The following is a 70,370-nucleotide window of genomic DNA, read 5'->3' on the forward strand; positions in this document are numbered from 1 at the left end:
ATCAGTGTTGCTTTTGCAGAGAATCATTTTGAGAATTAAGTTGGAAATGTGAATATGAGTATTGATAAGAGAGATTGTATGATTGTGTACAAGTCCAAAGCAAGTGTGAGGATACAAGACAAATGACCTTCCAACGTTCAAAAGTGTTGTCTTTGACCTTTTGAAATGGCATCTTTGACTTTGAACATCAATGCATATCCACCGTTAACCACCTTTAGTGATGCTCAAGACTTCCAAATGGCATCTTTGACTACAAATATCAATGCCAAACGGCATTAACCACCTCTAGTGGGGCCCAGGACACTCAAAACCACCTTCAGTGGCATGTAAAACTCCCCAAAGATGCCCAGTCAGGCCACTTTTAGTGGCCGACGGGTGTGATGGGAACGCATGTAATTATTGATTGGAAAACTAATGAATCCTGATAGCCCATTCCAAAATTTGCAATGATTGTTTGCAACCTTTTGATTGGTCTGTGAGGTGAAGGATGTAAAATTAACAACTATGTATTACTTTTGCTAAAATGCTTGGCCCAATCGAGACAAAATAAAAACAAATTTCACCGCAGCAGTCACAACACAGCAGAGAGAAAAAAGTTTTAAAGGGTGCTGTCTCTTCAGCTGTGGTGTGAGTTGCGACCTCCTTCCCATTCTGCTGGTCTATCACCCACCTCTATATAGTCTCTAGTTCACCATCACCTTGCCACCTCTTTCTTTGCACACTCTTGCAAGATGAGCTTGTGAAACTATTGAAACTATTGGTAAGTCACTCTACGTGTTACGTTATAAATGCCTCTTATTCATTTCCTCTTGCTGTGCTTTCTAAAAACCTTTTCATATTGTTTGATTCAGATGACCATCCTCACATCAACACAGTCCAATATTGATGATTGGATTGCCTGGCTTTTCCTCACCATCACCTCATTGGCTCTTCTTTCCCACACTCTTGCAGCTCAACCAGGAAAGCAGTCATCTGATATGTGAAACTTCTCTCTACACTGTTCCTCATACATTGATAACGAGTATTTGTTAAGAATTGAAAAAAAGAAATGATATTGAAGCTTTTATGGATCTCATAACTGCTATGCTAATCTGAGAAAAAGGGCAAGTTGAATCAGATGTATCTTACATATCTTCAACTTGTCCAGTACCGAGATCTTCTGAATAACAAAAGTATGAGATTGAATATCTTATGAAAGATATTCAAAATGTGAGTGAGTTTTCAAGGTAAGTGAGACTTTCAGAGTCATTGATTGGTTATGAACAATATCAAAACCAATCAGTTTCCGATTGATCCTCCTATGAGATCATCCTATGATTTCAAGTTTAAAACAATCTCAGATCTCTTATGAGGGCAATAAAAGTTAAACTAAGAACTTATCGGGTTTGAACAAGTCATCCAAACCCATTCAATTTGTCTGTGGTCCTATGAATGAGATGAAAAATGATCTCAGTTTTCTCAAAGACATTCAAAATCCAAAGATCAACTGGTTTTGCTCGGTCAAAACCAATCAACCTTCCTTTGTTCCTATGGAAGAGATTGGAAACAATCTCAGCTCTCTGATGTAATCTAGAGACTGATTTTTTTAACAAGATCAAAATCAATTGATTTGCTTGTGATTCTATGAAGATGATTGAACCGATCTCAATTTTCACATCAATCTTATCTAGAATTTCTTGATTCTGGTTCCTATACAATGACATCTGCTCTAACTACAATTCATCTACTATAGCGGTACACAAATATGAAAACCGTATGAAAAACCCGCATGAAAAATCCGCATGAAACCCCATGGTTTTTTTAAGTTTCCCCGCAAAGACCAAAAAAACCATGCGGGTTTTCTCCATACAGTTTTCCCATACAGTTTTGATATTTGTGTACCGCTTATGAACAATCTAGCTTGTTAATCCAGATGTAAAGCTCTTATAAGCTGCCTTCTGGATTGGTTCAACTGGATTTGACCTAGATGATGTAACTTGTGATCTCCGGACATCAAACTTCAACACATACTTCAAACTCAATCGGGTTCAACTCGGGACAGTGTAGTGGTAGGTATTGGAGGAGGATACCTAAAGATGATATTAGGGATTATCAGTAAGATGAATGAGATGCATTGAAGAGAGAAATGGGAGGAAATGCAGCAATCAAGTGTATCTTTTTGCTTACAGATATCAGCAATCAATTGTACACAATGGATAGATGAATTAGTTGAGTTGAGTGAGCAAAATGAAGTCATCGACAGGGATTTGAAGGATATGAAAAATTATTGGTGGCAGCGGGGTAATCAAAAGGATGGAACAGATGGGAGCTCAAGCGCACCCTACTTTTTTCTCTCTGCTGTGTTGTGACTGCTGCGGTGAAATTTGTTTTTATCTTTTCTTGATTGGGCCAACCCTGGGCCAGTTACGCCTCTGTTGCGTGCTGCGGAGCGTGGCGTAACGGTTTTGTGGCCCCGTAGCGTTACAAAGAAGCGGGGCACTTGTTACGGGGCTGCAGTTAAGCTACAAGGCCCCGTGATATGTTTATTTTTTTTGTTACGCTAACAACGGTAACAGTAGCTCCCAGGGACCGCTTATTAACGGTGTAGCGGTCCCGGATCCATCTTTTCTGCCCTAATCCCAATCGGGCAAAGGGTTTCGTAGCTTGTCTCCACCATTCCTCATATCGTACTAAAACACACATCCATCCCTCCAATTCCTCATCGTTCATATCCCAAAGGAGCTCTAATAACTTCCCAACGAGGCAAATCAATATGATTTGGTTTGTTCGAGACCAGGCAGGGGAACTGCATAGAGACAGCCACTATCCTGGGTTCCGAAGAGTACGTCCTTTCTGAGTTGTCTTCATCCCCTTCCTAAGTTTTCTCACTTTACTCGTTCACTTACACTTACTTTCATCGTCCAATTTCTTTCTATTAGTTACTCTTACCACCGTTCATTTTTCTAAATAATTCAAAGTCACATCCTCCGCTTCCCATCAGAAATCATACTTTGAGATCAATCAATATGCGATCCTCCTCGATTGCTTCTGAAACACCTTCCAGACCAACTAGTACTCGTACCAGAAATCCGGTCATCCACCCAGGAATGGTATCACCATCAATTGATAGTCGACGCCGGCTTTCTATTACTTCGGACCAAGTTCAACCTCAATCCTCAAGAAACAAACGTAAATCAGCTGCTAACAAATCTGTGGATCAATCCGATAACGCTTCCGACTCCTCGGTAGTCTGTTTGAAGCCTGCCTGTACCAAGAAGAAGAAGTCTAGCTCCCAACAAACAAAGAATAAAGGACCCTCACAAGGCCAGGTAGGTAGTTTTGTTTGTTTTCATTTTCAACATATGTGATCTGCCCATTACTAATACTTGCTCAATGGCATTTCACAGCACATTGATACTAATGTCACGAGATCGATGTTACGTGCTGATTCCAAAGAAGACGAAGTTGTTGTCACGACTCGCAAAAGACACAAGCCAGACGCAGAGTCAGCAGACAGTACTGACGAGTTGGCTCAACTGAAGGCCTACTTCTTACCTCCGACACACTGACACAATGATGTAAGTCATCTATTTTCTCAATAGAACTTGAAGGTATTACTTTTTGTCTCTAAGTGTCGCTTTGGTGTATGACTTTCTACTTTTAGGACCCATCGAAGCCACCCTTATTGTATGTGTGTCGTTTCTGCCACAGGGACGAAAAACACCCAGTTCGTGTCAGCTTAAGCAACTTGACAGGCAATCTTTGGTCTCACCGCAATGGATACACTGCCACGGGCCAATCTGACAAAGGCTGTCCGGGAAGACTCAAGGCAAAGGAAGACAAGAGCTTTGGAATCCCTCTTTCCATTGCAGAGCGACGGCTCTCTGAGAAGGCCAAGGTTGAACCACTCGATGGCTTTGTCACCACCACCCCTGGCAGCAAATTCAACAATGTTACATTCAATCAAATGGCAAGCACTTGGTTGATCCGACATGCGCTTCCTTGGAACCGAGTGGAAGATCGAATTCTCAGAGCTATGGTACAGTACCTTCGCAACGATGCCAAGCTTTACGGTCGCAAATGGGTTGCTACCAAAGCAAAACAGATCAACAGGTCTTTAAAGTCAAATGTTTTTCAAGAACTCAAGGTAAGTCATGTTTCTCTCAATATTCAGCTCAGGTTTGTTACATTAAACTGAAATTGTTTTGTTGCATGGCTTTGTACATTTCAGCAACTGACCTCCCGGTTTAACCTCGTACACGACGGCTGGACAAGCAAAGGCAACCGTCATGGATTCATAGGCGCTTTGGTAACATTCATCGACCCCAAATGGACTTATCATGTACGTCATGTGGGCTTGAAGGTCGTCGCGTGGCACCATCATGGCCCATGGCTGGCCGAGCCAATTGTCAATCTCCTGGTGAAGAATGGTATACATGAAAAGATGAGTGTTCAATTTTAATTCATAATCACAAATGTAATAATCAAAGCTGACATTGTTATTTTGTTTGTTTCACATCCTCTGCCAGACCACTGACTCGGGATCAAACAACAAGACTATGGCGCAAGAAATGCATCAGCAGTTTTCTTTGCAACCTCAGTCAGAAGGATCGAAGTATCAATGGAATCCGGACATGATGCACATTTTTTGCTTTTGCCATAAGCTCGCGTTGATTGTCAACGCGGGCTTGGCTGAGCTGGGTGTTAAGGCTCCCCCACCTGCTAAAGTTAAGTCAGCAGCTCGGGGGCATTTTCCAATCATTGGGACGATTGAAGAAGAGGACAAAGATTTAGTAGAAGGTGAAACCCAACCTACTTCCGCTGATGACGACCACCCAGAACACAATACCGATGAACTGGAAGACGAAGACTTGGCGCCACCAGTCCCAAGTGAAGAGGGGGCTGGTTTGATTGATGACGAAGCTGAATGGGACCAGGCCGATGCTGAGGATGAAGAAACTCCAACCGTTCTGTTGGAGCAAGAAGTTGCTCCAACACATCGTTGGCAAGCTAATCAATTAGACTTCATTTTGAATAAGGTAAAGTCATTTTTTTACACAATCACTCAAAATTTCAATTAACATGGATTAATCACCTGCTTCAATTTCTAGGTGGACTTCATTGTTTGTCGGATCACTCGCTCTGCGGCGTGGCGCAAGGAATTTGCGCGTGTAAGTGCAAAGAAAGGCTTCACTGGGCCACTTATCGCAGGTTACGGGATTAGGTGGAACATCAAATATGAAAGTAGACATAAGGCTTGGCTGGCCCAAAGTGTAAGTTTGTTTTCTTCATCGTTGTGTTTCTAAATCATATAATGATTTCACCTCTTTAAGCTGACCATATCAAACAAATCCCCGTAGGTCATTGACCAGTTGTGTAAAGAGGATCTCGACAGAGTTCTTGCAGTGGGACGGCGCCCGAGGAAAAATGGAAAGCCCTATGGGTATTTCCATCAACTTGAAATCACCACCTCCGAGTGGGCTCAATTTCGAAGGGTTAACGATGAGCTGGAGGTATGTAGGACTTTGTTTTGAATCCTTTTGTTAATGTGTGTCTTACAAATTATCAAATTTGTCAGATCTTTCTCGCCACCACCCTCAAGATGGAAGGCGACGGGCCTACCGGGTGTATGGTGATACCCAAATATGTCAAGCTTCGACATAAGCTAAAGGAGAAGGTTGATAAGCTGAGCAGTTCGGATGCGATTTATCCCATGCTAGCAAAGATGCTCGCAAAAACCCAGGAATACCTTTACGAGGTGCTGGGATGCGAGAGCCTGGTCATGGCAACATTGCTTCATCCCTTATTTTGGCTCAAATTCTTTGTCAAATGGTTCGGTGGAAAGACAGCATCAATCCCGATGAAGGCAGAATCAATCTTACGTCGCATTTACTTGGACTACGAATCAACTTTGCCACGTCACCCATCTGGCCATCAAGCGTCTAGCAGTAGCTTGAATCCATCTGCAGGCGGACCGAAGATGTTTCATGACGATACTGAATCAGATGAAGAACAGGACAAAACTATCAACAATTCTTTAGAGAACTACTTGCGCATGTCAGATAGGATGCGAAGTACTGAATACAATCTAGCAGACCCCAAGGCAGGACTGGTGTGGTGGTTGGTAAGCGAATTTCAATTCATATCATCATGATGAATGTTGTATCAATACTAATATACTGGTATGTGCTCTAGCGTCATGAAAAGGACTATCGAATTCTGGCCTTAATGGCACGTGATTACTTGGCAACCACTGGATCTTCATGCGCGGCGGAACGAATCTTTTCATGTGCCGCTGATGTCTGTGCCAGCAATCGAGGTAGTCTGCTGGCACGTAACATTGAGGCTCTGGTCTTGAGCCGTTTATGGTTAAGAGAAGGGGTAAGCCTTGGGGTGGAATTTGCAGAACTTGCGGCGGTTTTCTGTAAGAGTTCAAGTGCGGATTTTAGAATCTACGCAACCTAGAGCAGAATGCTATACGTGGACAGACAGGTTGAGGTGTGAGCTCTAAGTGAACTCAACGATGATAGACGGCGGAGAAATGATCACGCTCTTACCTGGACAGACAGGTTGAGGTGTGAGCTCTAAGTGAACTCGACGATGATAGACGGCGGAGAAATGATCACGCTCTTACCTGCAAGTAGTGCAGGAGGGAAACAAAAAGAGAATCTGAGTGTTCTCGTTCCTAACGGTGTTTGATTTCAAATCACACAAAAGTAGAGAAAAGACGAGAACAGAAAAAGAACTAAGTAAAAGATTAATCACCTGGACAGACAGGTTGAGGTGTGAGCTCTAAGTGAACTCGACGATGATAGACGGCGGAGAAATGATCACGCTCTTACCTGCAAGTAGTGCAGGAGGGAAACAAAAAGAGAACTATCGAGGTCGAGTGAGCTAAGTCCAGGAGATAGGTAACAGTAATGTGAGAGGAGATAAAAGCTTACTCTGAGTGTTCTCGTTCCTAACGGTGAGGAACAAACTCAGAGCACAAGAGAGAGCGGGTATATGTGGACACTCAAGAATCAAGAATGAAACAATGAAAAACTCTGACAAGAATGAGACTCGACCAATATGGACAACTGAACAGAGAAGAAGAAACATAACTACATTGATAAATCCCAAAAGAGAGTAGTAACAAACACACGCCTTATCCTAATCCGTACTTTGATACCATTCCTTCAGACACGCCATAAAGCCCTTGATGATTTGATGCAATTTGAGCTTCTTCTTCTTGAAACCGTTCCTAGCCTTGACTCAACATACTTCTGAGTCATCACATGTATGATTCGTGATGGTCTTGAACACATACGTCTTTTTACCACAACACACCCCCTCAAGATCATCACGATATGGTTTTGAGTCCTAACAGTTTTCTGAGTTTCGCAAATTGAGCTGAACCCAGAGGTTTGGTGAGTAGATCGGCCACCATGAGATGGGTGGGGCAGTGTTTGATGCTGAGTTTGCCTGACTTCACAACCTCCCTGATCCAGTGGTAGTGGATTTCTATATGTTTGGTTCTGGCATGAAAGATTGTCTTGTTTGTAAGGTGAATTGCTCCTTTGTTGTCGCTTTCCAGAATGGTCGGGTTTAGATCTTCGTATCCAAGCTTTGACATCATGGTTCGAAGCCAGACCAGTTCCTGACCAGCTTCTGTGATAGCTCGGTATTCAGCCTCGGTCAATGATAGGGCTACAGTGGGTTGAAGCCTACTCCTCCAGGATATGGCTCCGTTGGCCAGTATGAATACGTAACCGGTGGTTGATCGTTGGGTGTCCTTGTCACCCGCCCAGTCAGCGTCGCACATGGCTTGGGGGCAGAGCTCGCTTTTCAGGCCTTGGAGAATGATTGGTTTTGAGTCTCGAGAGTAGACAATCCCGATGTTGACCGTGCCCTTCAGATAACGTAGAACATGACGGGCGGCGTCCCAATGCTTGTAGCCAGGCCAGTCAAGGTGTTGAGACAAGGTCCCAACTGCATGCGCTAAGTCAGGTCGGGTGCATTGCGCGAGGTACATCAGAGAGCCTACCAAACTTCGATAGGGAAGGTTCTGAGATTTGAAGTCTTCAATTTCCTCAAAGTCGGGCTTGTAGAGTTTGAGCGAAGAAGGGAACGGAGTACTGGCAGCTTTGACTTCGGTCGATTCAAATCGTTCCAGGACTTTGAGTGCATATGAGCTTTGACATATTGAGTACATGGATTCACTTTGCCTCTTGATTTCAATACCAACGACAGTAAAAGCTACTCCTAGATCCTCCATCTCCCAACGGGATGAGATCTCCTTCTTGAAGGTGACAATATTGTTTCCAGTGATTGCAAGGTTGTCCACGTGTACATACACGGCTGTGAAGCTCTCGGCCTGTCGTCTGATGTAAATACAGTGATCAACCTCACATTGCTCGAAACCCACGCTGATGAGGAACTCTTCAATGTCGTCTTGCCAATACTTAGGGGCTTGTTTCAAGCCGTAGAGAGACTTGAGTAGGAGGCACACTTTCATTTCTTCTCCGGCTTGCCTGAATCCCTTGGGCTGCTCGACGTAGATAGTCTCAAACAGATCGCTGTTCAGGAAAGCTGTGACAGCATCCATTTGATGGACTTCCCACCCGAAATAGGCGGCTATAGCAATAAGAATTCTGAGAGAAGTAGGTTTGCCTGTTGGTGCAAACGTCTCGAAGTAGTCTTCACCTTCAACCTGGGTGTTACCCATGGCCACGAACCGAGCCTTGAACTTGACGGCATTATTGGGATCGGAAGTTGGTTTCTTTCGAAACAGCCAGAGGCCTCTGATGACATTAGCTGATTTAGGTCTGTCAACAAGAACCCAGACCTTCTTGTCGTGCATGGCTCTAATTTCCTTTTCGCACGCTTTAGTCCATTCAGCACCTTCAGGTCCATTTACAGCTTTCAGGTAAGATCGAGGAACATCTTGTGACAAAGTTACTATGTTGCACTGTGGCAGGACACAATCAAAAAGTTGATTGAGCTCCCACGCGGTGACCAGCGACGAGTTGGCGAAGTCATTTCCTGTGGCAGTGGCTGAGTACTTTACGGGTTCCTTGACTCTCGTGGATCTTCTGATTTGAACAGGTTGAGTGGTAGGTATGTTCAGAGGCGTAGACGAAGTTGGGGCAGGAGTCTGAGGGTCTTCCGGCGACTCGGCGTCAAGCACCGGACCAGGAGTTTGATGTTCATCTTCGATGGTCTCTTCATCGCTGTCATCATCGAAGAACTGCATGTTGACGGTGGAGTTGTTTGGTTCTGCTGGTTTAAGCTGAGAGTGGTCATTTGATTGATTTAAGAAGGGGTACTCATTTTCTTTGAAAGTGGCGTTATGGGTAATGATGACCTTTTGAGAGATGAAGTCAAAAATGTGGTAATTGAAGTTGTCTTCTTCAAAACCCACAAGGGCACCCTTCGAACTGACCGGGGCAAATTTTGATCCACGCAGTTCTTTGCGTATCAGGGAGTAAGCGAGGCAGCCAAATACTCTGAGATGATTAACAGAAGGCTTGCAAAAGTGCCAGACTTCAAACGGGGTCAGATTGTTGCTAAGAGCCTTTGTGATAGTGCGGTTGGTGAGAAAAACTGCAGCATTACAAGCCTGTACCCAGAAGCGAAGTGGTACACCAGCCTCTATCATCATACTCCTGGCCTTAGTGCTGATCGTGCGGTTTCCTCTTTCAGAGACACCGTTTTCTTCTGGCGTGTGAGCTGCAGTAAGGTGGAGAGTGATTCCTTTTTCTCTCAGTTCAGCACCTAAGAGGTCATTGACAAATTCTCCTCCTCTGTCGAGAGTGAATTGCTTTAACATTTTGCAGGTTTGGCGTTCAGAAAGAGCAATGTATGCTTTAAAAATCTCGAAAACTGTCTCCTTAGATTTATCTTTCATGAAGTATATGTGACGGTACGTGGAATAGTCATCACAAAATAGGGCGTAATAAATTTCATTTTTCAGTCCCGGGGTCCTGATGATACCACTTAGGTCTACGTGTACATTTTCAAGAAAACAAGACGCCCTTGGTCGAGTGGAGGAATGAGGAATCTTGTGATTCTTTGAGAGCGAACAAGTTTCACATTCAACAAGCTGAGAAAGATTTTTAGAAAGACCCAGAGCACTCTTATGATTACACATTATTCTGAGGTATCTTGAGCTGAGGTGGCCTAGACGACGGTGTTGTAAATGATTGTCATCTTCAGTTGATGTCGTTTGAGCAGTTGAATGAGTGACGGGACTCACCGGATCAAGAGCCACATACATGAGGTTGTTTGACGCAAAGACACTGTTGAAAAGTGCTTCCCCTTTGAAAATGAGAGAGAAGCAATTTGCATCGTTTGGGTGAATGAGGACTTGAACACCCTTCTTGAGCATAGCCCCTCCGGCTAGGAGGTTTTGAGCTAAGTCCGGAACATACAGGCTGTTGTTGATTTCAAAAACCTTTCCAGATCCTGATTTGAGCTGAACCGTACCCGTGGAGTGGACAGCTAGCGAGGCGTCACCTCCTGCAAGCTTCAGTCGCTTCGACGAGTCTTCGACCTTGACCAGGGATTCGGTTGAGAACAGAGCATTGCTCTTAAACATATAGTGTGTTGCTCCAGTATCGTAGAGGGCCCAGTGTCCACCACTTTCATTCACAACATTTGCTGCAGGGGAGTCTTCGTCAAACACGGTGTGGGAGGATTCAAAGGTAGTCGAGGCAGATGCTGAAGCAGTGATGTCGGGCACAAGATGTTCATCCAGGTAGATGTGAAGTGAAGCAAATGGATTGTTGGACGCAACAGCCACACTTGCGGAGGGAAGAGTCAACTGTTTCACACCGGATACATTTGGAGGAAGAGACGATAGATTGCGACTGGGTTGAGAGTTGTTCCTCTTCGCTTCCATCTGTGAAATCCATTGATCTCTAGCTGCTCGATTCTTTGGTTTGGCAAAGCATTTCTCTTCATCGTGCGTGGTGGAGATGCATTTGTGTTCAGTGCATCGGGGTTTGAAACGACGGGATGATCCGCCACTAGATTGGGCAGCAGAAGCATGATAGTTGACTTGACTAGCTTGAACGATGGCCGGAGTAGAGAATCCTCCGTTTCGAGCTTCGTAGTCAATCAAGTATTGAACTACACCTTCACGAGTAAGAGGTACGACTTTGTTGTATATGTTCTCAGAAACGTTTTCATTGATTCTCGATTTTACAGTTTTGATGAGTTTACGAGCGGCAGAGGAAGTTGACATATGGCCCTTATATTTGACAAAGTCGGCTATAAGGTTGTTGAATTTGTCGCAGTGATCCTTAAATGAGTCGGTGGAAAGTATTTTCATGTTGCTAATCGCGTCTTCAATAGTCTGAAGTCCTGCCTCTGAAATCTTTTGGTGATGATTCTTGAGGAAGGTCCAGATAAGAGAAGGTTCGTACATGATGTCGTCGTCGTCGTCTTCATCAACTTCAGCCACATCACCCTCATCGTCTTCAGAATCGGTACTTCTCAGTTTAAGCATGGTTTGACATCTAGTCTTGTTATGACTATCCATCAAACCTAGAAGCCAGATAGATACCACTAGTTTGACTTTGATATGTTGATCATTTGTCAGGGAAGGAGCTTTGAAGTCGATGTTGGTGAGATAGGAGTGGTAGTCTATCAATCTGAGCACACGTCTGATTTCGAGTGCCCATTCTGGGAAGTTACCGTCAGTGAGTTTGGTATCCAGTCCGTACTTGGCGAGCACCGAGTTCAGTTTTTGAACAAACTGTTGGAGCGGAGTGCTAAATGCTCTGGAGTCTTCTCTTTCAGACATAGTTCCGGTTTCAGGAGAATTTGCAGAGGATTTAGGTGTTTCGGTACGTGAATTAGAAGTGTCCGAGACAGAGTCTTCAAAATTGTCTTCAGAGTCGGTGTGAACAGGATCTGGCGATGAAGCTGAGAAGGGCTGTGACATATACTGGACAGTATGAGCAAGTTCGATGAGATGATGAGGTTCGTCGGATCTTTATTACTCTCGCTACCATGTAAGAGTTCAAGTGCGGATTTTAGAATCTACGCAACCTAGAGCAGAATGCTATACCTGGACAGACAGGTTGAGGTGTGAGCTCTAAGTGAACTCGACGATGATAGACGGCGGAGAAATGATCACGCTCTTACCTGGACAGACAGGTTGAGGTGTGAGCTCTAAGTGAACTCGACGATGATAGACGGCGGAGAAATGATCACGCTCTTACCTGGACAGACAGGTTGAGGTGTGAGCTCTAAGTGAACTCGACGATGATAGACGGCGGAGAAATGATCACGCTCTTACCTGCAAGTAGTGCAGGAGGGAAACAAAAAGAGAATCTGAGTGTTCTCGTTCCTAACGGTGTTTGATTTCAAATCACACAAAAGTAGAGAAAAGACGAGAACAGAAAAAGAACTAAGTAAAAGATTAATCACCTGGACAGACAGGTTGAGGTGTGAGCTCTAAGTGAACTCGACGATGATAGACGGCGGAGAAATGATCACGCTCTTACCTGCAAGTAGTGCAGGAGGGAAACAAAAAGAGAACTATCGAGGTCGAGTGAGCTAAGTCCAGGAGATAGGTAACAGTAATGTGAGAGGAGATAAAAGCTTACTCTGAGTGTTCTCGTTCCTAACGGTGAGGAACAAACTCAGAGCACAAGAGAGAGCGGGTATATGTGGACACTCAAGAATCAAGAATGAAACAATGAAAAACTCTGACAAGAATGAGACTCGACCAATATGGACAACTGAACAGAGAAGAAGAAACATAACTACATTGATAAATCCCAAAAGAGAGTAGTAACAAACACACGCCTTATCCTAATCCGTACTTTGATACCATTCCTTCAGACACGCCATAAAGCCCTTGATGATTTGATGCAATTTGAGCTTCTTCTTCTTGAAACCGTTCCTAGCCTTGACTCAACATACTTCTGAGTCATCACATGTATGATTCGTGATGGTCTTGAACACATACGTCTTTTTACCACAAAATTTTCAAATTATTAGGTGTTACTTTGGATTAACGTTTTTCAAACTCTCTACAAAATCTATGCTATGCTATACATTCTTACTATGCTGTTATGCCACCTTTTCTTCTTTTTATTTCCCTTCTTGTTTACTACTAAGCCCTTACATACAATACAATTATTTTAACTATGAGTTACATTTTTCTATGTAACTCCTGCCATTTGGCTTTGTAACGCTGATGTGTTGCTCCCTGCTAACCTGTGTTAACTGGTGCTACAAATAAGGCAGTAACGCCTGGTGCGTTGCTGTTGCGCAGCGGTGAGGAGCTGAGCTTACCTGAGGTTGGATTTTGTGTTGCTGGGTTCCGGTGCTACGTTACACGTGAAGCGGGCTCCCGGTGAATGTAGCGGAGCAACATTACAAAAAAATGCCTGTTAACGCGGCATTGCGTAGCTGGCCCAGGGTTGATTGGGCCAAGCATTTTAGCAAAATTAATATGCCGGTTTGTGTAAACTTATCTAAGTCCCCCGCCGACCCGAGCCGGTCAACTCCCTGAGTTTATCTGCAGGCCCTACGCCGCGAGAGGGACTTTAACAAATTTGACTTTGTTACGGTGGCCGTGGACAGCCAAATCGGACAAAACGTGAAATGTGCAAAAATCTCAACAAAACACTTTGAAACATCCCCCTTGAAAGCCCCGTTGAGCATATCCCAAGCTCAAGTCTGTTGGCCCAATCATAAGGATCACATGACTTGGGCCTTGGTCTTGCTTGCTTGATATTGTTTCTTTGTTTGTCTTTCTTCTCACAACAATTTGCTTTCATAAGAATTGGAGTCGTTTTGCTCATGACCTACACATGTTGGATTTGAAGAGCTGCAATATTCCAGAATATGTGATAGAGTCTTCCAAAGACATCATCATTTATCAGTTGTCCAGTAAATACAACATTTGTGGGATACAAAGTTAAAACTGGGATTTTTTTCCCAGTTTCCTAGTTTTTGTTTTTGGCTGTGTTTGGAACTTTCCCACGTTCTCCCAGTTTCCCAGTTTGCGTTTTTGGTGGTATTTGGGAAACTGGGAAACTGGGAACAAACTCCCAGTTTTAACTTTGTATCCCCTAATTGTGATTTAAGACGATGATTTTTGTTGTCAAACAATTGGTTTGTCTCAACTCAGGATTTCTAATGTAAATTTCTTAAAGATTGATCTTTGTTTATTGGGATGGTGATATGATAGTATGTAAATATCTACAATGATCTAACATTGCCATTCATCTTGGATATGGGTTGATCAGGATCTGAAGAAACGATGCGATACATATAGATTGTAGATCTCAGAAGCCGTAATAGTATGCTGAGCATAGTTCTTGGGGACTAGGGTGCAAACCCGGGCAGAGTGCTGTCCGGCACAGCGGACTTGAGCTCGGGACATGCTCCATGCTAACCTAACTAAGTCCCTCTCAGACAAACGAGTAGTCGAGAGAGGGACTTATAGCTTATCCACGAAATTTGGCGTGTGAGCCTGTGGACCTTTGGCTGGAGCATTTTTCAAACTAACACACTGCATTATATTGCTTACAAAACCCCCCCGGAGCCAAGGAATGAATTATTCTGTGAATCATTCTACATACACGGGTTTTTTTAGATAGAGACTTACCCCCAGGAAGGTCATCAAAACATTGCTTGAAAAACTCCTCTTTCCTGTAAACTTCGAGTGTGGTTGAGAGTTTCTCAAAGACATGAGTAAATGACTCTCTGAAACCTCCGCAGCGAATTACAGAGGATGGAAATTATCCAAAACATTGATCTTGAATAGATTGATAGCCATTTGGTTTGGCATGCTGATACCGGCACAGGTGTATGTAGGATGATTCACAGCACAAATTTTTTCTTGGCTCCAGAGGAGTTTTGTAAACAAGATAATGCAGTGTCTTGATTTGAAAATTGCCCCAGCCAAAGGTCCACAGGCTCACACCAACACCCTCACCGCACCGAAACGAACCGAAATAATGGCGGTTTTAGTTTTGTTGCGGCCCAATCAAAATCAACCTAACCGCAATCAAATCGAAATTCGAAATCTCAAATGTATGATATGGTTGCGGTGCAATTCTCAAACCGCAACCGCAACGAAATCGAAACGCAAACCGAATTTTTTTTCGGTGGTTTCGAAAAAACAGCTGATATTCATTTGAGAGATTGTGTTGGCAAATAACAAGCCATGAACATACAAAGCATGGGTTTTGATTAGGGGCGAGGATGAAAAGAGGACAAGGAAAAAAACAGAGTAACAATGTGTAAAAAATTAGGTCTTCCTGGATCGGCCCAAAGACTTCTTTGATCTAGCCTTTTGAACCTCAGAAAAAGCCTCCGCATATTCTTCTGGGACTTTGATACCCTGGCTAAGCCACTGGTGACACCCCACAGCCCGTTCAATCGTGCGTGGTGCCAGGCTTTGGTCGGCAGTTGCAATTCGTCCAGCCGCCGAGAAGGTACGTTCACAGGCACATGAAGTCCCAGTGCACACCAAGTAGTCGCGGGCCATGCGACTCACAACTGGATAAGCTGAATAGTTTTCCTAAATAATAAATTGTAGATGAATAAAACTTTGAATCTGAACCGATATGGACATGAATATGTTGGATTGAGGACATACCTTCCACCAGGCAAGAGGTAAAGCACCTCTAGGTGCGATCGTTTTCGTGTCGAGGTATCTTGTGAGCTCAGCATGTGTGTTGACCGATTCATCACCTGATACGTTGCTAAAATCATCAACGATGTCTTCATGTGTTGAAGATAGGTCAGTTGGGTTGCAGGTTGAGGCCGGTGTACTTCGCCGTTTTGGCATACGAGCGAGCTCTTCATCATAAGCTCTTTCCAACAGACTCCAAGCATGTTCAACATGATCGGGGAAAAACTTGGTGAAAAACTGAAGGCGGTATCGTGGGTGCATGGCTGTAGCAATCATGATTGCATCACATTGTAAAGCTTTGTCTTGATATGATTCGATATCTTTGATCATGATGTCAATTGCAAGTCCGAGTTCAGGGTATGTGTGGCCATGTTCAGTCTTTGAAGCACGTAGGGCAGTAAGTATTTGGATATATTCAGGAAGGACTTGGTAAGCGGTTGAATGGTTTCCTTCCATTTCTAACGTTGCCTCTTTGAATATCTATGATTTGTAAACAGGTACAATCATCTCAACTTGATTTGTAACTCGATATAAATTTGAATTATGTCCAATACGTACCTTCAAGACAGACAGTAATGCCTCAACAGCCCCCCACTCCTCATCTGAGATTCGCAAGCCATCAAAGTATTGTTGGCTTTTTTCCTTCTTACAATCCTGGGTGATGAACTTGTTTATAACCTACATAGAAACTCTAAAGTGAACACAGGTGTTGGAGTGACTGAGGTTGTACAAAATAATATGTACGTTTTGGGCATCACATGCACGTTGCCAACTGTCTAGCTTGGAGTTCCAGCGAATGCCATAGCCATAGATGAGCATCTTTCCAGTGTACATAAGGCTGGTTGCTACTGATTCGTACTCTCCCTGTTTGGCAGGAGAGGAAGCCACTGCTTGGCTGATCTGTTCGACCTGGTTGAAAAGATAAGCAATGAAAAAATGAGCTGTTAACTTCATGCGAGTCAACTCGCGAGTGAATGGGACCTGTGACATACCTTTTTCACCCCGCTGGTGACCAAACCCCAAGTTGTATCGGGCATCAGCGGTCCAGCAGGCAGATCATCTTCACTTTCTGGTACTGAAACTTGTGTAAGTCCTTTCCAATCATCATCAATTTCAGACTCAGATGTGACGGAAGCAGATCCTTCCTCCGCATCTGAACTTTTTCGATTGGCTCCGTTGATCTTCAGGATGGGTATTGGCATGCGTACGTTGGGTTGAGTCGTGGGTTTGATGTGACCAGACTTAAGCTTGAGAGAGTCCAAACCATACTTGACCGAAAGTGCTAGTTTATGACAAAAACATCGAATGTGATTACCTTGAGAGTCCCAGAAAATTGGGTCTTCTTTTTTCTCCATGAACAACCTCTGGACCTCGCGTGCTAAGAAGTTGTTACTTCCAGCCGAGTCAGTTGTTTGGGCTATCATGTGGAGAAAGAATGAAAAAGATTAGGCCGTAGGTCAAATTCAAAAGAGAGTTTTTGAATATACATATCTTTGTATGAAGACCATGACGCATAAGGAAGCTTGCAACCGGTCGAGCAAGCAGTACCCCGTAATGATCCCAGATAATTCGCTTGAGAGTTAAGTGAATTGTTTGGAACTCCCAGTTGTCATCAATGTATGATGCAGAGACACCAAGGAAGGCATAGCGACTACCCTTGGTTGTCCATCCATCGTGGATTAAGCAGAATCGACTCGAGTTGTTTTTCAAAGTTGAGACTGCTTCATTTTGTAGAGATCGTGCAAGAACCTTTGAAGATTCAGCAATCCAAGTTGGGGATCTCAAAATTGCTTGAGGATTTGCCCAGGTGAAAGCTGCTCTGAGTTCATTATCATCAACACGGACCCAAGGTAAGGCATGAAGTAATACCCAAAGAACGATGATTTTGTTGAGTATCTCAACAGTAAACTTGACAAAAGATGTTATCAAAGTCTGTTTGGTGGTCGAAGTGGGCGATAGCGCATTCTCTTCTTCCCAAGTCGGAGGGCAGATGACCCCATTTTTAATTGCAAGATATCGCATAGGGCATGGTTTCCGGTTTTTCTTGCCATCTCGGTGAGTCTGTAAGTTATAGTGATTGGTTTCGCCATCCTTATACTCATTTTTACACCATCTACATTTATACAAATACACTTCCCTCTCTTTTTGAATCTTCTTATTCGTTTTCTATCAAATGAACCCACAAAAATTCAGTATCAAATTATTCAAGTTACTTCCTGTCTCATATGTTCAAGAGCCACATACCTTGTCTACTTCAAAATACTTTTCCATTGTTTTACGAGGTTCCTTCTCATATTAATCGAATAGCTGCTTCACATTATGTGTACGACCAGGTCCTGTGGAATCGGGGTTATTGTCATGGTCGGACTCTTCTTGATTGAGGTTCATCCCATCAGGGACTACAATCACCTTGAGAAATGAGGGACCGGTTTACAGTACTGTTAGTTAGACAATATAAGGATATTTTGGAGATATGGGACACTCACCTTTTGAAGCGGGGCGAGTTTCTTCTTTGTTTTCTTTGCAGGAGCCTTTCCTCCATCCTCAACACATCGCTTCTTTCGAGCTGCCTCCGAGTCAGCATGCCCACCCGAAGACTTACGACGGTGACGTTTAGCTTGCTGAGGTGATTTCAACAACTCTGGACCCCTTTCTCCATCTTCTCCGTCTGAAGCTGCCTTATCAGTATCCGAGCCTATGAGGTTGGCATCATCCCGATTACGATTTTCTTGGCTATTAGGTGAACCAACAACCAGTGAATTGGCTCTAGTAGGACTTGTGTGTGATCTTTGTGTCTGGGGTACTTGTAAAGTGGAAGATGAAACGGATGGAGCCATCAAATTTGAGCATAAGAGATTAAGAAAGGTGAACTCAAAGACAAAGGTAAGGTTCTTACAAAAAAGGTGGAAATTGATAACATGAAATTACGAAAAAAAAGGTGGGAATTGTTCAAAGTAAGCAGGTTGACAAGCCCCAACCAACTAAGACACATTGGGTTGAGTATCCTGTTAGATCATCTACACCCTCACCCCCTGTCTTCCTTGCTTGACTTTATACCGCACCCAAACGCAAGATTTTGCGTTGCGTTTCGGTTTTAATACAAATATTACGGTTGCGTTGCGGTTTGACCGAAATCACGATTTCCCATACCCGATTTCGGTGCGGTGAGACCGCAACGCAATCGCACCCGTTTCGACTGCGCGTGACCGCAACGCAATCGCAACGCAATCGAATTTTCATTTCGGTGCGGTGAGGGTGTTGCTCACACGCCAAATTTCGTGGATAAGCTATAAGTCCCTCTCTCGACTACTCGTTCGTCCGAGAGGGACTTAGTTAGGTGAGTGCTCCATGGGGCTTTCAAAGGGTGTTTCATCGACATTTTTGCATATTTGACGTTTTGTCCGATTTGGCCGTCCACGGCCACCGTACTTTGTCTGTAAAATTTCACTCTCTCCGGGCAAAAGTACGATTTTCCGAACATCCCTTTTTGCGAACATTAACGTCCGCAAATTCCGTCCGGAAAAATACACGATCCCATATCATATTTCTTGCTTTTCTGCAGGCCGATTCGTCATTAAAATGATGTTCTTTGATGAGGGTACTGTTCTCTCACAGGCCAGTCTCGCCGATATCACAACTTCTCCTGATGAAAAGCCAGACATGACCCACATTAACACAATTTATCCCCATAACAGAGTGGCCTGGACATTTGTAATTCAAAGTCTTTAGAAAAATACATGTCGCTTGATGAAGAGAAAAAAAAGCCAAAAAAGACGATACTAGAAACGTGGAAAACAGGTTCAAAGCTAGCAAGGTATGATTCAAAAAACCAATCTCATGTGCGAAAAAAGTAGCGAATAAATAAGTCAAAAAGACGAGACTAGAAAATATAAAGGTAAAATGTTGAGCTAAAAAATTGTGATGAACCAGTCAGACGGAGAAACCAAGTTCTTGTCATCTTTATGGATAATCCTTGGGGTATCGGATAGCTTTTGAGGTCCGGGTTTGAGTGTCGGGAGATGGGAAACCAAAAAGTAGTCTATGAAGAATTCAGCTGTTTCTCTCTTTCTTGATGTCCTACTTGATTCTGCCCTTGACCGATGACTAGCCGCTGAGGGTATGAAGAACGTATTTGAGGAACGTGCTCTGGGGCGAATGACTTCATAGAGGAGACACGCACACTTTGGAAAATCATACCAATCGTGAGAAAGAAACCCCCGCCGAGACTGATAGGCTCCCCGGAAGCGTGCCAATTTGATCTTCATTTACCGGAAATTAAGAAGATATAAGAAGATTATCAGCATGATAGGTCGGAGAATCTTAGAATTTCTTGGTTGTCAAAGAAAAGCTCACTGGTCCGAGAAAAGGAACCAAAGACCAACACCGGTGTTGTATATCAAGCAAAAAGACATGAACACACAGTGCCACAGGAGTAGTCCTGATCACGAATGAAAATACATATCATGATAATTTAGCTGACTGAGAAACTCAATGAGGTAAAATTGACTCACGATAATCTCTTTGAGTAGCTGCCAGGGTGGTATTGGCGGGCATGGTAAATTGTGGTAAGATTGACAACAAAGTAAACCTGTCCTCCTTATTCTCCGAATTCCGGTCTAAGTCACGGATGAGACAGAAGAGCGAAAAAACGGTATACAGGTAAAACTGACAGGAGAGAACTGATCAGAATGGCAACAATCTCAAGACTTGTGATTGAGACCTACACAAAGAAGTCCGATGGAGATTGGTAGCCAAGAAAGGGTAGAGCCGCGTCGTACATAAAAACGTCTATCAGCAAAGTTCGTAGTTTGTGTGTAGGCTTGTGAAACACTTTTCAAGTCTTCTGGTGTAATGAGATGGATTTTCTGCCAATTCTGTGATGCGTCGCTCAGAGTTTGCAAAAGTATTGCAAAGGTTTGCAGTTGTCTAGAGACGATCAAAAATCCTGCAATGGCCCAACTTATTGCCTGGATAGTCGCATAGACTGGGATGATAACCAGAAGAGAATTATAGACGGTTGGGCTCAGAAAAAAAGAGGGCCGTTCTTGGTTCGAAGTAGAGATACTGATCCAAAGATCCAAATGATACCGTCAGAGAACAGAATTGTAAGGAATGTAGCAAAGGAAGATTAGGGCTCACCAAACGTATAACGCGCTAAATGCGCTGGCCAGAAAACCACAGAAACCTGTTTTGAACACGACAATGGCTTCAACTTTGAATGATGTTCAGTAAGAAATTCTCGTGAGCTGTACCTACCCGGAAGCCACATCGATATCTGACTACAAAGGAAATGAGGTCACAAATCATGAAATCGGTGACGTGTTCAAGTGGCACGGGATCTCTGACAAGAATTGCAGCTTTTCAAGTCTAATTGGAAGTTGAACGTACCAAAAAGCTTGGTATGGTGCATAGTTTCGATCAGGGTGCTTGCGGACCAAAACACTGAGCACAATGAATATCTCGAATATAATGGAACCCAAAAGTTGACAAATCGCAAGCGAGATTCCCCCATTTAAAACGAGGTATGGTTGTTTGGCTGAGAGGTTACGGCGCGTTTCCAGTCAGTATGTGGTACGAACACCGACAATATTCAGATGTAAAGTTTCTTACCAGTGGAATGTTCGGCATGGCACTTGCGTACCAGCCAGAAGTTTTTCCCCCTCGAGCCCGACTTTTCAACAAACGGATATGCAACCATAGACGCACAAATCAGGATGACGATTCCAAAGAGTACCCCAAATCCAACGGTGACTGAGTAGGTGAACTGAGACGCGTCGGGCGACGTGAATTGCAGGAGCAGCTCTGACACATATTGATAGGGATCAACCGTAAGTGGAAGGTCGAGTAGTACTGAAGGCATGTCTAGTAACTGATTTTGATCTTGGCTCCTACGATGGTAAGGGCTTTTCAGCCGCCGGACTTCGAACACCATTGCATATAGTCAAAGAAGCTTCGATAAGATGAACTGAGCAGTCGCAACACCACAGGCAGGCCTTATCAACAGGAGGACGAAACCGACTGAGCGCTCAAGAAGTTGACAATAATCATTGACCCGGCCACCGAGAGGTCTGAATGGGAAGTAGAAGGACAAAATAGAAAGATTGCAAACAGCTAAACTCAATCAACAAACCAGATAAACAAGATCTCAATTTTTTCCAGCCACCAACGGGCTTAATGGTCTTTAAAGCATTTGTGAGTCAAATTCGTACATGTATCGTGTAAGTTCAACCCACGGTGGCTCACTTCTTAATTCCAGTCGTGATACTTTGTACTGTATCGTATTGATACATCAGCATAGATCCAACCATTCGTGGGTCCTCTGGATCAACAAATTGAATCTTCATGAGTTCATCACTGTGTGCAAACCACCACAAACGGAGCCCAAGTTCTAGATTTAAGCCATCGGACGACGTCTAACGGCCGGCCTGAAAATCTACAACACAAAACGTAGGAGGCAGATCCTTCATCCTCTTTCACCACACCATGCAGTTTTCGGTAATTTCTGTGAAGACTTTCAGGTGGGATCGCCAAAGAGATGTGTGTATGTATGTAAACCCGAATATCATGTCTGTATATCTGATGGGTCGCCTGTTTCAAACTTCAAACTCGCTTGCATTTCACACTACGATACGAGGCCAAGTTGCGAAAGGAGGCGCCGCGTAAGGCCGCGTGTCTAACTTAACAAAGTCCCTCTCAGACGAGCGAGTAGTCGAGAGAGGTACTTTTGGCTTATACATGAAATTTGGCGTGAGAGCCATTTTTTTTTGGCTGTGGAATTTTTCAACCCTGAATAGCTCCGACCCCTGCAAATAAACATCCTCTGGACCTAAGAAAGGCCTTGTGTGCCTGCTCAACCTACACATATTGGGTCTTTTAAATTTATTTCTTGGGCTTCAGAAAGTGCTAGAAACAAAATGTACCTTCAGGGTTCTTGATGACAACTAGCTGTCCAATAAAATCCTCAACTTGAATGGCATAATTGAATGACATGATAGTCCTCATTTTTATAATAAACAGCAGTGGTTTTCAACAAGCTGGGTACAGAAGCATACAGATTCCTGTGCTTGTGGCAATCACCAAGAGACTTTGGCAAATGCCCAACAAGTTTCTTGAACCAGGCAATTTCAGTGATGGATCCTGTCCATCTTTGAGAGTAGAGGGAGTATGATATCATCTTGGTCTTTTGGTTGAGTGCACTTTTGATATTTTCTGAAAAGCAACAAATTTTTAGAGGTATCTTATGAACCCGTGACAATTATCTAAAGGTGAGCCTTTTTTACCTCAGTTGCTCTATATCTGCTCACTAAAATATGAGGTTAATTAGGTCAAATGAGAAATAATGAGAAAAGATGTAACACATACGAGTCAGTCAAAATTCTTTTCCTCCCATAGAATAACAGTTGTACAATGCATGACAATTATCTAGATGTGAGCCTCTTTCACTGTGATCAGGTTTTGTAAGCAAACCTGGTTTGCGTTTGAATGTTATAATGATATGTGACTGATTTTCCCCCTCTGTGTTGGCCCTTTATCACAAAGGAAACCAAGAGCCATCATAAACTTAATGACTTCCCACACTAGCCCTGAAAGGAATTATGCCATACTTGCACAAACTCATTGGTCACCATAAGATTTTTTGCAGGAGCTTCCTTGAAAGCCTTTTATGCAGCTCCCCACCAAGGATTACCATCCAAAGAGAAAAGTTGCACTGCCTGCATATTTGGCTTGGAGACAAATGCCCAAGGAGTCCTCAGATGGGCCCCCACACAGGGAACAAGAGATGATTCTCCCATGGGAGAACCCATTGTGCTCAACACAGTTTATAAGCCAAAATGTATTGTTTTGGCATTATTTCTGCATTAATACTGGGTTTTGCCTCAGAAACTGCAACAAATGTAATCAGTCTTCCCATGGGAAAATCATCCCTTGTTTCCTGTGCCAAGGAGAAGGGAACCCAAGGGGTGATTCTGAGGCAAATTTTGGCCCTGGCCATTGCCTCAGATTGGATCCTCAGATGGAGCTTCACTCAGAGTCAAAATCCAAAGACTCATTGGATTTTTGGCTCCAAGCCAAATATTCTGGCTGTGTTGTGTGCACTCCCCTTGCGCACATAGTACATATCTTTTTCCCAAGGAAAGTAATCCCCTCAGCTTTCAAATTTGTTTTGGAACTTTGTCTGAGCATGTATATATAAATGTTTTTATGATCTTTATCAAATCTCTTGATTTTTCTTGTTCTCTGACAGAATCTGTCTCAACAAAAGTCTTGTTTTTTTACATTCAAAGCTTGGAAAAAGATTTTAGGTGGTTTGATAAATTGAGATCTAATACTCAAATATGTATATACAAATCTAATAGTTGATTGAAATCAAATTCAATCAAGAACTAGAAACTTGGATTCAAAGATCAAATGAAAGAAGAAAAAATCAATTAAAGACCTCAAATTAGGAAAAAAGAAAACCAAGTGAATTTGTTTGAGATGTTAGCATCCTTTTCTAACATCTTACAGCTTATACATTCTTCAACATGTTTGTATGGGGGTTTCATGTTGATCTCAAAACACAATAAGATTTTATAAAACATTTCAAACAATTCTTGAAAAATCACAATTAATTATGTGAAAATCACCCTGAGCTTTGGTTACATTTACCTAAATTGAGTGAGCCTTTGTCACAAGTAAAAATTACAACAACAATTTTTCTGTGAAAGAAAAAAAGAGTTTGGTGTTGATTATTACTATCAAGATGATCTTAGACATAACACATACTTTTGTGAATCTCATGTTGATGTCTTTGAGATTTAAATTACACTTCTTGATGAGGATCAGTTGCCTTTTCTTCAAAGAAAATATGAGTGTGTGATTGTGTTAATGATGTGCTCAACTACTACATCAGGACTGGTACTGGTAGCTAATTTAGTGTAATGTGACTGTCCAGTTTTGTTGACTGAGTCAGACAATGTCACTGTTTTTAAGGCCTTTGATTAATAAGACTGGTCAATTATAGCAATACAAGGAAGCCATAATTTGCTTATTAAGAGGTAGTGATCTAGAAAAGCACATTCTGGTATGCCTTGAATCTGAAGACCTGCTCCTGTAAAACCTGTTGTGGGATGGTTCCTGTTTTGACTCATCCTAGTCATAAACTGTCTCAGGTCTGATTGTTATGCTTACTTTTATTAGATGAAATCAAAGACAGAAATGGATAGAAATCATAAGAGCCCCTTCATATCATAAACAGTGATGAAGGGTAATTCCAGGGGAACTCAAACAGGTATGTACTTATCATGCATCCCAGCCTGAAAAGAAAAGTGGGCCATGGTGTTGCCAACAGTGCACAAATGACAGTAACACAAGATGTTGCTGCAGGCAGCAACCCAGCACATTGGCCCAGTCTGTTGCTTGTAGTGTTGATCTTAAGAGCTAGGTTTTCTGCTTGTGATGTTGCAATTCTCAGCAACACACCCTAAATAAATTCTGGCTGTGGTATCTCCTCCTGATGGATCAAAATGGAATCTTTCTGAAAAAAACAAGATGTAACTGATTGGTGATGACATGAAGTTTGTTTTGTTTTCTTTGAGCTCATAGTCAGGTATCAAAAATGACTGTGTCCATCTCTTACTTCCCTTATCTTGGGTACAGAAACACAAAAGGGTTTTGGTTTTTCCTGTTGTGTTGAAGCTGTCTGGGGAATTGTTTTTTTGTTGCTCACAATGAAGGGTTGCAAGTAATGCAACACAGCAGCCCATTGTTGATTGTACAAGAGGTATTAAATATGTTTATATATGTATTGTGAAATCTTGACATTGAACTTTCTCAAAGGATATCACCTTGGAGCCTTGCCTTTGAAGTGGTCTTGAACAAGAGAAAGTTATGTATAATGTTTGATGGTACCCAAAGGCACAACAGTACCATCTTTTTCCACAATACAGGTAGATGTTGGGTAATGGGTAAACAAGAAAGTAGCCAGGGGATGGGACACATTTCTCTCAATGCACACATGAAAAATGTTGCACAAAATTTTTTTTTCCTCCCTCTCCATCTGTGTTGTGACCCTCATCCTTGAATTATCCCGCCCCCAGATCTGGATTCTCTCATCCCCCACTCATCTCTCTCATGATCTCATCTCTTGAGATCAGACTCTTCTTTTTTGCTTCCACCCTCCACTCAGAAGAAGGAATGTGTTTAGTGTATGATAATTTGATGCTCAAAGCAATGTACACAAATTAAAGAGGTTCACCCCTTGGAAATTAAGTTTATGTAATGTGGTTTGCTAATGTAGTTCAGAATACTGTATGTAGGTGCAAGAGTTGCCTATAGCGGCCATTCAGCACTCTCCCATCTACTTTACAGGTGGTCCTACCTCCCTTGCCCCCCCAAGAAACCTACAGAGTTGTCAAATACATAATCTATAGGTTTGCCTAGGACAAAACCCGTGAAATGTATTCTACTACAACACCAGTTAAAAATGAGTATGTAATGATGGTAAAAGAAACAAAGGGAAAAAAAGGAAACATGTGTCCTCATTCTTCCTTGCCCTCAGTGAGATATTGTGAGGAATGAGTGGATTGAGTGTATTTATTTTGATCAGTTTGCATATCTTTTTTTTGAAAAGGGTTTGACCAATTTTTTTTCTAATCATCTCAAGTCAAATCCAATTTATCATAAATGATAGGCGGTACCCAAAGGCACGACGGTACCGCCGCTTTTCATGACACGGTTGTGATATTGTGACGGGGCTCTCACGGGGAAGTATGCTTATAGGAAAATTACCATGTTCCTGTACGCAGACTTTGCAAAAAATGTTGGAACAAGTTTTTGATTTCCAAAAACTCCTTCCCAAAATTTTTCACTCGCCCGCTCGTCCCCCGTCTCTGGATTATCTCACGCTGTCAGCTCAAAAGCTACTATCAGCCTTTCTCTCTCACATTTTCCCTTCTTTTTCGCACCCTCCCACCACCCGAAAACAGTTCACCTGCAATACTATGTAGTTTAATGGGACAGAGGCATTTAGAGATCACACTTGGATCACTGTCAAACTTATCGTGGTTTGGTCCTTTCGAATGAGTACTGGAATCCTACCTTTTGGAGTAATTGTTGTGTAAGAATTTGTATCCTCTCATAGTTATCTTAAATGTGAGTTGTTGTAGTCTATTTTAAGTGCTGTAGAGGGGTTGCCTAGCCCACCGTTCAGAGCCCCCCCATCTACAGTGCTGGTAGTCCTACCCCCCTCAGCTCCCGTTTGAGCGGAGGCCCCCCCCCAAGAAACCTCTACTTCCCTTAACCGGGTCGTCTTGGTTTGCCTAGGATTACGAGTTATAGTTTAGATAGGAATCTATAACACTTGAAATAAAAGAAAAATGTAATATTGAATTCCCACATTCAGATATCCCAAAAGTTGAGAATGGAAAGAAAGTGAGATTGGAATTCATGAAAATTCAAAAACTCTTCATCCCAATTTTTAAAGATTTCAATTATCAAAGTTTATTATTTTCAAAAAAAAAGGTAGAGAAAGAAAGAAAGAAACCAACTCAAGTCAAATTGGTGTTCACATAGTTTGATTATCAGAAATTACAATTACAATTTATTTAGATGAATTGTATTACCAGCAGTGAAAAAAAAATGAAGATTATAGATTGAGATTTTTGAATCTTAGAAAAAATGATTCTAGTAGTTTATCTGACCAAAATGTTCATGATCATTTAATTTACAAGACATATTGAGGTAAAGAAAAACAATTGATAGATTGATGATTAAGATAAGTAACGAAATTTATCACCCAAGACTCTTTCCTTTGTGATTCTTTGTTTTAAAGGTTTTCCTCTTTTGGTCTTCAATGGTAATTCACGAAAATCAGATCCATCAAATTTAATTGAACCCACCCCATCTGGATCCCATCCATCTGGATGTAAGCTTCCAAAATTGTTTGGGTTTTGAATCACTACTTGTGGTTTAGGACCCCATGCTCTTCCATAATAGGTTGTAGCTGCAGGAACCCCATGAAGGTCAACAAAATTTGGTGAATCAAATACAAAGATTGAATCTAAATGTCCTGGTGATCCAGCATCATTAGCTGTGATCCTGAAAAGAAAAAAAAATAAAATCATCATCAGTTTATCTTCTTTCAAATCTAGATCTCCTTTAATTCAATCTATTGGAATGAAGTTTGAGAAAATCTTACTAACTCTTGTACTCCTCCTTTGTTGGGTTTGATTCCAATCACACAGTTATCATAAAAGCTTCTTCCACCACCAAAGATGAAGTCTAAAGTATCTCATTTAGATTTCTTAAATATACTTAAGAAACGGTAATCAGGATCAAAAACAGACTCACCAATCGCACCTTCTATATAACATCCAAAGAAATAATGAGTTCCTCTGTAATCATACAATGTATCTTGGAAACCAAGAAAGGCACATCGATCATAAACTGTAGTGTTTGTAATAGTTTTTAAGATTCAAGAAGAGAATGTTCGGATCAGCTTGTAATTTTTTGGCAAAAAGATATCATTGAAAAGTCTTTGAGGATTTTAAGGGGAATTGATCGAGATATGAACGTACTGTGATTGTCTCCATTAGCAGTCAGGGCTACCGCCTGAAAACCCGGTCCAAACGTGTTTTGGAATGTTCTTCGAAGAAAATCACAATCAGATCGGTGAGCATCTTTGGTCCTGAGTAATTGTTGAGATCTTTAGTAAAGCTTACATGCTATAGACGTTCACACTAAGATTGTTTGATTGAGTTAGAAGAAGTCACAACCCAAAGACTGACGATAATGATCCCTAAAGATATATTTACTTACTTTGGTACATTGATACGTAAGGCTGAGGAAGTCCCAGTTCCTTTCACTGAAGAAACGATGGTAACCAAATTATCCAGATATGATTTCTTAGTACCACCTTCTCCTTGGATTATGATTCCCTGTAAATCAAACCTAAACCCATCAATGATCTTATTCTTGAAGACTTGGAGGTAGGACTTACGTCTTCATAATCATTCAACTTTGCATTATCGTAGTAAACACCTGAATCGAGTTGGTTGGTCGGTTGAGTTCATCAGATTATCATCCGTCATTTTATCTCTCCAAGATTGATGTTTACTTACCTTTCTTTAAGAATATAAACTGTTTTCCTTTCCTTCCTTTCAATTGGGTAAATGCGGCCGATAAGCTAAAAAGAATTTTAAGATGTAAAAATCAAGAATTAGATAATTAAAGGTTTTCAAAGGTAAATCTGATCTATTCGGTGGTTACTTCACTTACGTTCCTTTTCCTGGTTTGACCACTATGGTACCCGGAGGAAGATTAGTTTCTGAGAATCTCTCACAGATAACTTGAGCAATTATGATTGAGAGAATGAAAAAGATTTCAAAGCTTTTATGATTGGATCCAAAGTTCATGATTATAGCTTATGAAAATTATAGTAGAAATTCACAATACGATAAAGTGTATATGAAGGAAGCAAAGGTGGAAGGAAGTTTATGATTGAAGATGATCTTATAAACTAACAAAATCACAGTAAGAGCAAGTCCGTGACGGAATGACTCAAGTCCCAACTTCAGGAAAGATATAAGTAGGCAATTATGTGCCCAGACTTGAGACAATTGATTAACTTTGAATTATGAAAACTTGAGACAAATTGATAGACTTTGGTTTGTTGAAACTAGAGACATGGATACGATTCTTCTTTTAAAGGAAATCTGTTCTACTTTACTTTTCTCACCTTCACTGCTGCACTGCAAAAATATGCGCAGGCGGTGCGTTGCCGTTGATGAAAATTTAAATGATCTACTTGTTGCTGTAGTCTTAGAGCTACACTCAATTCGGTTGTCGGCTCCGGGTGAAGGAGGGAGTCCTTTACATAATTTTTAAATCCTTCGCGATCGGGTTATGATGTTTAAAATTTCTCAATCCTATATAGATGCCTCTTATAAGATCAACACCAAACTCTTTTGTTTCTTTGACAAAGACACAAACAATTGTTTGCGTAGTTCTATACGTGTGATCAAGTCTCACTTAAGTTCGGCAAATGTAACCTGCAAGCCTCAAGACCAAGTCTCAGGATCGATTTTTCAAAAACCCATTTGAAATGGTTTATAAAATTCAATTATGTGTTCATATCGACATGAAACCCCCATCCAAAGTTCAAACATATATATGTAAAACCAATTTCAAAAAAGCTTCACCGAGCTTTGCCCTGCAAATTCAAGTCATGATTCGGCTTGGAATTCTTGTCAAGCTTTATGAGATAATGACTGTAAATAGAGAATCTACATAAAGCTTCAAGACATAAAAAAACATATACAAACATCTAAAGACAAATCCCACTCAGTCTTTTTTTTCCTTTTCCAAATCCGAGACCTTTACATAATAAATTTCTTCTTGTTTCAATCCATGATCTTAAATCCATACCATCAGTTCAACTTCTAAAAGAAATCCAATTTCAATTCCAAATCATAAACCATTAACTTTATCCACATATATTAAGTAAAAGATCTTTGATGTAACCATTTTTTTCATATAGACTACTTATTTACAAGAAACAAGATCTATCTAAGTATTAATTCCAAGAGTTAACTTGTCAATTCTTTAAGATAAGTTTATCATCTATTAAGTAAAATATATAGCTGGTCAAATAATATGAGACAAACCAAACCAAAGAAAACAGTTTCTTTCAAAAAAAACAACACCTTGTAGAAAACCCACTTGAAAAATAAGTTAAGTAAAATCAACTTATCAACCAACCACAAAGTTGTCACTATTTTAATCAACAACATATCTTTTGTTTCTCTGATTACAATAAATACAGCCCAAGGCCATACATGTTAAAAATGGTACATTGAAGAAGAATTGTGGTATGATGTCCATTGGTCAAATATCCATGTATTTTTTTCATCCACTTCAAGTTCCAGAGTATACCTATGATGTATAATCATTCTTATATTTCTTTATTCAACATACCCTCAAGACCTCAACCCAACTCTCAAAACCCCACTTCGGTACCTTCTATGGAAAACTCTCTTTTTTCACATACACAGACAAACAAAACAAAACACACCATACTTTTTTTAAGTTTCTTTCTTCTCATCAAAAAAAAAGACAAAGAAAAAAATAAGAAGAGAGAGAGAGAGGAATTTTATAGATACAGAGAGAGAGAAAGAGAGAAAGAGAGAGATACAATATCATAAGTCTTATTTAAATATATATTGAATATTTTGATATTTATATATATATATAATATTGATGTATATTTATATATAGACTTACAGATACTTTGAAGTTTTGATTTTCATTTGTTTAAATTAACTATTATCATCATCATCATGAAAGAAAAAAAAATTGACCATTGATTCATTAAATAAAAAAGAAAGAGAAATGAAAATAAAAATAAAAAATGAAAAAATGAAAATGAGAAAATGAAGAAGAAAAACATAACAAAAAAGAAAAAAGAAAAAAGAAACCTATCAAAGTACCTGCCTGCCCTAGTACTACCCCCAAACCAAAAAAGAAGAAAGAAAGAAAAAGAAAAGAAAATCCCAAGATCTCATGTTTGAAAAATTCGATTTAAATGTTTTTTCTCTCTTAACCATTCAGGACTTTATTCGAATTCTTAACTTTAACTTCTTCCAAAGCTTTTTCAACCCAAGCAATCATATCTACTTGATTTTCCGAATTTTGTACCAAGAATTGATGATTCAATAAATCTTTATAAGTCGGTCGATCATCTGGATTCTTCTCTAAACAATCTTTAACAAACTCTTTGGCTTGTTTCGAATATCGATCTGGAAGTGAAGGTGGGTCACCATGTACGATGGCATTTAATTGTGCAAAGATATTCGAATACGTTTCAGGTGGATATGGATAATGACCAATAGCGAATTCAATGATAGATAATCCTAATGACCAAACATCTGATGCTACTGTATATGCTGAAACTGATCCAGCTTGTTCTCCTTGAATCCTTTCGGGTGCCATGTATGATTGACATCCTATATTCGTTTTGGCCAATGATCTTTCTAGTTGTCCAGATACACCAAAATCACATAATTTAGTTTGACCTCTTCTATTAATCAATACATTCGTAGGTTTCACATCTGATCCGAACCAAAAAAATTACAAAGATGAGTCAACTTTCTTTTTTCTACTTTGACTTACTGAGAATAACTTACCTCGATGCATCGTTTGTAATTCATCTTTTAAAAACCGAAGTCCTTCAACCACTTGACCAGTAACGACAGCTAAAACTTCTTCAGGTACATCAGCACCTGCTAATTTATCTAAACTACCACCATCCATATACTCCATACAATAATAAACACATGATTCAATAAAGAATGCACCATAAAATTCTACTATCGTGTCTGATGTGGCTCTATGTAAAATATCTAATTCAGTTAAAATCGCTTTTAATTTAGAATGATCTAATTCTAATCTAATTTCCTATGAAAGACAAAAACAAAACAAAATCAGAACAAATCACTTCAATTTTCCTTTAAATCTTCTACTCAATTGAAAAAAAACACATCAATTTTCAAACTTACTTTCATTGCCATAATCACTTTAGTAGGTTTATGAAACACTTTTTGAACCGTACCATAATTTCCTTTTCCCAATTCTTCCAATAAATCAATTTCTTCCATATTAATCTTAAATGATGATCCATTAGTGAAATCAACTCCTTTAGCATGTAAGACTGCTTTTCCTCCAAAATTTAAACTTCCATTTGGATCTACGATTTTCGAAAAATTTGAAAATGGCGTAGGACCTCCTACACCCAAGAATTTAGGTCGTTCAGCAAAATTCACAGATGGTGATGATGATGATGATGAACTAGTTGATTGAGTCATGTCTCCCAATCTCATCATCGGTTTTTGTCGTCTTTGTGACATACTAGGTTGTAAGAGTGGTGGTTTTGATTTAAGGTTTGTGTTTGTTAATGATGGTGTAGAAGATGATGAAGTTAAGCTTGGAGGTGTTGGATGAGTTGAAGAAGGGTTTGAAAGGTTGGGTAATTGTGCTTTTGGACCCATGAAAGCTGTTGGATCGAGTCGTTGATCAGGTCTCATTGATGGAGATTGATCATGTCGTTTAGCCATCTGAAGAAATCAATCAAGAAGATCATAAGATATCAGATCGAATGATTTGAATCGGTAGAAACAAATAAGGATAGTCACTTACAGCTGCCATCTTAGCAGCTAACCCAGGTGGAACTTTGACACCAGTAAGATTACCATTAACCGAACGAGAGATTGAAGATGATCGAGTGAGTACTGAAGTGTTTGAACTAAGTGATCCTGGTGTCATTGTCGTTGTTGTTGTTGGTGAAGCGATTGTGTTTGAAATAGGTTCAGTAGGTGATATAGGTAATTTTGAAAAGTTCGGAATCAAATGATCCATTGGATCTGTAGTTGTAGCTGAACTAGGAGTTGGAGTTAAAGGTGAAGTGATTGAGAGTGAAGGTAAATCTAAAGTTGAGATTGAAGGTAATGAGGATGGTGCTTTGCATGATGGTGAAGCAGGAGTGGTGGTGGTGGTTGTACTTGGAGCTGATGATGGGATGCCTTGATGGTTTGTCATTGGATTCAACTTATTTGAATTCATTGAGTTGGATTTGACTATTCCTCTTGTTGACCTTCCTGTTGACCTTCTTGTTGACCTTCCTGTTGACCTTCTTCGTTAGCTTTTGATTGAGTTTGATTGATTGAGTTTGATTGGTAATCTTGATGGATTGGATTTGGCTTATGTTTTGAGTGTTTGAATCAATCGAAATCGTTGATCAGATGAGCTGTGTTAAAGTAGTCCGAGTTGATTATCTAACTTCTTCAATCAATCAATCAATCATTGAGAAATGGCTTACCAGTCTTGGTGCTATAAACTACACCAATCACTCCAATGAACTTGACTCTTGAAGCAGAAGTAATCTAAATTCGATTCCTAGAGTGAGTATGTAGTGACAGTCTGAGTCCAGTCTATCAATTTCAATTTCAATTTCAAGATACAGCCGATGTGACAAATAATGGTTTTTTATTTATTTTATTTTTTTTCTCCCAGATTTTACTGGGTTTCTGACTTTCAATTTCTTTGAGCTTTTGGACTGAGCCGTGGGTTATGATCTTGATTCCCTGTTGCACATCAATCTTGCGACCATGCTCTCTAATGACTTATTCCTCGTCCGAGCAGGTTTTCTAATCGGCGATCCCTCGTTCGAGACTCACGAACGAGACACCCACTGCACTGCGATGGAGTCGCCGGCCGGAACGAGTGATGGGAGAAAATGCGATGACGAAATCTTTTCTTGGATTCCTTTGAAGACGTGGTTATCAACCAATATCCCATTTCTTGTCAAATCGTTCTCGGGAACATCATATCGACTTCAAGCTCATATCAGTCAGTACTTAATTGTTTTTCGGTGTTGATCGCACGCTGACCTGTGATTAGCATTTGCCAGAAATGCCATATGAACCCATTCGAAATTTCATCCATGAGGACGAGAATCCCGATGAAGGTGAGTTTGGTCACTCAGAACATATCAATTGCTTTGTTTCAAGCAGCTGATCTCCTTCTCTTGCAGTGTTTGATCCGCCGTATTTGATTGCAGACGGAGACGACGCCCCAGCGCGTCATCCGACACTCGAGCGCCTCTGGCGTCAAGGAACGGAAAGTCGTTGGCTGATGGAGGAAAGCCAAAGCTTCACTATCGGTGTCACTTTCAAGATTCACACCAACGATATCGTTGAGGTAACCCCTGGAATGGCTAAATCCTCTTCTACTTCGAAAGTGACCGCCGCGAAAAAACAAGCTGCACCACCTCCTGTTTTCGCTGTCATCGACTCCTCAGACTTCAAAGATGGACAGGTCTTAGACTTCAAAGTCTTCCTGTACGGGAAGTCTTTGAATGAGCTGAAGGAGTTTGTTAGCGACGTGTGCGACCGTTATTTCACCGGGATTAAGAAGGTGGTTCTCAACAGCGTGTTGGCCCCTTTGCTCAACTGGAATGCCAGCGTTGGATCGAAGAAAACGAAGTTAATCGATTTCAAATCATATCAAGAGTTTGTTGTCAATTTGGGCAAAAGTCGTAGCTCGAAAGGAAATATCAACATCATTTTAGAGAAGGCGCAAGTCAAGCAGAAGAAGAACGCTCAGGTGAGTGTTCTTCTATAACGAATTTTCTCTTTGGGTTACGTAACTGACTCGAGCTATGAACACCTCTAGGCTACTGGCGCGATGGCTTATATCCAAGGAACCGCTGGGGCCAACCCGATGGCAGCGGAACTAGCGGCATCAAAGGAGGCCACCGCGGCGGCTCAAGAAGAGACCTCCGTACGTACCTTTGAGCTGTGACATGGTCTCATACCTGGGATTAACTTTTTAAATGTGATAATGATCTCTTCTAGGCGGTGAAAGCAGCCAAAGACTTGGAACTCGAGGCAGCTACGATTTACCAGGAACATCTCGAAAAAGCCCTGGGCGGTGATGGCGTGATCTTAACGGCCCCATGGGACCCGAATTTCTTTTACCGTTTCTCGCATCGATGTGCGTTCATTTGGGCTACCGCGGTGGTAAGTGTTTACCTTAGGTTTTATCTTGCATTGGTCACCCAATTCTCATTTAATATTACCTTCCAGCGCGATGGGCTCACCTCCCGCGGGATACCTCCGAACACCGCCGAGTACAAGAGGGAGATGTTCAAAAACACGGTCCTTCATAACAGCATGAACATTGACAACCGTGTCAAGAAGCGCTACCCCGTCCCATCGCCAACTCCCAACGTCACTACCTCGAGAGTCAGCAATCGACGCAGTTTCTTTGCCAATGCCCCGGCCGAAGAAAAAAAGGTCAAGGAAGAACCCATTAGTCCTTCAACCTCAAAACGCACCTTGGAAGCCTCAACCTCTCGCGACGCGGTGGCTGCGCCCAAGAAAATTAAGTCTGAAGGAAGTGAGTCAGAATGATGTTCACCTCAAATACCTTTTAGATATCCCTTATCTAATGTGATGCAATTTGATTACAGCCTCAGGCATTACACCTAGCAAATCGATTTCACTCCTCACCTCGGACGATGTCCCCAAATCCGAGCATGAGGGTTCGTCCTCGGATGTGGAATTTGTGGTGACCCATGCCACCCTATTGGACGATTTCCTTTTGGAATGCGATGTCCCCCGCACTGACCTGGCCACTCGCGCGATTTTGCGCAACGCGGGAGTTTCTTCTTGGACCGATCTGGTGCCAAGTGTTCAAATGACGGCTAATGTTTTGACTGGTCATGGGATGTCATTCTCCTTGGCCAGTCGTCTCATAGATGCTGCAGAAGAGGCGGATTTCCTCTATTCGTATTCACCTCCTGCAAATTGATTAAATTGACAAGTCACTCCCGCGCACAGTCGAAACCAAAAAAAAAAAAATTCTTATTCCTTGCTTTGTTTATCTCTATACACGCTCAATACACGTTGTCCCTTACAAAGTGATCACTCTGATCTTGATACAAGTTGTTTTTTCAATCAAAATTATTCTTTCCCTCTGCGCCCTTGATGGACGCGCAATTTGTAAACGGCGTTGATCGCGCTTTTTGAAATCTCAATTTGAATCGTTATTGTTCAAACTTTTCAGATGGACCCAAGTGCGAAGTAGATAGGACGTGCCCACCACTTGAGTTGCCGATAATGATATCGATTATTTGGATCGATATCATTATGGCGTGCCACTTAATGATATCAACCAGAGTCGAAGATTAACGTCGTTTACTTTAAGACAAAGTTAACGACATTAACGGACCCATGGCTTCGTCAATGATCCTCAAGAACACTTGAGGAACATTGACGAAGGAGTCATCTCCCACGTCTTTATGTTTTTGAGGACACCAAACGCACAGGACTTTGGGGCTCGTGTGATTCAAATCGATGCTTTGAAACTATTTTTTTTTCGGCATTCAAAAAGACAGGCAGTTACAAAATAGGAAAGAAAGGTAACTACAAGGGTACAACTTCGCTTAGAAATCCCGCTGATCAAAGGTACAACTGCGCTTAGAAATCCCGCTGGTCTACATGTATCCACTCCCCTTGAACAACTTGGCGCACAACTCGTCAGTAAAAATTTCCATCATAGTCAACCATACAACCGCCCTCTCGCCATCAGCATCGATCGCCCCCTGCAATCCCTGGGTCCTTCTGAGGCTCGCTTTGACAGGGGAAAACCCTTTCTCGATCGGGTTGAGGTCAGGGCTATACGCCGGTAAATAAATCAACCTGACCCCGCGAGCCTGGCACAAATCAGCAACTGATCCGCCGTGATGAATAGGCGTGTTGTCTAAGACTAGCACCGAGTTGCGAGCCGGCCATGGGTTCATGGCCGGTAACTAAAAATTAATCAATCACATCAGACATCCAATTGACATGGCTGATGTGATGGTTTAGTTGCGAAATGACTTACCAAGTCATCTTCCAAAAAGGCTTCGAAGTCGAGGCGAGAATAGCCACCTCGCTTGATGGTGATTGCCAATAACCCATCAAGCGAGATGGCTGGTAAGGCTGACCAACGGCCTGCTTGGGTTGGCCTGGCGAGGCGGGGCGTACGTTGTCCAATGGGAGCCCGCGCGTACTCGCGATACAGACGCCGCTTCGCAATGGCCGTCTCGTCTAGCAAAACAAGATCACACATTAGAATCTACCGAACAAAAACCAGAACCAAACCCCAGGACTTACCGGCAAACACAAGGCATCTTTGGTCAATTTCGAGGACTCTGGCCATGTAAGCCCCTCGCGCGGCCAAACTTTGGTTTGGATGAACCGTGCGGGCTTTCTTTCGAGTCCAACACAGACGGTCTCGTAGCTCAGTCGACAGAGTCTTGATGGAAACCTCTTTATTGAACCTTTCTAAAATCTTGCTTTGAAGTTCATCGAGGTATAAGGTCGGGTCGAGACAAAGGCTGTCCAGCACGAAAAGTCGCTCGGGTCCTCCCAAGATCAAAGGTGCACCGCGATTCATGTGATCCAACGGATTCGTTACGACTGACCGAGTTTCCTGGTACAGTTTGACCCAGCGACGTACAGAGGTGAGAGCTAGGTCCATCCCGAGGGTCCTAGAGATGTCCTGAAAGCGAACCCCAGTGAGGGCCAAGCGAACCACAGCCAGTTTGATTTCCGGACTGTGATGAGCAATCCGATACTGAAAAAAGCCAACATGAGCCATGAGCAAAGCGAGAATTGGGGGATGAAACGAGAGAAAGAAGATTACCGGTGGCATATTGGTGAAAAGGTGATTGGAGGGAGGATTGCCGAGCTGGAAAGGGGACAACCGGATAGGGAATTCGCAGGAGAGGTCTGGCCAATCGCATCCAACTGACACCTCTACAATCATCGGAACTTACCGGGAGATCCCAGAAGATCTTCCATCGGCTGCGTAATATGTATCTTCTTACATATGTGTATTACGTGGGAATCTGTCAACTCTTTTGAGAGTTCCCTTCCCACTTTCTCACTGGAAAAAAAAAAAAAACGTTTTATCCACATTTCGAAAACCCAGTAAAATCTGGAAGTTGGAAAAAATAAAAATAAAAAACCATTATTTGTCACATCGGCTGTAAGTACTGATCAAAATCCGATATTTAAACTTGATTTTTTTCGCTTTTTCACTTTTAATCTTCAATTTTCAATTTCACAACCAAAAAAAATCAGATTTTTAATTTACATAAAAACGCTTTCAATTCTCATCTTGCGGTATGTACAATCTGACTCGGCACATATCAAGATTTCAAGTTTGATCAAATGTAGGTTGGATTACTCATCGATGAACTTTAATTTGTATACTTACCATGATCGCCGGGTTTTAAGATCTTCAAATCATTCGACTCTTAAGAGATTAGATTTATGTACCCATCAATTTAGAGTTTGATATCTAAAGTGTTCTGTTTCAAGTCCTTCATCTTTTAAACTGGATTGGAGATCAACCTTTGCTGACTCTGATGACTCAGGCTTAGACTTCAAATCAAACAAATCTCTATAAAGCATCTTTCTACCATATTCCAATAGTCTTTCAAGAATCATGTTCACCTCTGTTTTGTGGTCAACTTGTCCCATAAAGTTCCATTCAAAATCTACTGTCTACTCAATCAAGTTGACCTTCTTTACAAGATCCATCTTGGTGAGTGACACAAATATTCACTGATCTGATCCTCTAGATTATGAAACACTCCACAAGGTTTTGATCACATTGAGATCTTTCTAGTTAACTTTTATTCAACAAATTTCATGGCAATTTTGCCATGAAATCCCTTGGTTTTGATCTTTTAATGTCTTGTATCTCTCCACACAAGAATTCACTTCCATAGACTAATGTGATCTAATGGTTTTTACCCAACTCATGCTGAAATCAAAGGAAACTTCCACAAAGACACATGGATCATATTTGTTTTGAAGATCTAGGTATACTTATTTACTCAATCAATCATCACTAACATTCTCTGATCAAGAAATCCATATAAGAAGATCTTTCAAGTTAACTCAGATTATAAATAAACCTAGTAAGATCTCAAGAATCTCATCCATCATCAATTTGCTCAAGTACATAAGAAAAAGATCAGATGTTCTAAATTTGCATCAAGGTTCTTTGAAGAAGAAGAAAAACTAGGGTTTTGTACAATTACAAGCTTGATGGGTTTTCTCTTTCAAGGAATTCAAGATGATTGCGTCAAAGGAAATGAAGAAATGGTAGTAAAGAAAAAGAAAGTTGGTGATCATTTTTGAGTTTGATTGGCTTTAGCTTGATCCAGTCGATCTATAAACAACAATTGAGGTGTCAGTCAATCACAAGGTCAATTGAGGAAAAGAAAGAGTGATGTGAGTTTACCTAAGAGAGATTGAACAAGTTTAACACTTTCTTTACGTGCAGCTCTTGCTTCATTCCATTCTACATCAATTTCAAATCCATCTAATTTCAATAAACTTTGTAATAACATTTCAGAAACAGTTGAAAAAGATTGAAGTTGATTCGAATCCCAAGTTTTGGGTTCTTGATCATCAGCTTGAACGGATGCTTCAAGTTCTTCAACTTTAGGTCTTAAATTCAAAACGGTTTGGTTAGTTAACTCTCGAATCTCTGTGATCGAATTCGTTTCATTTGTAAGACTAGGTTGATTAGAATTCGAATGAGATCTTGAAAAACTTGAATGATTGTTTGAAGGTTCGCTTGGATTGTTGAACCGATGAGATTCTAAATCACTTCGATCAATCACAAACCCTTTAGTTTCAATCGATCCAATCATCCTAATCTTCATCAAAGGTTTTTTATTTTTTTTAATTCCTCCTAAGATCCCACTCCAAAAACTTGATTTATTTTCAATGGATTCTTCTGGATTTGATTCTTCTGAAGTTTGACTCATCTCATTTTGATATGCACTTAAAGGTGTTAAATTGTCTTTCATTAATCCTCCATTCATGTATAGTTTCATTTGGTTAGGTAAGACGCCTGTTTTAGATGATAAATAACTTTTTAAACTTCCAAGTGTCATACTGGCCAATGGAAGATCAACGTAAATCCTATAGAATTCCACCCAAAAAAAACAAAGAAATTCATAAGCTTTTGTTTAAATTGAATATGTTTATTTAAGAATTGATGATATCAAAGTTTTTATAGGAGAATTGATTTTGAAATATTCGCTAGGATCTTATGGATTTATGAAATGTGATTGGATAGAAAGTTAATGATGATGATTGTTTTGTTTTGAAAGAGTTAGAAATATATGAACTTTTTTCTAACTTTTCGGTATCCCATATCACTTCCATCTTCTCGTCTCTTGAATTTTTTTTCGTAACTTGAAGTTGATCTTGGTGAAGCTGAAAGTTTCTTTGGATTGTGGAATTCAGAAAAGGAGTTTATTGTTAAAGGAGTTTCAAGTGAATTGATTCAAGTTTCACACAGACCGTCTCAAAGAATAGAACTTCGACCGACCCGATCCGGACTTCCATCCGCAAGCTCTGACGAGTCACGGCAGCCCAGGCCCGGGGGCGGCCCCGGTATGACCAAAGGATTTCTGGACCCCAGCTCAGGTGACCGTGATCGCATGCTGGAGGCAAGGATGTGGCTCCATAAAATATTTTCAACTTTTGTTTTCAATCAACCCACTAAGATAATTTTTTCTTCTGTAACAACAGGGATCAATTCACAACCCCAAAGCTGAGCCTCACTTGGAGATCGGGATAGGCTGGGACAGGGGGAATCGAAGAAATTTAATTTCAAAAAAACTTATAAAGGTTTTAGGATTCAAAGCATGAAGGATACGGTGTAACACTAGCCCAACTTGATGGTATTTAAATTATAACCTTGGGACGATCACAAGTGTGTTTTCGGTTTCTAACAGCACTCGGTGTTATGAATCATATTGATCCTCTGTTGTAGACAACATCAAGAGGTATAATTGAAAGAATTTTATGTCAAGGAGCACCTTTCGGTTCATTCCAATTTTTTAAATGCTTGCAAGTCTTGTAGAAGATATAAGTAAGAAAAATGAGATTGAATGGGCAAAAACTGTAGCCAAGCGCCGGACAAAAAGACAACAATTTGAACAAATACAAAATATGAGAACAAAAGACAAAAGAACAGAAATCAAGTTAAAGAACAGAAAGCTTAACCGGCCTTGATAGGAAGGAGTCTTAAAAGAGAAAGGAGAAATCTCCGCATGATTACCTCTAAACGAAAGCTGCCCACGCGGAAGTAGTTGACATGTGTGATGATGACTCTGAGGACTGGTTTCCTTGAAAATAATGTAAGGTTTGGACAATTTACTTTCCACACCGTCAACATGGAGGGTCGGAAGGCAAGGGTTCAAATTTAAATAATTATATACCACGTGAACGTTTAATCTATTTTCATATACATTTAACTTAACTTGAGCATGCCTTTTGCTTACAGCTAAATTTCCGTAGTGTTTCTAATAGGCTACCAAAATTTTACTTTGAACTAATTTTTACAAGATGATAAATAACTCAAAAAAGCTTTCATCTGCGGAAAAATCCGTCAAAATCTACAAGGACTGAACACAATACTACGTACATCTTGAGGCAATTAATTACTGATTGTTTATAAAAAATGGAGCGAAAAAAATACATTGAGGTGAATCAAGATGATTGATTCAAGATTATTTTTGTCTATAAAAGGTGACAAGTATTGAAGATATAGATGTCCGTTGGGATTTTTTTATGTGACCTTCGAAAATGGAGATTCACAATTTTTGCTATTGACATTTGAGTATGAATTTTAAAAGTGAGCTTTGATGTCACTATTGGTCGAAATTGCATACTTTCAAAAGCGGTAAGAAAAATGAGTACATTGAGTCTTTCAAAACTTCATTGAAGGGATATATAGAAATCAAACCTACCTCGGCATAATTCAGATCACCAACGATGATCTGATTGTTATTGATCAGTGAGGATGGTGGTTCTTGATTGTCTGTGGCTATATGGAACTGAAGGAGAAAAGAAGAATTCCCAAAAGTAATTGAAACCATTTGGCACAACGTGAGCATCCTTTCATAGACATGTAAGGAAACTTATTTGTCGAGAGAACACGCAGCGGACCATTAAGATGAGCATGGCTACCAGCATAGGAACTGATCCTCCTAGACTACCAAGGACTGCGATACTGCGCGAGCTGGCTCTGTAATAAGAGGTAGGAAGAAGGTCATGTTAGCGATGTGTGGATACGTATCTGAAATCATAGTTAGTACAATTTGGACAATATCTTGGCCGTACAAACTTACTTTCTCACTTGGACGTTGTCCTGCGAGGTGAAGTAAGCCCCAACTGCCGTATCAAACAGAAGGGTGATCGCCAATACACTGTAATGCCAAGCTAAGAAGGCTGCGAAAAGGAGGAGATGATGTTAATGTTATTTAGAGAAATCGATTGAATATCGAGGGTTGATTCACTCACTGTGATTCCGTTTCATGGTGCTGTTAGCTCCGCCGTGCACAGAAAGACTAGTTTTTCGATCAGGTGTGAAATTTTGGACACCAGTTTCGTCACTTAACACCACAGAATCGGTTGACCGATTGACTTCATTTAAGATTCCTTTGATTACGTTGAGTAAGCCCCAAACACTTATGATATAAAACTGTTGGACGGCAAGAGTGTGTTCAACAAAGGAGTCAGTCATGTCTACTGATACAGAGAGTGAAATAGATTGAGGACAGTATTCTTACTATCAAAGTCGGAAGGCCGGATACATTCCAAAATATTACGGTGTCTCGTGTGCGTTGGAGGGCCCCAACCCCATCCACTTGGTATCTTGAAAATTTCTTTTCTAATAAATTTTCTTCTGAGGAAGTGAGATTGTGATAACCACTGTTCCATCTTGAAGAGGCGATTCCGAGGGTTTCGTAAAATTGTTCTGTGGTCTGTAAAGATTGGTGTACAGCGTGTGACTGAAGAATTGTCATAACGACAGCGACCACGGTCACGATCACTGGGACCAAGATCAAGATACCGTTGAAGATCCACGGATGAAGCCCTGAAGCTTCAGAGGCTTTTGATTTTCGAGTTGAGGAAGATTGATGTTGCCTGAATGATGATAGTTTTTTGATCGATGATGAGTTTAAATCGAAATCACTCGACTACCCCCACCGAGTCATGAGATAAAGGCTTGTTTCAGACTGACCATGTATGGAAAGCAGTCCATGCGTGGACGAAATACCCGTAATAACCTGGAAGCTGTCATATGATCTCAGCTGATGTTCTCCAAGCTCGATGATGGGACTGGTACTCACCCATCTAATTTCAGCCCTGAAATGTGGATTAACGAGATAGGAAGATCAGTTTTGCACATAAGAAGCATTTGGAGCAGTGTCACGGGTGCTGACCAGGCTAGGCCATTGGCTTCTTTACCAAATTCTGCTGATTTAAAAGATTTGTATAAAAATGCGATATACACTGCGAAGAACGCGCTCGCTGCAAGCTGTGTGATCGCCAGGACCAAACCACTTTTATAGCGAGGATGGGTTTGATGGATTGTGATCAATAAGATGCTGTTCCAAGGGTTGTTTTTTGGAATTATTGGAAAGTATGTTCAGGACGTACTTGTTGAATATGAAATAGGGCGTAGAACCTGTCGAGGGAAATGGAGCTCATGTTCAGTGAGCAAAAGGTACCATGTTGACTTGACAAAAGATGCGCAGGATGTGAGAAAAGAAAATCACGAACTACGATGCGTATAACTTCTTTTCAGAATCCAAAGATGTCTATCTCGATTAGTTTGACCTTGGAAAAAAGGTAACGCGATGATAAAAATACAACACATGATGATCAATGCATACACTACCGCAAAGAAGATGATAACTGGGAAGGTATAAGACGGGGCGGGAGGGTTGTCGTCGTGCTGAAGAACGCTCAAGGCGAAGGCATAAGGATTGTAGTGAGGTGGGGCATTGAGGAGGATTTGCTTGAGTTGCATGATGGGAGAGTGTCGTGATTCGATTTTGATGAGAAAGGTTACTGCTGAGTGAAAGCCAGCTAATTGAAGAGCTCCGTGGGAAGATGTCTTACAAAAATCCAATGAAGGGAATATGTTACTGGTGAACTTTGAAAACAAAACTGAAGCAGCACACTGTCTATCGGCGATTGATTGAGGAAAGGCCAGCCTTGACGAGAAGAAATAATTTACAATTCGTATGGAGTGATTTGTCGAGATGATTGCAATTAGCGAGATAAGAGACGAGGACTTGTTAGATGCACAGGTAGAGTCAAGGGCGGAGTTGTGATGAACTGAGATGAGTCGATTGTGAAGTTGATTTCTCCACTTCTAACCTCGAAAGAACCATGCCATACACTCTTCTTGTGCATTAGTTTATTTTTCTCGTAATATCTTCTCCTGGAGATGTGCTTCAGTGGCAAGATCAAAATCTTGGGCTACGGTGACCACTCGGATAGGATTGGCGGTTGAAGCAGCTAAGCGTTCATTGACTTTTGGTGCATACAGCGCAATCCATACGTAGGCGGCAGTCGAGGGGAGACGATTTATGACCGTTGAGCCCGCCTGGTTAATATCTGCCAGTTTACTCTGACATCTGCAGAGTATCTTGGCAAGTCAAGCTGACAACACATGAGTCGACTAAAGGCATGAAGTTATTCTAGGTCTGTTTGGTTGCTGAAATCATGACTCTCAGCTTATCGTGGCAATTACACACACATCAGCACAACTTTGTAGTCTGCCAAATCACTCGGTTCGGGGTTTATGCGAGAATTCCCGAGCTCGGCATTTTCCCTTCACATTGTGAGACCCAATGCAAGGTCCCTATCAAAACAATGCCATCCATCAAGCCATTCAGGATGTTGGAGTGAAGCGCTCAAGTAAAGATTGAGACAGACGGCCGTATAGAGCACCATATCATCAAACGAACAGTGATCCGCCTCGTCTCTTTGATGGGAGAAAGGCCTGTATAGTTGCTACTTTCTGTGTTGGCAGGTACATATGGAGGATATGGAGCAGAGCTATGATCTAGATTGGTTCCACATATATCATTGGCCAATCAGCGATTCTATGCTCGTGTTTCAGGTGCCAAATGCTTTGGTTTTGTTGAATATCGCCGTGTTTCCCTCGGTTACCATTGGCGGAATGCTTGGGAGAAGATTTGCCGTTGAGGCTAGCATCTTATTGTGCTTCTCTCGAGTCAAACGATGCACTTGTTCGCACCAAACAATGCGGGAGCTCGCGAATCACGCTTTGGTTTTTGCCTGAGACCAGCAGAGTTTTTGACTCATTTCTCTTCGATGCCATACCTCATCAAACGTCACACCCAGCCGTGGCAGGCTTGGTCTGAGCTTTCTACATATACTTTGGTAATCTTCAGAACAGCCCCCATATACAAACAAAGTCACTCTGGTTTTGATGGTAAAACTAGCAAACCCTTTTACATGTACCTGTAAAACAATACTCTGGCTTGCAAGCACACCCCAAAATGAAGTGATCTAGAAATCCAAATTGGAATATCTCTAGCAACGTCGATCAACTCAAAACATCACAGAAGACGCGCAAGACCTTGAAGAAGTTCTGGCGAGTCACACTTGGGAATTGAGGAGGTGCGGAAGGGTCAAGAGGGACGTAGAAAAAAAGTGCAAAAATGAGCTTGCCAATGATAGTTCAAGAGATAGGAGAAGTTTTTACAAAAGATAATGCTCAATGAAGGTTAAAGGCGAGCATGATTTTTAGCTTGTGCCAAGCTTGTTGTATGTGAACTGTCAGGTAGACTGATGCTTCTTAACTTAATTGTAATATTTTTCCTCAAACTGCACCATATTCAAGAGATGGAAGGAGACCCTTCATCTGTGGGGAGAGATGTGTTGGAAGAGGGGAGTTGAAAATGCTTCTGCTGAACATATCCTTGGCGAGGTGGTTACACTCTCATTGGATAAGCCCAAGACGAGAACATTATGCATATTAAAGACATGGGTCTTGTGCAAGACTTCAGCCTCGTGGTCAGACAAACATGGAAGTAGTTGAGGCTCGATATGAACAGAGACCACTACTAGGGAAGTCGGAGTTACGTAAATTATGATTTAAAAAGGCGGCACGGGTCAGTTCTACAACTCTGGGGGGCTCAGCAGCTGGGATCCCTTGAGCTGTTATTGGTCATAGCCATGGTTCGATGTTCCCGTCATGGAAAGCACTTTCACAGCACGCTGTGAAGACCTCGCCTTCCTTGCATCCCGCTGCTCAGCGCTGGTCTGAGCAATGAATATGAGGTACAGGGGTCAGTCAGTTAAATCGTACTCTATTTTGTAATTTCTCATTATCAGAACCTTGGTTTGTGTGACAACTACTAACTCGCACCCAATCATCACATCTCCCTCAACTTGGCTGTTATGCGCATGAGATTCAATCATCACGTGGGCTGCTAACATCTCATGACTCTGAGCCCTGGAAAACTCATCAAGACCTTGTCCTGACTTCTTGTCAAGCGTTTCCTAAATCCTTTGAAGCTTGTTCACCGATTCCAGTCGTATATAAAAGACTGTCTAGGTCACATCCCATCAACTTTTTCGTCTTCCCCACTCCAAACTCTCAATTTTGCCTTATCGTGAACATTAGCCAAAGGCTGATTTCGATACCACTTCTACCTTTGCGCACTTAAAAATCCTACACTCGCCTTGCATTGTTATCAAAACAGCCTGATTCCTTGCTGTATTTTCTTGTCTTGCTTTGCTTGCTCTTCTTTTTCTTAAACATTTCTTGTTGGATTTACCTATCCAAAGTTTCTCGCAGCTTTCTATAACAATACCAATCAACTTTTCCTGAAGATCACCATCAATCGCCATGGGTTTTCGCGAAAACAAGAACAAGCTGGGTACTCGCGTCCGCTCTGCGTTCGATAGACTCAGACCTTCAAAATCAAGCGTAGGATTGTCAAACATAATGAAAGGTGAAGTCAGTATAGATTCCATATTTTCGGCTGTGATGGGTGCAATATGCATGCAACGTTTCTCGCTCAATTTGCTTGTTACCTCGCTTTTAGCTATCAATGATTCGAGCAGTCTCGCCGATGCCACTGCCGGTGTTAACTCTGTCATCCAGCATATCGCATCGATTAGTTTCAAGTACATTAATGGAAGGCGTGATGCGTGACTCATTCTATCACGAGGTTAGTCCTCTCAGCCAATCGCACTTACTCCGGACTGTAATGACTTACGCTCAAATTTGTACCATGTCTTCATCTTCAGCCTTGGAGCTTGATAAAGTCTAGCCAAGAACATCAAGAACCGGCTCGTTCACCCGTAGATGTTTACAAGATTAATAGCTCGACAGCGCACGATAAGGTCTTACAGCGCCAGGGAGTGCTCGCCTCCCCCATTAACCTTCGCCTAGCATCTCCCACTCAATTCCCGTTATACTTTCCAAGACCTTCAGTCCCCATCCCAAAGCAATCAGGATTGTCGCGTTCTCATACATCGGGCCCATTCACACCTGAGCTAGAGAAAAACCCCGCCGGAGGCAAACCTGAGCATGTCACATCCACTACCACTCCTAAATCGAATGGGTATTTCACAAAGACCAAGCCACCATCCAGTCAACCATGCTCTCGGAGCAGTTCACCGACTTCGGTGTATTCAGAAGAATCCTCCAGCATGCCATCATCGAAAGAAAAGGAAGCCTGGCTTACTCCTGAAAACCCTACTCATCAAGAGGCGAAGTGGAGTGTGTCTCCTCCGGAAAACCCTATTCATCAAGAGGCGAAGTGGAGTGTGTCTCCTCCCGAAAACCCTACTCATCAAGAGGCGAAGTGGAGTGTGTCTCCTGCTCGTCATTTCTTACGTCGCCGAGGTCCTACTCCAACTACCCAGCCTCTATCTTCCAGACTTCTACAATCAATTGTATCATCCCCACCCGCGAAACCTTTGTCGGTCCAAAGTACAAGTACAAGTTCGGATTCCGACAGAGAGCTCAGTAATCAACTTGAACTCTCACGTCCAGGTCGTCCGAGGGCACAAGACGTTATTGATGACACGAGGTTAGAATATGCATTGCTGGCGAGAACTGAGCCTTTGCGAATCGTGCGCACGGAAGTATCCCCAACATCATACAAGTCTTGGGCTTCTACTTATATGACTGATCTCACCGCTTCTTGTTCAAACTCCTCATCATAATGATTTACTACAATATGACATCTTTTTTTCTCTTGCAATTTTCTTTATTACCTTGAACGTTGTTATCTTCAGTACTTTGTATTTTTTTTGAATCTCTTGGGTTTTCTCTGAATATTTGACTTCTTGTTTTTTTCTTTGAAATATATCATCTTCTAATATCTAGCTATCATTTTATACATGCAATTTTTCTTGCATGTCATTCAACATCAAAGTTTGAAGTTAACTGAATTCCAATTTATGCAGTTATCTTTTAATGGGAGCTGTTGTGAAACTTTGAGAATATGATTCTTCAGTTTTGTCTCTTTCCATGAAGCAAATAAGACCCCAGATTCCTTCTATGATGCCATATCTAAGCATACCTTCAGGCTGCAACTATCCTCAAATAACTGTTCATCAAACCTTTATTTTTCAACATGGATACTTGTACCTTGATTTATGTGCCCGGAATGTAAAACAGGCACTGGATGAATTTGAGTTTGAGTTGAGGAAAAATTGCAAATTAATTTGCAACAAAATCCTCCATAAAAATTCCTCAATCCCCAATAAGCTTGAGAATCTTATCAGAACAATAGATGATTGGCATGATGTCTTTCAGTAATCTGAAAGAATGGTATTATTTGGACCCCAAAGGTTGTGGTCTTTTACAAGATATTTTCTCAACTTTAACTCCTTGATCTGGACACCCAAAACCTTTGATATATACTGGAGAGACTTTTTCTTTACATTTGAACTTGTACCACTGACTTCTGAATTGGATGCAAATGTGTCAGATCATTGATCTCCAGGTGATGAAAACAAAAGTAACAATTTGTGTACTATTTTAAATTCTGTCCATTCATATCTTACTTTTGTTCTCTTCAGACTGTTTCAGGACTGGAATTGGTCTACATTGAATTTGGTGATAAGGGACGTATAATTTGGTCTTCATTGCATTTAGCTGGTGTAGTTTGGCTAATCGGTACTTCAGAAAGGATTTGTGTATAGTGGCTCTCAAACCTGACCCAGTTTTCAAAACCCAGTTAACCCAGTTGACTTTTTGGCAGTAACTTTGTGTATCAAGTTGACATTTGTTGACAGCTCCCAGCCAAAAATTCCACTGGGTCACCTGGGTTTTTTGAAACTGGGTCAGGTTTGAGAGCGACTTATGTACTGTCACTTTGAAGTTTGCACAGCCTAACTTAATTTGTCTGAGAGGGACTTATATGTCAGCCTGAGTCTATAAAGGCTAGACCAAACTGAATAGAACGCACTTAAGATAGTATGAAAAGAGAATTGCGGCTTTGTTACAATAAAGTGTTTGTCTTTATTGAGATAAATTTGAGCCTACGAGTTAAACGTCAGGTGTTAGTTTTGTAAGTTCACTGACAGTAACAGTAACAAGGAAGGCACTCACGTTAATATAATCAATATATTCAAGTGGTCTTCTACAGGAGGTTATAGTAATAATCCTTCCTCAGGGTGAGTCTGTAAACTCTACTTTTAACAATAAGAGTTTTGAGTTCTTAATAGAAAAAGATATAGGAGTTATTTTTGACTAGGTAGTGGAGCAGTTATAAACTATACTGGAGCTAGAGATAGAACAAGAGAACCACGATAACAAATTGTGTTTTAAACCACAAGAGAACTATAAAAAATAGGTTTGTAACAATGAGTTATCAAAATCTAAGTTAAATGTATGCGGCTGGGTTTGTTTGAATTGTTATCAAAATGATAAAGTTCTAAAGAAGTGGAAGTATGTTGGTTGTGATATCTGATGTCAAAAAGATTATCTCTGCCGGTAAAGCCTTGTATTTTATACTCGTGCTTTTTCCTTTTGGTGAGATAGCTTTCTTCCTCTGACGTGTTCAGCTGTTCTTTGCTTAGTCAGGGTTAGAATGTGGTTTTAGATCCTGACTGGTTATTTTCGAAGAACTCCTAGTCAGGGTACAAATTGGTTGTTATCGATATGGTCTTGATTAGGGTCTTAGAATTCTAGTAGTTGCCTTGGTAGGTTTGTTTTATGATTAAAGTGATTCTGGTCCTGGCTGTGATTATCATCATGGCCAGGGTTTTTTTTTATTCATTTCATTCACTCTTGAGACTTGAGTGTGAGGTGTGGTAACTTCAAGATTCGTTGTGATTATCGAAGTATCTTTTTTTATAAGGTGTTTTTTATTTTAATATGCAATGTAGTAAGGGTTTCTTTGTCTTCCTAAGGGTACCTATTCTTACCTCTAGGTTTACATTATACCTTATACCACATCTTTGGCGGATGAGCTGGAAAAGTTTTGGTGGGCACAGTTTCAATCCTCCATATCTCCGTAGCCTGTAAACAAATTTCCTCTGGACCAAAGAAAAACCCTGCGCGCCTGCTTAATCTACACACATGTGTGTAGCCTACTTCTTATTTTATTGAAAACCCACAGAGTAATGTGATTGTGAAGTTTTCAGAAAACACCAAAATCAGGCAGAAAACTGACCAACCTGACCCCAAAAGCGCTGAAATGTTACACAAAAACCAGTTCTTCAAGTCTGTTTTTAAGGGCTTTCCTGGTGGCAAGAGAGGGATTTGAAAACATGTGTGTGTGTAGGATGATCAGGCATAGGCACACAGCTTTTTTCTTTGGTCCAGAGGAAATTTGCTTACAGGCTACGGAGATATGGAGGATTGAAACCGTGCCCACCAAAACTTTTCCGGCTCATCCGCCAAAGATGTGGTATAAGGTATAAGTCCCTCTCTCAACTACTCGTTCGTCCAAGAGGGACTTAGTTGAGTTAGTTGCACACCTAAAAACTGGAGTTTGGCAGAGAAAGTGGCCCTCTTTCTACTTGGGGGAAGTAGAGGATCCAGAGGGGAGTGAAGAATGTATTACCTACTTTTAATCAGGAAGCTGATTAAAGTTTGATGAAGCTTATCACTAGTCTTATTTATATAAGACTCTTGATATTTACTTCAGTTGAACTTTAATTGTTCTTTAAAAGTAGTGGGTAATTATATCTTGGGGGAATCTCTGAAGGCTGAGAGAGGAGGGGTTTATATACTCTCCTCTCTAAACCTAACTGTAGTGATATTTGTTATTATCACTACATTGGTTCAGGGTTAGTCATTAACATGTAGTAATGATTGTTACTAGTAATGCTTAATTACATATACATGTTATGTGTGATATGTAATATAAGCATTTAACTCTTGACACTGAGTTATGAGGTGTAAATGGTGATTTATTACATATTACATGTTGTTTTACAGGTTCATGTATATGTAATAAAGGTTTTGATACATTGTATTACATGTTACATACAGTCTATGCTCAGTATGTAACAATGTAATTAATCTTATACATGTGTTTTTTACTGTTACAGGTTAGTTTTGGGTACATGTATATGTACTCAGGGCTGACAAGAATTGACATCAGATAAAGATCAAATGATGGTGTGATGTCAAGATGATATGAGGATCTAAATTTTGAATTTCAGAAGTCTTGTCTGGAGAGTTTAATATGGTCAAACATCACAGTCACCATCTTAAAAGATGGAAAGAGAATCCATTTTGCATTCTGAGAATAAAAATTTATGTCATCATCACTGTGACTGCTGCTGGAGTGATTCAAATTCTTGAAGCCCATCTGAGGGCCCATCAGCACTGATAATCATGACAAAGTCATAAAAATTGTCTGAACTTCAAAGTCATGCACATGAACTTGGGGTAGTGACCTGTCCCTGACTGGCTGAGTCTTCCCTGGGGATCTATCATGACTTGGGGCCAAGACCAAGGCCAGAGGGGCTGGATCTAAAAGCCCTACACCAAGGCTAGGGTATCAGGTGTCTGAGTTGTACTTGTCAACAGGTTCAGAATCCTTGTGATGATGCACATCTGTCTGAAAGCTGAGGTAAATTAATAAGTTTCATGCACTTTGAAAGCTTTACTGAATAGTGGTTTGTAAGCCAATCTTGGCTTTTCAGGCTCAGAACTAATATGTAAGGTGAGCCCTCAAATCAACCTGGCCAGTAACAGGGTCAGCCAGGCTCAACCCAGCATAACTTCTCTGGAACTTGAAGTCATCAGACATCCTTAATTCCTGACCCCAAATTGGGAGCATCCATGAGAAGAAAAGGTCAGGTCATAGGTATGGATGTTATGCAAAATGATATCTGTATACCCTAATTCTTGTCTCTTTCTTCAGCTTGTGGCAATTGCCCCCTCAAAGCCTTGGACAACCCAGAACCACCCCATCATCTGGAAGTATGGCATCTAAATTTGCCTTGAGGATGGTTAAGCTGGATAGACTAGAAATAAATTGGTCATTGGGCAAACAAAGTTTCCAACATCCCCTTATGAATGATGGTAAAAAACTTTCAAAAATTGGTGAAAATTGTTAGATAAAGCCTTTGGCCAACCCAATGCTTCTGAGAGTAAAGCTTGGAGAACAACATATCTATGGAACCAGGGCTAAGAACAGTGCTTTGAGTCAACTATACAGACAGTGTATTGAGCTTACTCTCATGCCAAATTGTATACAAGGTTTTGAACCTTTAAGGAAGTGATTGAGACACAAGTGACCTACTATACATACTTATCCTGGCTCTTTAGCATGACCAAATCAAATTTCTCTTATTTGTCATTATCAGTCTCTTGCCTTCTCAAAACAAAATCTTGGTTCAACTTCTCAAGACAAAGTTATGATCAAGAGAAAGGTATGTAGATGAGCATCGAGTACAGAGCTCTCACACCGTTGAAATGTAGAGTACATTAGAAAAGATGATTGGAAAAAGGATCTTAAAAATCCTCTTATATTTTAACATCCCACACAAGCAACCTGGGATAATTTCTTGCTTCAGTCAGCTCTCAAGGTGCCCCATAAATGAAAACTTGATCAACTGTACTTGCTTCTCAAAGAATCTCTCTTGCACCAACCCATCACTTCTTTCTTAGATCTTGAGTCTTGTTCTCAAAAATAGGGCAGCGCTGGTCATTCCTGTTAGAACTTTGAACCATCCAATTATCATTGAATTCTCATTTTTGATCATCCATTAGGGCCCGTTCGGTTCGGTCGGTCACATATTATGTGACCAACTTTTACACCAAAATTGTTACATACAGCAATATATTATATGGACCAGATTGGACCCATATACTCGCTTTTACATACCTGTTTGGTTCGAATATGTGAAGTCAATATGTCATTGGACATCTTCACATATTCGTCCAAATACAGATACAGCCTTTGGGCTGTATCTACCCCCTCTATCTCTATCTGCCCCTGCCCCAATCCATCTCCTTCTTCCACCCCTTTCTCCTAATCTCAATACCCGCACACCCCCTTTCCAACGTCTCTTTTTATTCCTCATTCCCTCGCTCAGCTCTCCTCACGATTTCCTTCCTCAGCTAGTTCATCAAACTGGCTATTGAACCTCGCTATTGGTTTTCTATCCAATCAAGTCTTTGATTCAATGAACCTCGCTATTAGTCCTTTATTGCATCAATTCCTTCTCTTTTTTATTCAATGAACCTCGCTATTAGTCCTTTATCGCATCAATTCTTTGATTCAACTCAACTCACTATTAGTCCTTTATCAAATCAATTCCTTCTCTTTTTTATTCAACTCAACTCGCTATTAGTCCTTTATCAAATCAAATTAAATCTTATTCAGCTTAACTCGCTTTTAGTCTTTTATCAAATCAATTCCTTTTTATTGAACTCGACTTGCTATTATTCTTTTATCAAATCATTTCCTTTTTATTGAACTCGACTTGCTTTTAGTCCTTATCAAATCTTTTTCTTTTTTATTCAACTCGACTTGCTTTTAGATCTTTATCCAATCAAATCAAATCTTTTTCTTTTTTATTCAACTCGAATTGCTTTTAGATCTTTATCCAATCAAATCGAATCTTTTTCTTTTTTATTCAACTTGACTTGCTTTTACATCTTTATTCAATCAAATCGAATCTTTTTCTTTTTCATTCAACTTGACTCGCTTTTACATCTTTATTCAATCAAATCTTTTTATTGAACTCGACTCTGTATGGTGAGTGCTGTTTTCTTTGTCTTTGTCATTATTCATTATTCCTATTACTCATGGCTGATCTCCTGGATTGTTACAGGTGTAGCTCTTATTGATGGATACCACCAAGAAGCCATCAAGACCTCGTGCTAAACCGGCTGTTCGAAAAGCCAAAGCTGCCACCGAGTCTGCTACCCAACCTACCATCCAACCCACTACCCAACCTACTACCCAGCCTACCATCCAGTCTGCTACCCAACCTATCATCCAACCTACAATCGAGTCTGCTACCCAGCCTACCACCCAGTCCGTCACCCAGCCCAAAGCTGACAAGATCATTCCCAACGTAACTTGGGACGACAATGACGATCGAATCATGATTGATGTTCTCACTTTTGAACGCCAGCCAGCCGACGGAAAACCTATTGGACCTGAGAACGCTACGACCACTCATGGCTTCAAAATTCCGACTTAGGAAGCCTGTGTCACCGCACTTGCAGGGAGTGAAAGGAAAGTTATCAATGGTCTTGTTTACCTAAGTCACACTAAAGAGGTAGGAAACTGCAAGTCCAGGTGGTATGTTGTAAGTTTTTCATAATAATTTCATTTCCTCATTTCTTCAGTTTCTACACTTTCAATTCTATTCCACCACTCTATCCCTCAAGCTGGGAAATTGGGGCGCACTGACAGGTTCAGGCTGCCACCTTCCCAGCTCCTCACGGTTAACCTGATGGTTTTGGGATGGGGATTGACAGGATTCAAGTCCATCCCACCGTGTCTACTCTCAAATGAGTCTTTCTTTGTTTCTTTCTTTTTATATGAACTCTTCAATTACTTGTTAGTTACCATACTCTCAAACTAATATGTTTTTTTTATATGAATTCCTCAATCACTTGTTAGTTACGAGGCCTCTATGCCAACTATAAACATCTTGACGGGCTTAGTGGAGCCGGGTGGGAAGATGGATGTATCACACTTCCTGAGGGGGTCTGGGCACCCATCCTAGCCAAAAGTAAGAATGTAAGTAAATTTCATTATTATTGTCATCATTTTGCTTTCCTCAAACTGATTTTCGCCTTTTTCTCAGGGAACCAAGAAAGCGAAAGACTATGCTCGATGCAAAGGCCGACCTTTTCATTTATTCACCGAACTTGCCCCATTGCTGGAGGGCCATAAAGCGACTGTGAAGTACACCAAAACCTCGATCAAGAAGCCTGACGATCCAACTCCAGAAGCCTCCACTTCAACTAGCACCCGTGTCCCAGCCACTACCCATACACTTTCACCAACCTCTTCCACATCCGACTTGCCCAATATTGAAGATCCTGCCCATCCTAAGTCTGACGTTCCTAAGTCTGAAGAGGATCCTAGCTCAGATGAAGGACCAGCCGGAAATCAACATGGTAAGTCCGCGGTGGCACTGAAGGAGCGTAACCCGGTTCGCAAGAAGAAATGCAGCGGTGTTGAGATTGTAGATGGGCTTTCGACCAAACTACACAACATTGGATCCCTCTTCAAGTCATCACTCTCTTCATCTTCAACTGAATTACACGACATGAGCACCCTTTTGAGATCGACAATCCCTTCAACTTCCACTTCTGTTGTACATTCTACTCCTGAGGCTCCACCCCAATCGAACCATAGCCAAGCAGTCAAGCTGTTGTATGAATCTTCACTTACTTGCCAACAGCGCTGGAAGGCTATCGAGTTGTTTTTAGTCCAGCCTTTGTTGGCTGAGACTTACATCAGCACTCCAGCTGAGGAACGCAACGAGTGGCTTCAATCCAAGATTTAGGTAAGTAGTTTCAATTACTTCAAACCTATCCTTGCTACATGTTGATGTACTCTATCTTTTCCCTTTCTTTCTTTCTTTACTCTTTTCATCCACTGTTTATTGAATTCATTATCTTGATTTTATTTCATCTATCTATTTATTGATTTATTTTCTTCAGTCTTCTTCTTTTTGTTCTGTATTTTTTTTCAAACACAGACACAGAATTAAATTGATATATTATTACTCACAATGTTATTACTCAAAAGCTGTTTGTAAAGCTGTATGTACACAACATTATTATACACCGGTTTTTAGTTATTTGTTTGATGCTCAGAAATAAAAAAGAACACATGTAGTCTTTGCTTCCACATTATCATGATGCATGAGTTGAGATTTAAGTGAGAAACAATCAAAGATGTGAGTAATACATGTAAAATAAAAACTAAATAAGGTTGTATCTAATCATTTAAGCACCTGGATATGGGATGGGTTTCCCATGTCTTTGCCTGCTACGATTTAACTGCTGTCTTCTTGCAGTCTCTTTTTGATAATCTACCCACATAGCATCTGCAATTGAATCTCGAAGCATTCTAGCATTGTTATTACCTTGAGTGGTACTACCATAAGGTTCTAGATTATCAGTTTGATCTTGAGTGGCAGTTTGAGTTGGATCTTGAATATCTGGCATGAAATCAGCTCCAAATTGAGGATCTTCTTCTTGTGGATCTTTCACGCGTATGAAATTATGAATATAACACATAACAGTAACCATAGAAATCTGTATCTCTATAGTATATTGACACCCGTGAGCCATGATACTGAAGCGTTTCTTGCAGACTCCAAAAATACGTTCAATGACGTTACAAGCACTAGCGTGTCGAAGATTGAAAAGTTCTTGTTTATTCATTGGTCTAAGATGAAAGGATGGAAATGGTGGAAAAAGATAAGAATAAGAAAAGATTGAGACTGATGAAAAGGATGATAAAAAAAGAATGCTGACCTGAAACCCTTTTTTTCCCACTCTCGTAAATGATAACGGACTTTTCGAAAAGGAACAAGACAAGTCTTGGTGAGCGCAAAGCCAGCATCACCAAGATAGTACTTTCCTGCTGGAATTGCAAGGTCACAACTTCGAGCCAAACTCCAAAGCGCACCATCAGCCATACTTCCTTCAGCTCCAACCAATAAATAAATAAATTCCATGTTGAAATTGCACGCAGCAAGGACGTTTTGAGATGTATAGCCTTTACAATTAGAGAAAGGAATATATTCAGAGACTGGTGGAGTGACTGGAATGTGAGTACCGTCAATTGCGCCAATGCAGTCTTCAAATTAAGGCATGAACTTGGTATTTGTAGAGAAATCTTCAGGGAGCGGTGTGTTGGCATTGGGAAGAGGAATGTATTTTCCAAGTAAATCACCATTATCAGAGATTCCCTTGACAAGGTGATTAATTATTCTAATCAAAAGAAGACATGTCAGAAGAAATTGATAGAATTTTTTTTAAAAAAAAAACTGACTTGAAAATACTATCAGCAGATCTTTGGAAACGGTTCTGAAGTTTGCGGTTTGAGAGACCCGTTATGAGAGTATAGAGTAAGAGAGCTAATTTCTCAGTCACCGTAATAAAGCGCGAGTCTACTAGGATTCCAGCATCTTGGAGGACTGAGCGTAATTCAAAGAATACGTGCTTTTGCATGCCAAGATTCTCGTAGAAGACTGATTGGTTGGGATGATTAATAAGCTCATCAATCCAAGCTTGACCACTGAGCATGGAAGTGAGGCGTGGTGTTTTGTAAAGTTGTGGAAGCAACTGTTGAATACATATCTGAGTGCCAATGCTCAGATAAGAGAACATGGCAAAATGGTGTTCTTGAGTAGCAAGAACCTTTTTAATGAAATGTAATTGTAACAATTTGTGGGTTTGGGAGTAGTGATGAACCGCAGTAGCTCTCGAAACAGATCAAGGACGGTGCTGGATTGCACTCGAAGTCCTGTGGTGTGAGGACATCGCAAGTCAATTGCTATGAAAGTTGTTTGTAGGTGAACGACAATGACGACGAAGGTCTTTAATGACCGTTTTGGTTTTTTTATGAAGCTTGTTTGTACACCACGGGGTAACTTTTCGTTGGAATACCAGCGAAACGTTGGTCGTGTCAAAATCTGGCCAAACGCTCGGCGAAATCCCAGCGTTCGACCAGATTTTGGCTGGTACGGCTATACCAGCTGATTTCCGGTCAAAAGCTGGGATTTTGGCCACAAATCAGCTGGTACGCCGGCTGGTCGGCCTGGCGAGAGGTCGACCAGTCTTTTGGCGAGCAGAAGACGGTAAGAGGAAATGTCTTCAAGGAACTTGAAACCGGAGGCTGTGAAGTTAAGGTCCGGTTTTCACAATTGCCTCCATAGACGTGGTTGTAGCCTTCCCTTTTTTATTCTGACAGCGGGAGAGCTCCCAGAATCCATTCTTTGGTCTGGGAACTCCTCCACATCTTCCTCAGCATTGATGCCTTAACCCACCAGGGGTGGATGGCGTGGCTATGGGAGGGAACGAAGAGGTTCCCTCGATCAGCTCCCCGATGATCGGCACATAAACTTCGCTCGGAAACATCTCCTCAGAAACGGTCTGTAGGCCGCCAGATGGCTTGTCTAACGGCGGTAAGGCGATCTCGCCGTTCGACCGCCGCGCCACTGACCATCTGGCGGCGAGCGTCCACCACCAAGCAAATCTCGCCGTTCGGCGGTATTCCATGACCGCCATCAGATGGTATGAATTACCCCGTGGTGTAGGTGAACGAGAAGAACGATAAGAATGGTCTTTAATGACCGTTCGATTCTTTTTGGGGAAGACAATCGATCAGATTGTATTTCATCATTATCGTTACCGAACAGCGATATGATCAAAGGAGGTCAACAGACGTCTGTTGACCTCCGTTTGGATTTCTGTTCGGTAATCTCAATTCCCGAAATACGAATATCTCTACACCACGGGTGCGTCCTGACCGCCTGCGGGCTGGCCGAGTCGGCCGTCCGCAGGCGGCCTGCCTCTACGCAGTGAACGGCCGCCCCGCGCTGGTCAGTGAGGGAGCGCCGACGAGACGCAAAATACACGCCCATGGGCGGCCTTCCTGGCAGCCACTTTCCAAGCTCCAGACGCTGGATATCCTGCCGGCAGGCGGCCTACAATGCTACACAGTGGCCTTGCGGCGGCCGACCAGTCAGAATCCTGGAGCCGAATGGAGCTCAGGAACGGAGATGGGTCTCAGGCAGGCGCGGGCACGCGATATCTCGTTGATTATGACACATAAGGCCTTGTTTCTTCAAGGATGCATTTCCGCAATAAGATAAGAAAGAGAGACAATTGGAACTACAGGCTAATTCGCATTGAAACAAAGACAGTATTGAAAAGACATCTTGAAAGATGAACAGAACAAAACACGCGTGGTTCATCATTCATCAGCAGCGGCGGGTTGGGGTTCCATGGTGTTCATTTCCACCTCGACCTCCCCGTCGCTGGGCAATGCAAAATTCACTTGGGCAGGAATGTCCGTGAAGCGAACATTTCCTTCAAACAAAGCGCAATCCTGATTGTAGACCAGTTTATAGAACCTGTTCGGTTCAAGCCAAAACAAATGGTCAGTTGGTAATGCAGAAAAAAAAGACACCATGAAAGAATGAAATAATGCAGACTTACGCCGTAGTGTAAAGTGGCCCACGCTCGCGCATCTTTCGCAGTTGTTGGTCAACACGTGCCCAAATGTTGCCACCACCCCGAACGACTCGCATCGCTTCGCGACGCTGTGAAATGGAGAATGGAGAGGAAACACAATGTGTTTAACATATAGTGTTTCTGCTAAGTAGGTGGATGAGTATACAAGCGGGATGCCACTGACAAGATATGCCACGCGCAGACGATGACCCCAACTCAATTGGCTCCATAGGGCATCTGCGTCCAGGCTTTCTGGGTTAGTGTTGCATTGATCGGCAATCTAGAAAAGCAATATGATGGTCAAAAACTTCATAAAGGATGTGTGTAGAGGGAGAGAGGTAGAATTACGCGATGGACAAGCTTCTTGATGTTTGGGACAGTGGCGGTGATTGGGCTCGGATCTCGTGGGTTTCGAATGTTTGTCAGAACCTGCTCAGCAGCATGAGATAGAGAAGTTATCAAACAAAAAGTTGTAAAAGGCAGATCGAAAACTGAAACACACCAGGAGATGCATTTTCTCTCTTGCATGCTTGCCAGCGTCCTTGACCAATTTGTTGTAAACCTTCCCAGCTGGAACATCCTGGAACCCATCGATTGTAGGAGGTAGGTGTTGGACTACCCATTGGCCACCAATGGCCTGAACTCTTTGCTGTACGGGCAAACCAAAGCATAAGTAAGATGATAATGGGCTGGTTGAGCTCAAACAAACACGGACCTTGATGGTGTTAAAAAGGGATCTTTGTAGTACATTTCCATCAACCTGGATGGCAGTATAAGCCTCGAGGCCAGCTTCGCCAACAAGCGCGTAGGCCAACTGATAAACCCGCTCCTATCATTATAGAGAGATCATTTAATCGAGAAGGAGAGATAAGAGAAAAAGGTGTTAAAGTCGTTTGAAAATCAATCAATGATGGTCGCAGACGGAAACGGATCCAGAAGATACAGTTGATCCTTCAACCAAACCCACCTTTAAAGCAATCGAGACTGCCCAGGGAGCAGCTGGGGTGGCGGTGGGCACTCGGTTGGCCCCTAGACCAGGAGAGGTCGCTGGAGAGTCGGATCCAGCAGACAAGTCGGCCAATGTCGCAGTAAGTTGATCAACCTTGTTGGACAAGGTGACGACTTGTTGGCGAGATGACACGGAGGAAACCGTGTCGTTAACCTCGTACACCTTGTTCGACAAGATCGATGTAGCGTCCGCTAATTGATCAATCCGGCTGGACATCGTCTCAAATTGGGAGACTTTGTTGGACAAATTGCCAAGCTCTTGCAAGATCTTTTCAAGGATCGGGTTGATTGGGCTTGTCTGGATGAATGAAATCAAGTGATGGTCTCATCGATTAAAATTATATTCACGGTCAGTTGATTTGATTCAACTTACCTCAGTACGCGCCGGTTCACGACGAAACAAACCAGAAGAGCCTCCTCCCATTGTATCGTTAAAGACATCTGGGGAACTATCACCACCAGCACCTGTTGAGATGAAGTCAGCAATCGAATTAATGCGAATAAAGACCGAATCAAGTACCTCGCTTGTTTTGATTATTCAACCCTCGCAAGGTCCCCGAGGCCTCGGTTTGGCCAAGGAGATTGTCTAAATACAATGCGAACAAAGAGTTGTCAAGATTGACGTCAAGAAAAGAACATGAAAGATTCTGCTTACTGAGGGACGGAGACGATGAGCCATAAGGGTGGAAACGAGTGTTTTGAGACATTTTAAGTTTGATGAATGAATGTTATGAACACGAGTGAAAGTTGATTGGGCAAGAGACTTGTGAAAACAGGCGTTCTGGAAGAGAGGACTTTGCGAAAACCATGAAGAAGATGTGCCTTTTGAGTCGCCCCTGGGTAAACCCAGGGGGACCACCCAGGGGCTTCATGCAGCGCGTCCTCGCGTGGTTTCTCACCAGTGGGACCATGTTCTGACCAATCAAGCGAGTTTGCGATGGAAAACTCGTTTGATTGGTCAATCATGCTCAATCACTCAAGAGTCGACGCGTCCTCACTCGCATTCTTTGCGCACTTCGATGCGTCAAAACAATTGACAAACGAGCGAGTCTTCATTGGGGCGCTTCTGGAAACAAAGGAGACAGAGACAAAAAGAACAAAAGGGACACATGTTCAATCCAGCTCATCAACTTCATCAAGTTCTTCCACCATGTTCATTTCATCGAGTTGATCTTCTTCATCTTCTTCGGATGAATCATGAACTGCTTCTTGCATTCTTGCTTTTCCTTTTCCTTTGCCGCCTTTCTTTGCACTCGCTTTGTTAGTTGAGCCTTTCTTCATTTGGTGTTCTTTGACCGGAACAGAATCCCATACTTCCATTCCCTCACGAACTGAATCCTTGAGTTCTTCTGGTGTCATCTGTCGAAGAGTCATGGCAGCCACGTCACGGTGGATTTGGGCCGAGTATTGGCTCGCGCTGTTAAGAATGAACTTGTCGGTCGTTACGTGACAGAGATCACTGATCTTGATCGTGGTTTCCCTCCTCTCGATCCGCTGGTTTCTTGCGAGAGTCACTCGACATGAGGCCTCGTGACAATTATGTTGAACATTGAGGATGCAATGTATATCCTACAAAGGATGTAAAAAAGTCTCAGTATAAATATTTGCATTTGAGATCTTAGAAATCCGCACCTGAATATTAACCCATTTCCACTCATCCAAACGATTGATCTCCCGCATGCCATAATAAGGGTTGACCTCACCTCGCTGGGTTAATTGAACAAAAAGTAATGTTTTGGAACCACTTTCGGAGTGTGGGTGCCAAATCGCAGATACTTGGACTAGTTCGCAGCGATCAAAGACCTAGGCAGCGCTCGAACTCAGTGCCAGTCAGTGTTGAAAAAGCTCACACGGCTTACCTTCACAAAATCAGCCACTTCGACCTTTTGCCCATTCAACAAGGTGACACTGAGAATCTTCTCCCATGACGCTTCGGGATGCCTGGTGGTCAAGACATCTGGAATTTCTGTTACATCTTGAACCCGCGCTGGAAAACATAACCGTCAATTTGCATTCATGATAACAAATTCCAAATAAACCCTCTTACATCCAGTAATAAACTCAGTGGCTTTGTTGCCTTTTGGGTCGAGTCCAATGGCTTGAGATAATTCCGGCACAGTTTTCAAAAGTCCTTGTACGCTAGGCCCGGCAGTACATCGACCCCCAATTTCTTTGTCAAAGAAAGATGTTCCGGAAACAAGCATTCGCAACATCTGATAATTGTTGAAGGATTCCGCAATGTCGCGCCCGGGACTGAGACGGTTTGAATGAACTGAAGCTGCTCGTAATGCGCCGTTGAAAGATTCAAATTTCTGGGTCATGTATAAATGCGTCGGGCCAAAGGACTTGATGGAATCTTTTATATGTGTTAGCATATGGAATTTGGGCTTATTGACCCATTGGGCCGAGTCCTTCATTAGTTCGTGGAGAAAAAGGGTGATTGCACGCTCCAGATCTACCAGGTATTCTTCCACGCAGGTGATCTCGTTTTGAAAGACATGAGAGGCCAGTAAACACAGGGCGGTCCATAGGTGGCGCCTACACATTGAAATCAAATTGAAGAAAACAAAGGGAACGGACTGAAGGATGGTCTGGAAATCTTTGCCAACCAAACTTTGAAAAAATTGAATATAAGTGTTGGGCTGTATCGGGGCGATGTTGAGACCTTTGGTATTGAACGCGCGCCAGCGACCTGTGAGCTGAACGTGAATCTTGCTGCCTGGTTTCAAAACACCAAAAGACTTCATGGTGTCTCGAAATAGGTACTTTGCGATTCCAAGAAGTATGACATGCAAAGTTTCGACGGGGGTATCTGTATGGCCATTAAAGCCTACATCGAGATCATGAGCACAACATCCAAATTCTAATCTTTCAAAGCAACCGGAGATCAAACCTTTGAGCCTCAACATTGGGTTGAACAAGTGATCACCCAACCAAAGGTTCAGTTCCTCGCACATCCGCTCGACATCAGGTCTAGCATGCAAATCGTAAGCCCCCTGGATGTTTTTCTTGAAAGTGTCCAATACGGAATCCCGAAGACCATACGTGCGCTCCTTTTGGTCCACGGTACTTCGACTGTTCGGTAATTGCGCTAAGGCCCAAATTTCGGCAGTCCTAGCGCGGGTCGTGTCCCAATCACGTTTGGGCGCACAAGCCTAAAGGAACTTGGTCAGTCATTAATGTCAAGGGTGGTACATAGGGGTCCTATCTACTTACCTGCTCACCGTCAGAATTGATACCAATAAATGCACACACATACTCTTCTGTCCTCTTTTCAATCATACGATCCACACGTAAAGGGCATATCCGGCAAGGAGATAATGTGTTCGCTGGGTTGGTTGTATTGCTGCTTTCCGCGTGCATGGGGCCATCTCCCAGGTGGCATAACACCACCACCATCACTAGCACTTCCTTACTTGTTGCGTGATCATAAGCAACAAAACCATTTGCGCTGCTGTCACTAACATAGAGAAACAACAACTCGTATCAACATCATTCCAGCGAAAGAGCAGAATAGCAACAGAAGAGAACTTTGAGTGAGTCTTGGACTTACTTAATATCGTCGACTACCTCATCCATCAAGTCTAGCGCGGATGCACAGTTTGAAGTCGCAAGAAAGTGTATATTGTACTCTTGGTTCGTCATCTTCGGAGGTAGACCAGATAAGGTAAAAAAAACGCTCATATGTTTGTTCCATTTTTTGGAAACGTTGCCAGACGTATCGTCGGAGTACAATGTGATCGGCACATGCTTAATGGTGCGGCCATCGGCTCTCGCGCGCCATGGGTTTTCCATAGGTAGTGGATTGAATGCACCCAAAGGAATTTTCTCTGGAAGGAGATAAAACAAACATCAATAGGTATTTTTCACTGGAACATTCAAGAAGGGCACATACGATATAGGTATTGACCGCAAACATCTTTGAGGCAACGCCCTTCATCCACCTCAATTTGCTGAGCAGTTCTCCAGAACTCAGTAAGAGAGACGGTTAAAAAAACAGTCGAATCAAAAGTTGGCTCTGGAGGGATATAAATTTGGTACATGATTGGGTAATGGGGGTCTGGAGTTACAGTGGCTGGAAGGCATTTGGCCTTCAATACACCTCCTTGTTGATAAAAGAATGCCGGGACAACAATCTGATCTGAGAAAATTTGAACAGGTTCATATATGTAATAGTGAACGTGATTGGAGGAGACCATTTGGACTCTGAGATCCTTATCAAATCCCTCTCGCCACTTCTCACTCTGGGATAACCGGTTGATTGGATCATTTTGATCCACAGGTTTTTCGGGTACAGCAATCAGATGTGGGCTGATCAACGGGTTGGCTAGCTCCTGTGGAATGCAAAATAGCACTGTCAGCTCATGTATGTGACCTTTTGTGCAAAAGATCACAGAATACTTGCGTTGGCGATGATTGTCTTGACTTTCAAGCCAAAAAGTGGCATTCCTGATGGACTCGTACGTTCAGAGACGGAAAGCCCCATTTGCTTCTTTAAACGTTTGCATAAAGCACGCAAAGCGCCCCATTCTGGGAGTCGGACTTCACAAATTCGCAAAATAGAGCGAATTCGGTGGTATTGTGATCTTGATAGGATGTTTCTTGTGGATCCGACAATCAACAATGCAACGACATGCTGAGATAGGAACTGGAGTCAGTAAGAGTATTGACATCTTGTCAGACCCAATTTGAGTTTGCAGACTTGCCTCTTTCTTTCGGAACGGGTACCAGTCATTGCTCTCCTGGATGTGAGCATCTCGTAAATCTGCCTCAAGTGCCGCATCATCCATCGCCTCGTTGGCTTCCTCATCCCACACATTGAGCCCCATCGCCCTGACAGCTTCGGCAAGCGTGTTGTCATTGATCTCAAGCTCGGAATCTTCTGGATTGCTCGCTTGTTCTTTCTCCGCACCCAGAAATTCAATGGCTCGCACAATTGACAGGGGAGAGGGGGGTCGTTCGGGGGTATCTGAGCGAGGGGCTGGATCTTCCGTGTCCATGAAGGCGTCTGCAAGTGGAGGTGGGTCATTGTTTGGGAGCGGGTTTTGATTCGCTAGACCAGGGAGTATTTCGTTTTGATTGGCGTTGAGAGCGTCAAAACAGGCAGCTTTGTTGAGATGGCTCTTGGTCAACATATGAGCGGCGTACGACTTCATGGGACGCTTCCCACAAACTAAACACAGAAAAAGCGGCGCAGAGGTGTCCGAGGACAGAGATTTAAAATCTAAAAAGATGGAAATGTCAGAGTTGCGATCGGTGAAGACGACGAAGGAGAGGACTGGGAGAGGAGACAAACAGCGATCGTGTATGATTCCAGCCATTTGCAAATTGATGTGGTGGGTTTTGTGTGAGTGGTCTGATCGGGGATTGGTGGACTTTTTATGTGGACTGTGGTCTGAAAGGAGATCGGAGATCAGAGACTTTTGTGCTTTTGTGCGAGGTGAGTGACTTTTGCAATGTTCTGAATTCGAAAATACGGCCGAGGGGCCTTGAAGCGGCAACCGGCAGGCCAACCGGAGACGGAAGTGGGGCGACAGATGCCTGCAGCCTGCAGGCAGACCGGAAGCGGTCTCCAGATTGTTGATAGATCGCCTGCCGGTCGATCTATCATTGCGGCTCGGACTCCCACCAAGACTGGCCTGGGGCCATCCGGGATCGACCCGCTGGCTGACGTGAGGCCAGGTTCAGACCCGACCTTTCACAGATCACTTTTCGGCCCAGGATCCCCCCGTGGTGTAGTATATGCAGCACGTTCGGACTCCAGCCTCAGACTGTTTTTTAAGTGCTTATTGGCTTTTATTGCGTACAACATTAATGAGACAAGTTAAAATTAAGAAAGACTAGTATCCCTTGGGAAATCGGTCATCTAGTCAAGCAACGGACATCGTTATCTTTTCATACATTAGAGAATATTCTTTTTTTTGTCTATTTTGATTGCGGGAACACAGCCGATACACAGTTCTGAGACTGAGCTCCAAACAGCGCCATTGTGGTGTCCGCCAGCGAGCGGACCGCTTTGCGGTCCATTTCGCAGTTGAAGATTCACCGTGAGTCGTGCACTGTCTGCAAATTCAAATGATTCACACGACTTGAGATAATTCGGACTTCGTGTGAAAAGAGGTGCGTAATTTGAAACCCTCAGAGCATCCACAGTGGTGGGCTCCAAATCGGGGCTCCAAATCGAGCGAATTCAAATTTGGTGGGGCCCCAAATCAATCCGGATGCAGTCGTTCGGACTTCAAAAGTGTAGATTCTATGTGTTTACACACACTTTGAGATTGGTATGCGTGGGCTTACATGTGTGAGGTATGCGATTGAACAAGTGCGGGAATTTGGAGCCCGGCTTTTTGTTGCCAAATATGTAGCCCAAAGCTCGAAATTTGAAGCCGGCTACAAAAAAAATTGGCGATGGGGACTGCCATTGCACCAAAAAATCGGGGCTCAGTCACCAAATTTGGCGATAGCCCCGATTTGGAGCCCACCACTGTGGATGCTCTCAATTTGGCTACGAGATATTCAAGTTGCAAAGGACCGACAGATTTGCAATTCTTAATCCGGCTCCAGCAGATTTTCCTGTGATTCCTGTTTAAGTGGCGAACATTTACGTTGAGGCGGCATGCCGTCAACTTGAAGCACTGGTTCGGGTATTTGATTCTTCCCAAGTCATGAGTCCCACGATTCCTCCATACCGGATTTCATCAAATCAAGGGCTCTAATTCAGAAATCAGAAGTTCTTATCAAATAAAATAAAGCATATCACTACTCCATAAACTTATTACATCCATACAAACTCAGCTCAAGAGACATCATCTTGTAAACTGCAAAAGGAAGTTGTGCTCAGTCTCTAGAGAGAATCAGTAATTCCCAAGATGCTGAATTCTTCTTCTTCTTTTGGATATCGGTGCTTGGTTTCATATTCTTCAACTCCTCTCTCCTCTCAACATTTTTTTGTCAAAAACGGCGATATGAGATTGCACAGAAACAAACATCAGTCTGTTTTCTACGAGTGAGAAAAGAAATCCTAACTCGCAGATGTAAAATATGTACCATGACTTCTTTCAACCCATAAAAACCTGAGCAGAGAAAAATAAAATATACAGTGAAACAAAGCTTGCAGGTCATTGCTGAGTCGATACTGAATCTCATTCAATTCCTCAGTCTTTTCACCTCGATTCAATTTTGTAAAGTTTGAGCCCTAAAACTTAAAGTTTCAAGTCAGAAATTAAGATATCCAGGGGTTATGTCTGGTTAAGTACTTGATGAGTAATCTGCTTTTACCTAGTTTGGTAAAGCTGTGTTGGTTTCTGAATTTCAATTTGAATTTCTTAATCAAGTCATTTCAACACTCAATCACATCCAACTTCAATCTCATCAAACCCTCCCCAAACAAAAATGTCACCAAACCCTTACCCCATCCCACCTCCATCTTACGCTGATCCCATCAACAAATCATCAGATCAAGAACCTTTATTATCTCCAAGTAATCCATCTAAACATCAAAACCCTTCAAGTTGGTCAGGTCATCAAACTTTAAGAAATTCAAATTGGAATCATGAAGCTCAAGAATCGGGATTATCAGATGATTTCTTTATTGGAGTCACTGTTTCTCAAGCTACTATTGAGATTCGAATGGCATTTATTCGAAAAGTCTAGTTTTGAGCCCATTTCATGACTTCTTTTTCTTCTTCATTGACAATACCAAAACTATCATCAAGTTCTTTACTGACCATTTGATTTTTGGTTTTTTTTCTTTGATGATAGTTCGATTTTATTCTTACAAATCGCTGCTACTACTCTAGTCGGAAGTTTGATGAGATTAGATATCTGTAGATCATTCTTATTATCTCATACTTGGACTATCTTTATTCCTTTAGTTGGAGCTTTGATTAGCATGCTCTTTCTTTATGTCAAACGTCATTCGTCACCTGCGAATTTGATCTTACTCAGTTTATTTACTGTCTTAGAAGCTATGGGAGTGGGTGCAGCTGTGGCGTTTGTTAATACGATTGTCGTCTTACAAGCATTGTGTCTTACTGGATTAGTCTTTATTGGTTTGACGGTCTATACTCTACGTAAGTATTTTTGAACGGCTTCTGTCGAATGAACTATGACTTGACTACATATTTATACTCTTTTCTTTTTTTGTTCGTAGAAACTAAACGTGATTTTAGTGGATGGGCTCCTTACCTTAGTACAGCCCTCATGGTGATGTTCTTTTCATCCTTCATCACCGTCTTCTTTCCATACAGTAGTACTATCGATATGATCTACTCGGGATTCGGAACGTTACTCTTTTCAGCCTACATTGTGTAAGCAGTTTTAGATCTGACAATCTCTATGATCAGTTGGATTTGACTCCTTTTTTTGTTTGTTTATTACTATTTCCGGTTCAGGTTTGATACTCAAATGATGTGTAAACACTTGAGTCCTGATGATTGGGTAGTAGCTTGTGTCTCACTCTATCTCGATGCTGTGAACTTGTTCCGTGAGTGTTTTTAGATATCTCTTTACTAATTTCAAAAAGCTTTTGTCTGATGACTGTATTTTATTTGGTTGTTGTTCAAAGTTAACATCGTTCGAGTCTTATCTCAAATGCAAGAACGTTAGATCATTGTTTGTTTCTGACCACAAGATGATGTGTTGAAGACTGTTTTTTTCTTCTTTTTTTTCTTATCATCATCATATACAAAACCTCAGTATAAAAAAAACTTAATTCAAATTTCAACTTTTTTTGGCTCTTTACTATTAGGAAGGATTGAGTTGATTGTTCATTACTGCTTAGTCTTCATCCTTTTGTTAACCGGTATCAGAGAAAAACAAGACAAATCGATTGGTTTGATCTATTCTCCTTTTTTTGGTATTGATTGATCTTATTTACTTCTTTTGTTGTATCACTCCATGTTTGATTTCCAATATATATGTTTCTTTTGCTGAAGTTGTGTCATAGTGAGTTGATAGTCATGAGAAACAGAATCAATTGGGGACTCAGATTGATTTTGCTTTCTTAGATGATGATAAGATAGGAGAGTGCTTCTATGTAGTATAAAGAACAGGTTAAAATGAATGCCATTCATTGCCATGGCAAGTGTTCAAAGATGCTTGCTTCATGTTTCTTGTGCTGTTTACCACCTTCTTTACCATTAGGTTATTTGATGAGGATGCCCTTTCCCTGTAGAGGTTCTTATCTCTGAACTCTTGTTTCACTTCCAGTTACATCATAATCATCCATTATGAATCTACTCATATTGGTCAACAGGGTCCCACCTGTCTCTTCCTCTTTCCTATCTGCATATATGTTTAGTCCTCCGCGCCATAAAGAGCCTCTTTAGTCCCTCTTGAAAAAATTGTTTCATCTGAATTTCTACTCCATTCACAAGTCTTACATGTTTTTTTATCAATTACAAAGCTCTAGGCCCTAGTTCTGGTAAACCTACTCTTGGTGAGTTTACAACTCTTCATCTCCTAAAATCATTCTCTAATTATAATGGGTGATCCATAGCTGGTAAACAGATCCTCATTTTTTTTTGATGTTGATTGATAAGTATAAAAGAGATAATGCACAATATAGTTCAACAAATCAAATGAGTAACAAAATAAAAAAAAAGATGAATGAGATTTTATGAGATTTCTTTTTGTTTAATGGTATGGTAAAATTCTTTAA

At 41.6% G+C, this 70,370-nt stretch overlaps 11 protein-coding genes across 11 annotated transcripts; 4 read left to right on the forward strand and 7 right to left on the reverse strand.

Annotated features, from left to right (window-relative positions):
- Window positions 1-2,752: 2,752 nt before the first annotated feature.
- MELLADRAFT_103313 (uncharacterized protein) lies at window positions 2,753-3,548 on the forward strand (the record flags this gene model as incomplete). The annotated part of the gene is made up of 3 exons (XM_007406031.1): window positions 2,753-2,821; window positions 2,919-3,308; window positions 3,387-3,548. 3 exons carry the CDS (start codon window positions 2,753-2,755, stop codon window positions 3,546-3,548), a joined length of 621 nt encoding a protein of 206 aa, XP_007406093.1.
- Window positions 3,549-19,661: 16,113 nt separating this feature from the next.
- MELLADRAFT_93654 (uncharacterized protein) lies at window positions 19,662-21,320 on the reverse strand (the record flags this gene model as incomplete). Its single annotated transcript, XM_007406062.1, has 9 exons — window positions 19,662-19,733; window positions 19,803-19,881; window positions 19,976-20,060; window positions 20,134-20,224; window positions 20,347-20,686; window positions 20,762-20,834; window positions 20,879-20,901; window positions 21,011-21,158; window positions 21,233-21,320. 9 exons carry the CDS (start codon window positions 21,318-21,320, stop codon window positions 19,662-19,664), a joined length of 999 nt encoding a protein of 332 aa, XP_007406124.1.
- A 6,052-nt stretch (window positions 21,321-27,372) lies between these two features.
- Window positions 27,373-29,016, reverse strand: MELLADRAFT_93655 (family 8 carbohydrate esterase; the record flags this gene model as incomplete). Its single annotated transcript, XM_007406061.1, has 9 exons — window positions 27,373-27,700; window positions 27,805-27,883; window positions 27,953-28,048; window positions 28,180-28,247; window positions 28,324-28,341; window positions 28,421-28,539; window positions 28,602-28,642; window positions 28,723-28,787; window positions 28,880-29,016. The coding sequence occupies 9 exons, from the start codon at window positions 29,014-29,016 to the stop codon at window positions 27,373-27,375; spliced, it is 951 nt and encodes a 316-aa protein (XP_007406123.1).
- Window positions 29,017-31,198: 2,182 nt separating this feature from the next.
- On the reverse strand, window positions 31,199-32,256 carry MELLADRAFT_51787 (uncharacterized protein; the record flags this gene model as incomplete). The annotated part of the gene is made up of 3 exons (XM_007406060.1): window positions 31,199-31,710; window positions 31,786-32,056; window positions 32,158-32,256. 3 exons carry the CDS (start codon window positions 32,254-32,256, stop codon window positions 31,199-31,201), a joined length of 882 nt encoding a protein of 293 aa, XP_007406122.1.
- A 1,506-nt stretch (window positions 32,257-33,762) lies between these two features.
- MELLADRAFT_93657 (uncharacterized protein) lies at window positions 33,763-35,968 on the forward strand (the record flags this gene model as incomplete). The annotated part of the gene is made up of 7 exons (XM_007406032.1): window positions 33,763-34,003; window positions 34,065-34,121; window positions 34,188-34,759; window positions 34,829-34,936; window positions 35,011-35,175; window positions 35,242-35,554; window positions 35,628-35,968. 7 exons carry the CDS (start codon window positions 33,763-33,765, stop codon window positions 35,966-35,968), a joined length of 1,797 nt encoding a protein of 598 aa, XP_007406094.1.
- Window positions 35,969-39,344: 3,376 nt separating this feature from the next.
- MELLADRAFT_76892 (uncharacterized protein) lies at window positions 39,345-40,488 on the reverse strand (the record flags this gene model as incomplete). The annotated part of the gene is made up of 3 exons (XM_007406059.1): window positions 39,345-39,385; window positions 39,458-40,146; window positions 40,367-40,488. The coding sequence occupies 3 exons, from the start codon at window positions 40,390-40,392 to the stop codon at window positions 39,345-39,347; spliced, it is 756 nt and encodes a 251-aa protein (XP_007406121.1).
- Window positions 40,489-42,135: 1,647 nt separating this feature from the next.
- Window positions 42,136-43,731, reverse strand: MELLADRAFT_93659 (uncharacterized protein; the record flags this gene model as incomplete). Its single annotated transcript, XM_007406058.1, has 8 exons — window positions 42,136-42,262; window positions 42,366-42,465; window positions 42,538-42,718; window positions 42,807-43,164; window positions 43,262-43,314; window positions 43,371-43,386; window positions 43,464-43,558; window positions 43,681-43,731. 8 exons carry the CDS (start codon window positions 43,729-43,731, stop codon window positions 42,136-42,138), a joined length of 981 nt encoding a protein of 326 aa, XP_007406120.1.
- A 2,681-nt stretch (window positions 43,732-46,412) lies between these two features.
- On the forward strand, window positions 46,413-48,448 carry MELLADRAFT_76893 (uncharacterized protein; the record flags this gene model as incomplete). Its single annotated transcript, XM_007406033.1, has 3 exons — window positions 46,413-47,023; window positions 47,112-47,237; window positions 47,317-48,448. 3 exons carry the CDS (start codon window positions 46,913-46,915, stop codon window positions 48,238-48,240), a joined length of 1,161 nt encoding a protein of 386 aa, XP_007406095.1.
- Window positions 48,449-59,441: 10,993 nt separating this feature from the next.
- Window positions 59,442-61,416, reverse strand: MELLADRAFT_93661 (uncharacterized protein; the record flags this gene model as incomplete). Its single annotated transcript, XM_007406057.1, has 10 exons — window positions 59,442-59,601; window positions 59,687-59,790; window positions 59,886-59,981; window positions 60,050-60,130; window positions 60,204-60,350; window positions 60,417-60,530; window positions 60,669-61,007; window positions 61,083-61,174; window positions 61,230-61,295; window positions 61,365-61,416. 10 exons carry the CDS (start codon window positions 61,414-61,416, stop codon window positions 59,442-59,444), a joined length of 1,251 nt encoding a protein of 416 aa, XP_007406119.1.
- A 3,837-nt stretch (window positions 61,417-65,253) lies between these two features.
- Window positions 65,254-66,030, reverse strand: MELLADRAFT_93662 (uncharacterized protein; the record flags this gene model as incomplete). Its single annotated transcript, XM_007406056.1, has 2 exons — window positions 65,254-65,882; window positions 66,006-66,030. The coding sequence occupies 2 exons, from the start codon at window positions 66,028-66,030 to the stop codon at window positions 65,254-65,256; spliced, it is 654 nt and encodes a 217-aa protein (XP_007406118.1).
- Window positions 66,031-68,041: 2,011 nt separating this feature from the next.
- Window positions 68,042-69,650, forward strand: MELLADRAFT_115498 (uncharacterized protein; the record flags this gene model as incomplete). Its single annotated transcript, XM_007406034.1, has 5 exons — window positions 68,042-68,361; window positions 68,471-68,781; window positions 68,862-69,018; window positions 69,103-69,194; window positions 69,276-69,650. The coding sequence occupies 5 exons, from the start codon at window positions 68,102-68,104 to the stop codon at window positions 69,314-69,316; spliced, it is 861 nt and encodes a 286-aa protein (XP_007406096.1).
- Between the last annotated feature and the right edge of the window lie 720 nt (window positions 69,651-70,370).

This window comes from Melampsora larici-populina, assembly GCF_000204055.1.
Source record: "Melampsora larici-populina 98AG31 unplaced genomic scaffold MELLAscaffold_5, whole genome shotgun sequence".
Lineage (NCBI taxonomy): Eukaryota > Fungi > Basidiomycota > Pucciniomycetes > Pucciniales > Melampsoraceae > Melampsora > Melampsora laricis-populina.